Source organism: Suncus etruscus, chromosome 1 (genome assembly GCF_024139225.1).
Source record: "Suncus etruscus isolate mSunEtr1 chromosome 1, mSunEtr1.pri.cur, whole genome shotgun sequence".
Lineage (NCBI taxonomy): Eukaryota > Metazoa > Chordata > Mammalia > Eulipotyphla > Soricidae > Suncus > Suncus etruscus.
The window spans coordinates 39,344,317-39,416,405 of record NC_064848.1 but is presented as its reverse complement, the minus strand read 5'-3'; the positions used below and the strand labels follow the sequence as shown (position 1 = coordinate 39,416,405).

At 35.9% G+C, this 72,089-nt stretch overlaps 1 protein-coding gene across 1 annotated transcript; it reads right to left on the bottom strand.

The window, feature by feature from the left end:
- Positions 1 to 14,165: 14,165 nt before the first annotated feature.
- LURAP1L (leucine rich adaptor protein 1 like) lies at positions 14,166 to 69,226 on the bottom strand. The gene is made up of 2 exons (XM_049770431.1): positions 68,849 to 69,226; positions 14,166 to 15,478 (listed from the first exon to the last, which is right to left on the bottom strand). The coding sequence occupies exons 1-2, from the start codon at positions 69,182 to 69,184 to the stop codon at positions 15,104 to 15,106; spliced, it is 711 nt and encodes a 236-aa protein (XP_049626388.1). The 5' UTR covers positions 69,185 to 69,226; the 3' UTR covers positions 14,166 to 15,103.
- Between the last annotated feature and the right edge of the window lie 2,863 nt (positions 69,227 to 72,089).

The following is a 72,089-nucleotide window of genomic DNA, read 5'->3' as shown; positions in this document are numbered from 1 at the left end:
GAGAGATCACTACTGATATGACAGAGATTTAAAGGGTAATCAGAAACTACTTTGAAAAACTCTACGCCACTAAAAATGAGAACCTGGAAGAAATGGATAAATTCTTGGACTCTTATAATCTTCCCCGGTTGAAGGAAGAGGATGTAGCATATCTAAACACCCCCATCACCATTGATGAAATTAAAACAGTAATCAAATGTCTGCCGAAAAACAAAAGCCCAGGTCCAGATGGATTTACTAATGAATTCTATCAAACTTTCCAAGAGGAACTACTGCCAATCTTGGCAAGACTCTTTAATGAAATTGAACAAGCAGAAACACTTCCAAATAGCTTTTATGAAGCCAACATCACCTTGATACCTAAACCAGACAGAGATGCTACAAAAAAAGAAAATTACAGACCAATATCGCTGATGAATGCAGATGCAAAGATCCTCAACAAAATCCTGGCAAATAGGATTCAATGCCTCGTTAAGAAGATCATCCACTACGATCAAGTAGGTGTCATCCCAGGAATGCAAGGCTGGTTTAACATCCGTAAATCTATCAACATAATACACAACATCAATAACAAGAAAAATAAAAACCACATGATCATATCAATAGATGCAGAGAAAGCATTTGATAAGGTCCAACACCCATTCTTGATCAAAACTCTCAGCAAGATGGGAATGGAGGGAACCTTTCTCAATATAGTGAAGGCCATCTACCACAAGCCAGTGGCAAACATTATCCTCAATGGAGGAAAACTAAAAGCCTTCCCTCTAAATTCTGGCACAAGACAAGGCTGTCCTCTCTCACCACTCCTATTCAAAATAGCACTGGAAGTACTTGCTATAGTGATTAGGCAAGAAAATGATATCACGGCAATCCAGATAGGAAAGGAAGAACTCAAGCTCTCACTGTTTGCATATGACATGATACTCTACTTAGAAAACCCTAAAGACTCTATCAAAAAGCTTCTCGAAACAATAGACTCATATAGCAAGGTGGAAGGCTACAAAATTAACACACAAAAATCAATGGCCTTTCTCTACACCAATAGTAATAAGGATGAAATGGACATTAAGAAAACAACCCCATTCACAATAGTGCCACACAAACTCAAATATCTTGGAATCAACTTGCCTAAATATGTGAAGGACCTATACAAGGAAAACTATAAAACTCTGCTCCAAGAAATAAGAGAGGACACACGGAAATGGAAACACATACCCTGCTCATGGATCGGCAGGATTAACATCATCGAAATGGTAATACTCCCCAAGGCATTATACAGATTTAATGCCATCCCTCTAAAGATAACCATGACATTCTTCAAAGAAGTGGATCAGACACTTTTGAAATTCATTTGGAACAATAAACACCCTCGAATAGCTGAAGCCATCATTGGGAAAAAGAATATGGGAGGAATTACTTTCCCCAACTTTAAACTGTACTACAAAGCAATAGTTATCAAAACAGCATGGTATTGGAATAAGGACAGGTCCTCAGATCAGTGGAATAGGCTTGAATACTCAGAAAATGTTCCCCAGACATACAATCACCTAATTTTTGATAAAGGAGCAGGAAATCCTAAATGGAGCAGGGAAAGCCTCTTCAACAAGTGGTGTTGGCACAATTGGATAGCCACTGGCAAAAAATTGAACTTAGACCCCCAGCTAACATCATGTACGAAGGTAAAATCCAAATGGATTAAAGACCTCGATATCAGCCCCCAAACCATAAGATATATAGAACAGCACACAGGCAAAACACTCCAGGACATTACAGGCATCTTCAAGGAGGAAACTGCACTCTCCAAGCAAGTGAAAGCAGAGATTAACAGATGGGAATATATTAAGCTGAGAAGCTTCTGCACCTCAAAGGAAATAGTGCCCAGGATACAAGAGCCCCCCACTGAGTGTGAGAAACTATTCACCCAATACCCATCAGATAAGGGGCTAATCTCCAAAATATACAAGGCACTGACAGAACTTTACAAGAAAAAAACATCTAACCCCATCAAAAAATGGGGAGAAGAAATGAACAGACACTTTGACAAAGAAGAAATACACATGGCCAAAAGACACATGAAAAAATGTTCCACATCACTAAACATCAGGGAGATGCAAATCAAAACAACGATGAGATACCACCTCACACCCCAGAGAATGGCACACATCACAAAGAATGAGAATAAGCAGTGTTGGCGGGGATGTGGAGAGAAAGGAACTCTTATCCACTGCTGGTGGGAATGCCGTCTAGTTCAACCTTTATGGAAGGCGATATGGAGATTCCTCCAAAAACTGGAAATCGAGCTCCCATACGATCCAGCTATACCACTCCTAGGAATATACCCTAGGAACACAAAAATACAATACAAAAACCCCTTCCTTACACCTATATTCATTGCAGCACTATTTACCATAGCAAGACTCTGGAAACAACCAAGATGCCCTTCAACAGAGGAATGGCTAAAGAAACCGTGGTACATATACACAATGGAATATTATGCAGCTGTCAGGAGAGATGAAGTCATGAAATTTTCCTATACATGGATGTACACGGAACCTATTATGCTGAGTGAAATAAGTCAGAGAGAGAGAGAAAAAAGCAGAATGGTCTCACTCATCTATAGGTTTTAAGAAAAATGAAAGACACCCTTGTAATAATAATTTTCAGACACAAAAGAGAAAAGAGCTAGAAGTTCCAGCTCACCTCAGGAAGCTCACCACAAATAGTGATGTGTTTAGTTAGGGAAATAACTACATTTTGAACTGTCCTAATAACGAGAATGTATGAGGAAAATGGAGAGCCTGTCTAGAGTACAGGCGGGGGTCGTGTGGGGAGGAGGGAGACTTGGGACATTGGTGATGGAATGTTGCACTGGTGATGGGTTGTGTCCTTTACATGACTGAAACCCAAACACAATCATGTATGTAATTAAGGTGTTTAAATAAATTAAAAAAATGTGTGTACTAAAATATTTTTGAAGATTTGGGAAATTTAGTATGCAAATATACCTTTATTTGGTTATAATCTGTTTACTTTCCTGTTTCTGTTTACTAATGTTTTATATATAGTTCCAAAAAGATAGTCTAAATACTTATTGAATTATTTATTATTAAATAATGTGTATTTTATGTATTTTTTTATTGTGATCGGATTTTTCTGTTGAATAAAATGACCAGCATATGGCAAAATATATTATTTATTGATTGATTGATTTTTGACCACACCCTATGGTGCTCAGGGTTATTCCTGGCTCTTAGCTCAGAAATCACTCTTGACAGGTTCAGGGGACCATGAGGGATGCCTGGAATCGAACCCAGGTCCATCCAGGTTGATATTCCTCATGGCAAATGCCCTACCACTGTGCTATAGTTCCGGCCCCATGGTAAAATATTTTTGAAATAATGAGATTCCCTTTATACAACAAATCTTGCCTACCTAAAGAACACTGTGATCCCATGAGCACTGACAACTCATAATCAACTCTGAATACCAAGCCAAGAGTAATCACTAAGAAATTTTATTTTGTAGGTTTTTCTTTCTGCTTTTGTTGTTTTGTTTTGAGGCCACACACAGCTGTGCTCAGGGCTCACTCCTGGCTCTACAATTGGGGCTTCTCTTGAGACTTCTGGTAGGGCTCATGTATCATATAGGTATCAAACACAGGTCAGTCCCTTGCAAGGCCAGCACCTCATCAATTAGATGATCACACTGGCCATGAGTTTCAGCTATCTTTTTCATTTTTTTTTTTGGTTTCAACTCCTTCCTTCCTTCCTTCCTTCCTTCTTTCCTTCCTTCCTTCCTTCCTTCCTTCCTTCCTTCCTTCCTTCCTTCCTTCCTTCCTTTCTTCCTTCCTTCGTTCCTTCCTTCCTTCCTTCCTTCGTTCCTTCCTTCCTTTCTTCCTTCCTTCCTTCCTTCCTTCCTTCCTTCGTTCCTTCCTTCCTTCCTTCCTTTGTTCCTTCCTTCCTTCCTCCTTCCTTCCTTCCTTCCTTCCTTCCTCCTTCCTTCCTTCCTTCCTTCCTTCCTTCCTTCCTTCCTTCCTTCCTTCCTTCCTTCCTTCCTTCCTTCCTTCCTTCCTTCCTTCCTTCCTCCTTCCTTCCTTCCTTCCTTCCTTCCTTCCTTCCTTCCTTCCTTCCTTCCTTCCTTCCTTCCTTCCTTCCTTCCTTCCTTCCTTCCTTCCTTCCTTCCTTCCTTCCTTCCTTCCTTCCTTCCTTCCTTCCGTTTTGTTTTGGAGTTACACCTGGCAGTGCTCAGGGTGCTCAGGACTTACTTCTTTGGAATTCAATGTTATCATAAAATGCTCACCAACAAGTGTCAGTATTTTTCCAAACTAGAGTATACTTTCTGTCCTTACCTCGACACTCCATCTTAGTAACAACAGTTGTCTTCAGAGTATAAAGGTTTGTTTTGATAGCACTGTCTCTATTTTCTTTCTTTGTTTCCATGTATTTCACCTGTAAGAACATCCAATAATTTTCTTTCTCCATCTGACTTTCTTGGCTTATAATAAGACATTCTCCATTTAATCTTTGTTGTAGTAAGATTTCATCATATCTAAGTAATGTTCCATTTTGTATATGCATTGCAACTTTCTTAAATTAAGAGTTCCTAAATTTGAGGGTTTATCTTGATTCTAGCCTATTATTCTGAGTTTACTTTTGTTCAATACCACATCATTTTTATTAATATAGTTTAATAGGGTACTTTATATATTTCTGTAAATTGAAATTTATAGTATAGCTCTTAACTTATTAATTTATCTTTTAAAATCCATGATAATAATGCTTTGTTTTTTAAAGAACTATTTGAATTTTTTGCATTTTATTGTTCTAACACATATTTTAGTAGCACTTGTTTTATATCGTTAAATAAAAATATTTTTATTGTCTTACCTTACAATACCTTATCTTATATTATTATACAGCTTCTGTTTCTTTGCTACCTTTGTTTGATACTTTTTAAAAATCTTATATTTTGACAATTTAAGCAATTATAATTTGTGATGGTGTAAATATCTTTTTATTGATTGTGAAAATACATTATATATTTAATGAGGCCTAAAATGAATTCAAATAAATTAGAAATATTTTCCTAATGTATATTATAATGCCTATTTAGAAATATACAGTATTCTAAACAATATAGGACTAAAAATCAGTGATTTAATCTTAAAGATGCTTATGTATATACTCAACATTTGAATACCAAATTATGTGGTATAATCAAATTAATTTATAGAAGAGCTCTTTGCTGCCTGAAGAAGATAGAATGAATTTTTTATAGATAGAAAACAGAAGACAAGTATCTTTCTTATGCATGTAAAGGAAAAAACAATGACATGTGCATAATATTCTTAAATTATTTCTGGAAAATAGTGAGGCCAGTATTCAACATGGGAACAGTGGATGTTTGCTTTTCCATGGTTCACTAGTGGATGACAGTTGATTTCTTTTCTCGATATGGACCAGATCTTTTCCCATAGGTTACTATATTGAATCATGTACTTTATTTTATATGGATTTTTTTTTTTTTTTTTTGGTTTTTGGGCCACACCCGGTGACACTCAGGGGTTACTCCTGGCTATGCGCTCAGAAGTTGCTCCTGGCTTGGGGGACCATATGGGACGCCGGGGGATCGAACCGCGGTCTGTCCTAGGCTAGCGCAGGCAAGGCAGGCACCTTACCTCTAGCGCCACCGCCCGGCCCCTTTTATATGGATTTTGAGGCATATCTGCTGGTGCTCAAAGATTACTCCGAGATCTGTGCTCAAGATCAATTTTGGAGGTTGTTCAAGGCACAATAAGGAATTCCTGGGATCAAAATGAATCATTTATTTGCAATGCAAACGACCTATTTACTGGCCCAAGGTTTTTCACTTTAATTTTGTATCCTGATTTAATCCTTAATGTGATCTCTTTCTAATTATTACCCTGACCTTATTACCCTGACTTGTTGCTTTTAGTTGTTAAATATGAGTATGGCCTTGCAAAATACTATCTTTGTCTTTGGTGTTGACTTTTATTATTAGAAAATATTTGTGAAGATTTTATTATCTGATCCAGCCCTTTGATCTTTCTGATTTTCTGGACTTCTTTGGCTCTCTTTCACTGTTTGTTACAAAGCTAATATTGGGCAGGTAAAAGTGTAGGCTTGAGTGCCTGTATGTAAATGATTCTGCAGTAGAAAAGATTTTATTTTATTTATTTTTATTTATTTTTGAGGGGGCACACACAGCTCTTCACTCAGGCATCACTCCTGGCAGGTTCAGTGGACTATGTAGGATCCCAGGTTCGAACCCAGGTTGACCACGTACAAGGCAAATACTCTACCTGAGCTTTATCTTTCAGGCCCAGTAGAAAGTTTTTAAACGGAGTATGTTTGAATCCAATCCTACTGAAATTTTAACAAAAACAAGTGTTTTTTTTTTTTTTTTTTGGGGGGGGGGTCATACCCGGCAACACTCAGAGGTTACTCCTGGCTTTACGCTCAGAAGTCACTCCTGGCAGGCTCGGGGGACCATAGAGGATGCCGGGATTCAAACCACCATCCTTCAACTGCAAGGCAAACGGCCTACCTCCATGTTATCTCTCCAACCCCAAAGTGAAGTGGTTTTGTTTTGTTGTTGTTTAAAAAAAAAAAAGTTTTTCCATGATCCCCAGTGCCAAAGGTCTGGCAGAAACAATTGTAACGGAATGGGGCTTCTGGAAACACAAAGAAAGACGCTATCCTAGGTGCCATCCTAGGTTCAGTGCAAAGACCAAGACCACCAACCACAGAAGATGGATTAAAATGACACTGAGGGAACAGAACTTCTAGAACCACAAAGACTGACTTCATCATAAGTCCCACCCCTGGACCTGTGCAGATACTGAGACACAGAGGTCTGATTGTATCACCCAGGACGGAGCAGAAGTCTTCCAAACACCACAAAAGCCCCACCGGGCGAGTAAATGATCCTGAACAGAGTCTATAGTTAATCCCATGACAATATACTCCAAGGGTGGAGAAACCCCATATCTCTTAGGCCAAGTGAATTCCTTTTCGAGTGACCTCAATATTTACTGTGTCAGGGTAGGAGGGGAAAAAAAAGCAAAAAAACACAAAACATTGTTTATTTTTTTATATATTATTTTTATCTTCATTTATTATTATTATTTTTTTATTTGCCTATCTATTTTTGGTCGATTTCTCTGTTTTGGTGTGGTTATTGAAGTTGTTGTCCCCAGTTATACTCATTTTTTTTCTCTTCTTTTCTTTTCTTTCTTATGTGCTCTGCCATGTTTCTTATCTCAAGACCATGGCGGTTTTTCTTTTCTTTTCTTTTCTTTTCTTTTCTTTTTTTTTGTGTGGTGCTTATCGTTATTGTTGGAGTCCTCACTGGATATTTGACACTTCTTTTTGTACTGGTGGAGTGTTTCACCTTCTTTTTCTCCTTCGTCTCTCAAACCGATGATGAGAGCCTCTAGAAGGATTCCACCCATTTTCGGCATATTAGACATTTACCCCAGTTTATTACTTTTCTCTTCTTCAAACAAAACCACGTAACTTGAACTAGCTAGTCCTGCCTCCCAGTTAGCGGGGTAAATAAGGGAGGCACCAAGACCAAACAGGGGCAAGACTACTAAGTAGTAGGCTAGGTACTGAGGGGACCACATATTCTAGCAGCACTGGGGGTGAGGGAAGAGGATATGGGAGGTAGAACAAAAACGGAGGTGTAGGGAGGACAAATTGGTGATGGGAATCCCCCCTGATTTTATGTAAATATGTACCTAAAATATTATTGTCAACAATATGTAAGCCACTATGATCAAAATAAAAATTATAGTAAAAAAAATCTACAGCCTGAAGCAAGCACTTTTAAAAAAGCATTACACTCTCTAAAGGTTATCAAGAGTAATTAAACCATCAAATTACTCCTCAAAAAAAAAAAAAAAAGGTTTTAAAAAAAACATTACTGATAGTTGTTTCTTTAAAATAAATGTATATAAAATATGACATTGCACAGGCCTTCATAATCAGGAACACAGCTACTGCAAGAATGTGGAAATATTTGAGTTACTGAAAAATATTTATCATAGGCTGATACTGGAGTTACCTATATTCTCTTCTCTGCAGCACACCTTTTCCTTATTTACCTATATCTTAATTTGGGGTGTTTAATTATTTTCTTTTATATTACAGGATTCATTTTGACATTTTACAAATTGGTTTGCTTGTCAGAATTTGATATTTTCTCCATGGAACTCATTTTCTTAATTGCCAATTTTTATTCACTGATTTTATTAGGATTTACACCTTTATTGCTGCAGATGTTTAAGTCTGGCAGCATCACTTTATTAAATACCATGGAGCTTTAACATTACTAAGTTCTATGGGCTTTAAAAATGTGGAAGAATGGGCCCGGAGAGATAGCACAGCAGCGTTTGCCTTGCAAGCAGCCGACGCAGGACCAAAGGTGGTTGGTTCGAATCCCGATGTCCCATATGGTCCCCCGTGCCTACCAGGAGCTATTTCTGAGCAGACAGCCAGGAGTAACCCCTGAGCACCACCGGGTGTGGCCCAAAAACAAACAAACAAAAAAAAATGGGGAAGAAGAGGGCCGGTGAAGAGGTAAGATATCTGCCTGGCAAGCTCTAGCCAAGGAAAGATCGCAACTGCGGTTGGATCCCCTGGCGTCCCATATGGTCCCCATAAGCCAGGGGCAATTTCTGAGCGCTTATCCAGGAGTAACCCCTGAGCAGAGCATCAAACGGGTGTGGCCCGAAAAACCAAAAAAAAAAAAAAACAAAAAACAAAAAAATGTGGAAGAAAGTAGAGTCATAATAGTTTTGATTATCATATGGTGATCTTCTATTGAGTTAAAATGGTATCTATGATAAATAGTGTAAGTGAATAAAAATCAGTGCTTTTCAACTACAGGTTCATTAACTGCTGCTCAACAGGTATGGAGGCTGAAGAATGCTGTTATAAATGGTAACAACAGCCATCATTTTGACACCTATAATTCTTTAATGAGCTTATTGGGCAAACCTTGTAGAAGATGCAGGCCAGTACATTAATTTTTACACATATTCACTATGGCCTTTGTTTTTCATTTCCTAATATACCTATTATTATGTTAATATTTGTTATATTAGTATGAGTTCTCAAAGAAAAAAACCATGTTATTTAAACATGTTTCTAAATTTGATAGAGTAAATAATGTTTTAGAAAGTCTTGTTGTCTAAGGAATTTTCTATGTGACTTGGTAGGTCTCCAAACACTAAGTTTGTAAAAACAATCTGAATTTAGCATCTTTGAATCATTCTGAAGATTTGGCTATTACTCTAAAGCATGCATAGTAAAAGCAAAAATTTGCTTTGCTTGGGGATAAGTATTCTAGATTTATTAGCTGTACTGCAGTGACCCTGGGAATAGATTAAAAACAAATGCATTTAGTTTGCTTCACTCTCTGCCTATGTTGTATGTTAATAGTCTTAAAATGCAAGCTTCAATTTTAGTGCCTTTTCTTGTATGAGTTTTACAACTTCTATAGGAAATAAGGATGTGAGAAGCTCGTAATAAGCAGAGTTGAGGATTGGTTTATATAAACAAATCAAAGTCATCAAAAGATGTTCCCAAACCCTAGTCAAATTTCTTCTTACAAATATTGGCCACTTAAAAATTTTTATAACTATTTCTAGTTAAAAATGCGGCTACATATGTAACTATTAAATTTCTGCTGCCCCTGTAGAGAAACTTGCCAATAAAGAAGTTGTTAGAAATGATTATTGGGAAAAAATAAAGCAAAGTAAAAAAAAAAGAAATGATTATTGGGTAAGTCACATGGACCAATGCTATTGCATTATGATCAATTACTCCTTTCTTTATAAATAAAATGAATTTATTAAGTATATTAACATTAAGCAATTTTGGGTTGGTAATGTTGCAAAAAATCTCTAATAATTTCTTAATTTTCCAATAGTTCTAAGAATGTTCCATATGTTTATTTTATAAACAACAAAATTGAGAGCAAAATATATTATTTAAATTTTACACATCTAAAAATTGGCAAAATAGAAACACCCTAAAGTGTGTGTCTTTATATCTTATGTTCTTATTATAATTTGTACAATTACTTCTTTACTCTTAATAGTACCTTAATGACTATGGTCTTTCCTTAACAGTTTCTCTTTTTTCCTTCAGACATTACCTTATTTATATTTTAAGTGGAATTCACTTTTTTTTCTTTTAGAAAACCTTTTACTCTTTGCAGCAAGCATGGAGATGATCATTTTCTGAGGCATAATTTAGAAGGACAACTTGGCAAGACTGTCATTATATGGTAAAGTTGTTCAAGAGTGCCTTGTTTGCTTTAGTTGAAAAATGACAGATTATTTTACATTTATAGATTATTTTAGCAGTCGTTCAAGATCCAACACTAAAGAATATCTGAATTAAAATCTTAAGAACTTTGAGTTTTCAAAGATCACGGAATAGTCACATTAGTTCATCTTATAATATAGTTTTCATAGAAAGTTTAGATTCTCATCACTATTAAATTTGCAAAAATGCTTCAATAGAAACCACAGAAACAATGTTTTGAAGGAAAGAAAAAGTGACAAGTAGCTGGAATGCATCAGCCTTAGAGGAGAAGGGATCTTCTGACTTCTCACATATCTTCCTTTTCACAAGAGGAAAAAAATGCAGTGCTAATAGTTGAAGTATATTTGATTTATATGTGGATTTGGCTGGTGTAAAAATATTGCAGTAAATTACTCTGAAAGAATTTTAAAACATCAGGAATGCAGTCATTCTCTATAGGCACATGATCCCTCATTAGTTAAGAATGAAATAATGCAGCTGTGACTATTCCTCCCACATGAGATAAACAGGCCCCGTGCACCCTTTTAATGGCTTGATGAATACAAACTTTTGGTAATGTACACTCATGTGTACAGGTAGATTTGATGTGATTTTAGCAATGGCTTTAGTTTGCCTGGACAAAGCCTTAGTTAAACATGTTACAAGACAATAATCCAGAATGATAGGCTAAAATTGAAAGCAGTATTGGTTAGCATTTACTGGTGATTACATAAGTTTGATCCTCCAAGTCCAGAAACAGAAGTTGTATCTTAGGGTGCATTTAAAAATTTCAACCCTGTGAAATACATTTCTATTCTTCTGCCTACTACCTTTTCTTTTTTCATACTCTTTTTAGCTTATCACCTTACTTGGCTCTAAGGAATCCCTTTTGTCCAAAACTAGATTTAATTCTTTCAGACTTAAATAGCACAATATTGGACCATAGCAAAAGCATGAAGACAAATCTTTTGCTACATCTTGGGTCAAGAAGAAAACATTTCCATTTACAGTATTATTATTTTGTTTGTATTACTTGTCTGAATGTACCTGTAAGTTTTGGAGTCTTGGATTACTTGTTGAATGGACTTGAGTAACTTAGAAATTTACCTATTCTTGTATCAAAAGTCATCAGACTCACCTAGCAGAACAGGCTTTTCAGTTCCACTGGCACAATTCCTTGTATTCAGTATCTGACATTAAATAAGGAAGTATTTTTTTTATTTTTCTCCATATTCTGGTTTGCATTAATAAAGCAATCTCTTTAGGACAGGTAACAAATGTAATAACATCAAAGACTTTATTGGCAAACTCATTAGCTTAATTGAAAATCATTGTCTTGAAAATGGTGCAGGATCAATACAAGTTGATTATGAGTAAAATTTATGAAACTATATCATGTGTGTTATGTATATAATGACAAACATATATTATGTTTTATACTAAATTGTGTATCAAATTTATTGTAACATATAACATAATTTAATCAAATAAATCATATAAATATAAAATAATTATGTGTAGTAAAAATAATGAACAAAATAGTTTAACTTTTATTTTATTTTCTCATTCTTGTAACGTATCAGTATTAAAATTAAAGGTCAGTAACTTTGAAGGAGGTCAGTTATGGAGATTTTTTTTTTCTTTCTTTCTTTTTTTTTTTGCCCTTACCCGGTGGTGCTCAGAAGTTACTTCTGGCTCTGTGCTCAGAAATTGCTCCTGGCAGGCTGGAGGGACCATGTGGGATGCCAAGGATAGAATCTAGGCCCACCCTGGGTCAGCTTTGTGTAAGCAAACGCCCTACTGCTGTGCTATCCTTCCAGCACCAGTTATGGAGATTCTTTTTTTTTTTTTTTTTTTTTGTGGTTTTTGGGTCACACCCGGCAGTGCTCAGGGGTTATTCCTGGCTCCAGGCTCAGAAATTGCTCCTGGCAGGCACGGGGGACCATATGGGGCGCCGGGATTCGAACAGATGACCTCCTGCATGAAAGGCAAACGCCTTATCTCCATGCTATCTCTCCGGCCCCAGTTATGGTGATTCTTTATGTGAAAGTTTATTTATATTCACATGGGTGCAAAAATTTTGTGATTAATTATTGTTGTTTAATTGTATGCTACTCTCCTCTTATTAAAATCAACTTTTATGTGAATATAGAAATCATATTTAGTTATAAGTAAATGATAGGCAACATTAGATGACTTAAAAGTAGAATTGTAAAACAAAATATTGAAACTTTAACAAAAATTCTGTGTTATAACTGTGTTCATTGCAACTAGAGGCCATAAAGTTTGTTCAGGTGTAGAGCACATTATTTATAAGATGGAATCCCTGAGTTTTGTCTGAGTCTGGAGACTCAGAATTTTACATTATCTGTGAGTGGGTGTTGCTTCTCTTGAAAAATAAAATATGTAACAGAACTATTTAATGCATTTTTCCCATATTATAATTTGTTTTTGCATTTTCTTTCTACAGAGGGAAAATATATAAAATGATCAGATTAGCAGAAGATGCTTTTAGGAAAATGAATTGTTAAAAAAATTTTCCAGCTTGAATTCATAGTATGAAGAAATAAACTGCTGATAAAACAGAAGAGTTTCTCCTTGCAATTCTATAGACTTATGGCAATAGATTGCATTACTACTTCTTGAAATATATCAGTCTTAATTCTAAGGGTGATTTCTGTACTCAAGAGATAATATGTGCTCTTGTGTTTTAATCTGATGAATGGATGCTAAAAATTCCCAATTTAATTACAAATTAAAAGCAGATGAAGATAGCGAACCACTAACTTTCAGTGAATTATAATTAGAAATAAGCAGAAAATGAGACATGTACGAAGAACAGTTGACATTTGGCCCACTTCCTTATTCATAAAAGTATACAACGAGGGCCCGGAGAGATAGCACAGCGGTGTTTGCCTTGCAAGCAGCCGATCCAGGACCAAAGGTGGTTGGTTCGAATCCCGGTGTCCCATATGGTCCCCCGTGCCTGCCAGGAGCTATTTCTGAGCAGACAGCCAGGAGTAACCCCTGAGCACCGCCGGGTGTGACCCAAAAACCAAAAAAAAAAAAAAAAAGTATACAACGAAAGCTAGATAGTTCCCAGTCTTTGTAAGAAAAATACTGACTATTTTAAGTCATAGTATGTTTTTATATCTCCCCTATGCTTCATAATTACTATGGAATAAAAAAATGAGCTATTTAATACAACATAAGTTCAAAGGTCAGACATAAATTTAACCCATTTACCTGTGTACCTCAATTTTGTCAAATGTAGAAGTGAGAAATTCCCTTTCCATAAAATTATTGTAAAAGTTTTCTACCAGCAACTTATGAAAAAGAACTCATGAAAAACAGACACATAGATTTTAATGGAAATTGATTAATATATGTTCTGGAAACAATAAGTTTGTTATGTATAATAAGTATAAAAACAAGGACATTTTTAAAAAAACATTTTTGAGTAAGGACATTTTCTCCTTGTAAATAGGAAAACTTTTAAATTCCTATCTTAAAGTGCTTAGTGCAAAATATATCTTTATAAAGAACAGGTTGAAATCTCATTTATATTCACTCACAAGGAATCATCAAGTAAAAGAAGTGTAAAGGAGTAATAATATCACACAAAAAACTAAATGTTTACTACAAAGTTATATTTTTAGGTGTCATTTATGACAATTCTCCATCACTGGTTGAAAAAAATGTCCTATGAACTGTATGAATTATTTTGTGTTATCATTCATATACTTTGTCTATTTATCCTCGTGCTTATATACACATATATATTATTAGATAAGCAAAATGAACAAAAAATGACTGTCAATGAAAATCTTTAAAACACAATTATTTTAGAATAGGACACATTTAAGTGATATTTTATCACTGTAGAGTTTTCTACTACTATCCAAAAGTAAAACTTTTCCTTTGGTAACATTTGATCACTTATTTTTGAGGTGGATTTACGAATTTTGTTACACATCTTTTATTTGGAATAATGTGTGAGGATTATCAGACCCCAAAATTACCTGCAAATCAAGCCAATAAGAAACATTGGTTTCATGTAAAAGGAAAAACCTCTATCATCTAATTTTAATTATTTGAAAATATAAGAGAAATATTTTCACGCATCTAAACCTATGATTCAAGTAAAGATAATCAATGAAAACTTGTTAGTCTCAACATAAACTTGAATTGCATATACCTGGAACTTCCGAATGACTGTCGAATAAGAGTATATGACTAATTATATTGTCAAGTTTACAATAGGAAGTGGTACCTTAGAAATTATGCCTAGCATTTCCCTAAGAAGATAACTCAAAACCATATACAAATAGTTATATACCTTAATTATCTTCCAGAAGATGAAATTTTAAGTCATTTAAGAATACAAGCAACAAAATTAACTATTATCAGACTTTGGTTTATTGTAAAATTTAGCAAAGATTTTCTTGTTAATACCTGGCCTTCTTGCTCTAAAAACAAAATATAATTATTGCTTATTCTTTTCTCCCTTCTTTATTTGTGCTACTACAAAAGAAGGGAGAACAATCGTTGTAATAAATAAAGATATAAGAGATAAAGACCACCAGTCAAGATGAGAAATATTAGGAGCAACAGAAATATCATTAAGCAGTTTCAAAATAAGCTTCTTTTTTTAAATGTTGTTATATATATATAAAAAAAACAGAAATCACACCAAAAATATAGCAGCAGAGAAGAAGGATAAATACAAGTTAATTGCACACTAATCCCATGCAAAAAATGGGTGATTAGCCAAAGCAATAGTATTCAGAATTCAGTTTGGAATGCTTGTGCAGTGCCTGTGAGTCCTCTATTATGGAGCTGTCATTAAACTGGTCCAAATCTGATGGCGTCTGATGGCCTGGGACATCATCTGCCAATGTGTCCAAATAGCTCCCCACAGAGATACCATCCAGCCCATCACTGCCATCATGTAGGCTGTTGTAGCTGCCATGTAAGGAGGTGCTCTGACTCTCCAATAAACTGCATAGGCTGCCACTGAGACTGCTGCCTCTGCTAGTAATGGTGGCTTTCTCTTCAATCATCCACTTGATGGACTCAATGGTTTCATTGATAAATAGCAGTTGACGCATGAGTTTCACATCTGTAGCTCTGAGGTTAACCTATGGAGAAAGGGAAGAAAAATAAGCCAATTATTTTTACATTCTTAAAATACCGAAAATTCATTTTCTTTGTGACATTTGCAGTATTTCATTTGATTTCACTAGGGGAGGGGGTGGGAAGGGCAAAACTGTCGATGCTCAGGGTTAATTCCTGATGGTGCTTATAGACCAGATTCAGTGCCATTGATCAAACTAGGGTTGGCCATGTGCAAGATAAGGGGTCTAATCTCCTGTACCACCTTTTTGTTTCTATATTTCAATTTTTAATAGGGACATCCTACCCCCACCCATCTCAGTGGTGCTCAGGTTGGTGGCATGGGCCTAAAGTTTTGGTGCTCTGTTTGCTGCTATGTGAGGCAATCAGATTTCTACCTGGTGGTAGTAGGTCAGGTGGTGAGAGATCAAATTCAAGTTACATATGTGCTAGACATGTTCACCTCAACCATCTGCCTGTCACATTCCAAAATTATAAAATTCTAAATAAAAAAGAAACATTTTTAGGTATCTTTTTAAAAACGACTGATCAATAGTTATCCATTATAAAAAAATCAATTTGTTCCAGATGCATCTATCTCAAATAAACTATTTCTACATTATCTTCTGGTTCTAACTTAGATGTCTAAAAAAAGATTTTTTCATTAGGTGAGCTATTAAGATTATTACTTGCTCTGATCAGGTTAGTAGTTTATGTTTATAGTTTATGAATACTAGGAAGTTCAGGAAATAAAGGTATCAATATCACTGTATCACCATCATAACAGGTTTTACTATAAATGTATCAGGACATGAGTATGTGCTACAGTTATTATTTTTTCTTTATTTATTTTCTTTTTTATTGGGGGGTTTGGGCACACCTGGTGATGCTCAGGGGTTACTCCTGGTTATGCGCTCAGAAATTGCTCCTGGTTTGGGGACCATATGGGACATTATAAGTTAGCATGGGCAAGGCAGATGCCTTACTGCTTGCACCACCGCTCTGGCTGCTACAGTTATTATTTTTATCTTCATTTAACAATGAAAAAAATTGAGACCTAGAGAAAAGAAATAGAACTACAGAAAAGATATCCACTATTTTTTAATTATTTGACAATATACAACATACAGTACATTTCACTTTTTAAGAACAAAAATTTATCTAATATTCTGTAAAAATAAAATGGTGACAAAAATGCTAGGCTGATCAGTTTATACGATAAAACACACTTTCAAAACATCTTCTATTTGTTTCAGTTATTTCAAGGATATTCCTAATCAAAATTGGAATATGAAGCTTTAAAAGTTATAGAATTCTCCTATAGTTCTTTTACATATGTAGCTCTTGATTTAAATATCAGGAATATGTCATCATAGTCACAAAAATTAGAACTGGGAAAGTGGTCACACCTGGCAATACTGAGGGGACTGAACCAGGGTTATCCCTTTAAGGCAAGTTTTTTATCTCCTATAATATTTTGCCAGTAACCCCCAAACTAATTTCTTTGTGGGTGGGTCCTACAGTTCAATAAGAACATTTGATAATATCACAAGTAAGGTAAGTTTGGAATGGAGGGAAGAGAGCTAATTGTCTCTTTAAGGATTGAGTTCATTTTAATTTGTGGATTTCTAGAGTTATCAAAGGCATTTATTCTTGAGTGACTCAATCTATAATGGAGAAAGGAGCCTATTGTCTTCATATCTATGTGTTCATATTATTAAAATATTTCCTGGTTAGGAGTTAATTCATAACTAAAGGTGAACTTTGGATTGAGTGAATGTGATAAACATTAGGAAAGATGAAATTTATGCCAGTGACTTCAAAGTTGTAAGATTACATCTTTGTTATATAAAGTACAATTTAAAAAACCCTAACTTTTACTAGCATATTAAATAAAGTTACTCAATTAGCTTGACTTCTTTTATCTTCTTTGAGAAAACTGCCTTAAAATAAAAAAAAAATAGCTCTACATTTATGAGTAGTCATATGTGAGCTTAGTAAATTTTAGAATGTTTTCTCATATGTGTTGTCTCAATAACCTTGAAATTAAGTATGTTGAGTGAGAGGTTTCCTGGTAGTCTTTATGTTGAAATTCACCCACGCACTCCATGATCCATCAATATAATGAATAACTTACAAGTGTTTACAAATTACCAAATATGTGTGGAGCCTTAAAAATGAGCCAAGTCTTCTTAAAAATCTTTAGTTAGACATGTGTAGCTGAAAAAAACTTGTGTCCATCAGAAACATGGTATAAAATAAATGTGGCTATTTCTCAATTATTTCCAAATAAATCACAGCTGCATTTTGTTCATATCCCACCTTGTTCCATGACAATGTTCTCATCTATGAGTAGTCCTGTATTGATCTAGTAATCTCCTCACTTGAAATAACTTTATTCTTCTCTCCACATACCATTTGTGAAGTCCTTTTCCACCCACCAGGTTCTGCTTGCTAATTCTAGCTTTCTCAGCTGGCAAAATCAACCTCTAAAGTTCTTTTAGTTTGCTCCTCCCAGATAGAGTAATTTTATATATCTTACATTGCTATCCATAATTATGTCTTTTAGATATTCCTTGAGCTGAATTTCAAGTGTTTCCAAGTAAGAATGCATTGACTATAATTCTTCTCATAAGTTCTGAAAATTGATTTTTTAAATTAAATAATCATAATGTTGGTCTTGTGGAAGTTCAGCTCTTAAAAACAATACTTCATGTTGGGAATATTGAGTAGGATTGTACATTACTAAATTTACATTATTCAAACTAAAATTAAAAGTTTGCATTACTCTGGAGCTAGCAATTTTTGTCTTAGTTACACAATGGCTGCACTAAGTACTGATTTTTATTTAGTTGTATTGGGTAATATAGATAAGAAGGAAGTAGTCTATGTAATAACTAATGTTTCCTTTACCTATGCAATGATTTGTTTAAATAAATGAAAAATCTTTTTTTTTTTCTTATGAAAGCAAACATTCACAGGTCAATGAACTACTGTTGTGGGAAAAAATGATGAAAGAAGTCCGTTAAGAAAGTGCTGATCTGACTGCTAATAGTTACATAACTAACTATGTCTGTGTCCTCCTGGTGAGAGAGTAAACAGCTTCCTACTGTGGGACCACTAAGCCAGACAGTTCACATGGCTGCCCTCCATTACTCCATTACTCCAGAACTCCACACTGCTGCACACTATTTTTTTCTAGAACTAAGGTATATCTACCCAACTACTGACGAACTTCAACGTATGAGCAATCACAACAGACCTGAACCACAATATTTTTCTCCAGAAACTCTCCTGCCTTGTCTTATTGTTACTCAGGCCTGCTCTTCTGAAATTGGGTGGTCGTTTGAGAATAGCCTTACCCAACACAAGAAACTCTGCCACTCTTTCAGATGAAATTCTATAAATTTTATAAAGGCCAGTTGTCTTTCTTAGGAGACACTGGGAGTTGTTTAAGAAGCAAATTTAATATTCAAAGTCTAACAATTCTTTATTTTAGAGATCCCCTTTCAATCTCTATGTTATATGTAATCCACATATATAGTTTTACACTAAATATAATATGTAATTATATATAATTCATGTGGGGATACCAGTTCTGTCATAATATGTATGCATAGATGAAATCATCCTTACTTTGTAAATTACTTTATGCTTCATCCATGAGTTTGTCAGCATCAGAATTTAGAGGACTAGCTCTACCTGGTCACTGCTCTGTGCCCAGGACTGAAAACAGTGTGGCTCTCACTTAACTAGAATTTGTATATGACCTGGATGACTGCTTCACAGTGGACCGTTTATCTGGAATATTCTTCCTTTAACTTTTGCTATAGGTCAGTGAAACGTGACTTGAAAGAAAAGTAAGAGCTATGTCCAGGAAAAAATATATCAGTTAAAGCATTCCAAGCATGCATTCTCACTTATTTTTTTTAAGTTGGTTGATTTTTGTCTTGATGGGAACCACATCCAAGAATTCATATATGCAAGTTAAGTACTCTACCAATGAGTCACATCCGCTACCCATAATGCTATTTTTTGATTCCCAGGATTCAAATGCTGAGTAACTGGTACAAGGTTATTCCTAGTTTAAATGTAGATTACAAAATAGCAAGTCTGAAGGGCATGGACTCAAAGGTGTGAATCATGCTCTAAACATTCTGTTTGTTCTGAGGTAACTGGTGCTATGAACACAGCACAGGTGTTCTGTAAACACTTGGTAAAATGAGTTAAGAAAGGATTAAACAAATAAAAAACTGACTCAAAAATATTTGCAATATAATTCAAAGAAGAAACTATTCTTTCCTTTTTTCTATTCATTTATCCTTCTCTGATATTTACAAGCATTGCAATGAGAATTTTATCTTTATTTTTAGTCTGTCTTTATTCAAAATTGTAGCATAACAGGTTTTTGTACTGTAAGGTGAACCCTGAAGTGCCATGTCAATTTTGGACAAGTCATAAACTAATGAGTGATCTTAAAAGAACAAGTTGGCATAATAACAAACATTTTCAGATCTATGCTTTCTGCAATACTTTAATTCTAAATAGATACTGTATGTAAGTTCAAATTGATACAGTGCTTTTTAATAAAGGGAGAAGTCAAAATTTCAAGTGAAGAGTTTCAAAATAAGGAAGTAGTTTTGTGTGTTTAAGAGTGTCTCATGAAAATAGGACAGAAATGGGGCTTCACTATTTTAATGACCTTTGAGCTAAGTGACTTGCTTATAGTTCCTAAGCTTTCATGAGCATGAAATCAAGTCCTGGTGTTTTATTCTGAGCTATGGCAAGTCGCAGAACTCACAGGATATGATAAAACTGTCATGTAATAATAATCAATTTTTTCCAAATAGTGAATATTTAATTAAGTAAAAAATATACTCTATCACTTTTATCTATGTAGGTCATAGTCAAAAAGATTCCTTAGATTGAATCATCTCGGGATTTCCATCTTCCTTTTGAAATTGTCTTCGATTCTTTGATATTCCCTAGTCATTTGATTACTAAATGTTTTTTTTATTTTGAGAAATGTGTAAATATTACTTATTTTTATTATTTATATATTCTTATTTTATTTTTATTTTATGTGTAAATATTGATTGAAAGAACTCAGCTGGTATTAAAATCCTAGCTAACAGTTTTTAGCTATTAAAACTGCAGGCAAGTTTTAAAAGACAAAATTTGGAATGCTCTGTGGATTTTAATGACCTTATCAGAAATCATATCACAAAGTTAGTTTGTCCTTGCCAATTAGGCTTAAATAAAACCATGTGATCATATGTGCATTCTGCTCCAAGATAAACATATAACATTTTTTAGCATCAATATATTAAAATGTCCATGAGCTTCTGAATGTATCTTTCAAATGAGGGAAATTTTCCATTCTCTCTTATCACATTGCAAGTTTGGACAGCATTACAACTGCATTTCCCTCATGAAGTTCTTCCTAACTATTTTCATCCTTTTATTTATAAAAACTGGCTAATCTGATAAAAACAGGTTATCTCCTAGCTAGGCATTCCTGTTGGAAAACCCACACTCTAATGATCTAAATTCCAAATGTCCAACAAGCTGAAATACAAATTAAAAGGGAGAGAGACTAGCTTAAAAGTCTATAATCACATACATGAGAAAGGAAAGAGATAAGATCAGTCTTTTAATGGGATGCCCTAGTCTCAGTTTCTAATTAAGAGAGAACAATCACTCCCCCCCCCCCGCCTAATTTGTAACTGGTGAAAGATATTTCCAAGTATACAAAAAAGAAATTTTAAATTAATCTATGGTGCTAAAGGCATTCTTGTAAGGGTGCCTAGGGTATTGTTTTTCTAGCAGTTTATGCCAATTAATTTGCATGTTTTCTTTGTATATACTACTATTTTCTAATTTTCTTCCCTTTTCAAAACTCAATATCTCCTCAATTTGATGACACAAAAGATTTTCTGCCTACTCATTCTCATTTTTAACGGCAGTTTTATTAATTGTCATATTTATAAAGTACAAACTATTATTTTTCTCTGAGTATCTAAATAAATATTATTGTCTCTGCAGTCTAAGAAGATGATGTATCATATTTCCATTTGCTACCTTTGTTTTGGCTACTTCAGGGACTAACCTGTGACCATTTTAAGTCAATACTATTCTGCCAATAAATTCTTTCTGCTGCATTTTTTAACCACTTAAAAGTTTTCAACAACATTTGTTTCTAATTGGGCAATCGAGAATTTTACTTTTACATCAGTCAGCTTTGTTTTTCTTCATTTGTGTTGCTTTTCTGTGGAACTGAAGATAAATGAAATTGTTCATTATTTTCTCAAAACCTGATAGAAGAGCAATTTCCTCAAACTCTCATCAGGGGAGTGCGTTGATTGATGTAGTTTTGATAAATTGAAATGTTGCATTTGCTTTATTTGAAAGGGTCACAGTGAGTTCTCTAACTCTTAAACATAAATTCTTGCCACTGGGCCTGATCCTAATAACTATATTGTTTCTTCTGGTGAGATCTCATGCTTTTGAATAAGACAGGGAATTTTTCAGCCTTATTTCATGAGGCCAGCATCATAATTAGTTACTTATGATTCATTTTCCATATTTGGATACAGTGAAAATTGCTTCTTTGAATGTTTTTCTTTTTTTGGTTAAAAATTTAAAATATTTTACAATTTATGTTGGTAGATCTTTTTTACATGAGTGGATATATTCTAGGGGTACATGTTTCTATACCATATCCATTGCTAGAGTGCCATTATCTCTTCACTTCATAAAAGTGTCCCACTCTTCCCACACCCACCAACCTAAAACTCATTTATGTAAGTTCAGTGTGTTAAGACTAATATATAGTCACTCAAGAAGAATTCTTTGGGAATAATTTTAACAAAAACATGGATTCCCCAATATTTGTAGCAGAGAAACTCACACAAGAAGCTCATACAGAGCAGTAGGGAGTGTTCCTAGTCATTTGTAGTGTGTTTTATCTTCATGTACATTTTCAGCTTAAAACTTAAAAACTTAATTTTCCTATAGAAAATAGGACATGGAATGATTAAATCTGTATTATATATGACTATCCTTAAATTGGGAGGAAAGGAGTCTGTATTATGTAAAGGTTTAACAACTGGCTTCTAAGGAAAATAGACCCACACAAATATAGATACTGTACTAATTTAAAGATGTGGAACATATACTTCCCAAATGATATTAAAACTGTAATATTTGTCAATTACATATCATCAGAGAATGCTTTTGCTTTCCCCCCATAAACTCTTGTATGCTGAATATGTAATTAACAATGAGAGTTGTTTCCAATCTATGAACTCTTTTTTTGTTTTTGGGCCACACGTGGTGACACTCAGGAGTTACTCCTGTTTTTGCACTCAGAAATCGCTTCTGGCTCGGAGGACCATGTGGGGATGCCCGGGTTCATCCTGGGTCAGCCGTATGCAAGGCAAATGTCCTACCGCTGCACCATTGCTCCAGCCCCATCAATCTATGAACTCTTTTCTGAATAATTTCAGTACAAATATTATATACTACCCACCATTAAACTATTTAAAAAGTAAAAATTGTATTTATTAAACTGAAACAAGTTTAAGCATAAGTCCTAATTATATAGAGACTTTACTGACTTAACATGTTTGAAAATAGCATTGCTAAATTAGTTTTTGAGTACAGGAATAATATTTCCCATGAAGGGTTTCCTTAATTCATTCATATTGTGATAGAGTAGAGAATTTTTCTTCCCCTTTTCACTTTGAGCTTAATGTAAATTTATCTATTCTACCAAGCAGAATTTGAGGAACTTAAATTATTTATTCCAAATTCGTAACTTTTTATATAAAGATTCCAAATTATGAGTAGAGATCATTCAGCACCATCAAAGTACATAAAATACAGTTAGAAAGGGAATAATTGATATTTCAAAAAATCACTAAAGCACTTTTGTTATCTTTTAATAGATATATAATATATATCTATATATCTATATATATAGATATATATATAAATGATAAATACTTCTCTATCCTAATAAACAGAACCAGTTAGAACTAACCATAATCAAGGAGTAAAAGGTCACCAATATATACAAAAAATTTATTGTACAGAATATTTAGCGAAATATTAATGACATGTTGAAGAAATAGAACTGTAGTTCTTTTAGTCACATGATTCGAGCCATCTCACCACCCAAAGGCTTAATCTTATTTGTAAATGTATAAGTGCTTATCTTATTAGTTCTATTTATCATAATTCTGATGTCTTCTCTTTCTCATTCTCCCATTTATATTTCTAATCTGCTAACTGAAACTTAGTGAAAACTTCAGTAACCTTGATTTTCTGACTTTTGAGTAATGGATAGTTAATTTCAAAAAAGCTGATTACTATAATTCTTAAAAGTTGCAACTGGGCCTGAGCAATAACACAGTGGGTAAGGTGTATGCAGCCTACCTGAATTCCATCCCTGGAATTTAATATAGTCCCCTAATTTCTGGTAGAGCCAGGAGTAACCCCTGAGCACCGCTGGATGTGGCCAAAAAAATTTGTAACAGATAGTGTGATGATTAATAAGGCAGCTGTCTCTGCAATAGGATAACATACAGTGGTTTTCTCCCTGAAGCAGTTTTAAATATGCACTTTTAAATACACATAGTTCACCTCAGAAATCTTGTTCAAATTCAGTTATTCTTCATTAATTATTCCATTTATAATAAATTGCCAAATGAAACCAAATAGAAGTAGGCAGCCTCTAAGATATATCCCCAAAAATTCCTTTTCTTCTTTTATCTAATTCTTTGTGTAGTTCTTTGCTTTTGAATGCAGACTAAATTTTCTAAGGAAAGAAATATGGCAAGAATGATGGAATGTAACTTCTGAGAAAAGGTAACAAAAGACCATGTGTTCTGTTTTAGGTACACTTTTTAGCTCTAAGAAGAGCCATCTGATAGCTATGAACTGTGCTACTATGAGAGCAACAGGATAAGGAATTGAATCTATGCAAGATAGCTAACAAGAAGCTGGGCCACCATTGCTACTGCTTAGTGAGATGAGTGAGCTTGGGGCAATCTTTTCTGAAATGAGCAGTCTCAGCTGACTTATTACTAATTGAACCCAAACCAGAAACACTGTTCTTCTGCATTCAGACTTCTGACAAAATTGTGAGATAACAAGTTTGCTGTTTACCTTGCAAAGTCTATAGTATTTGTTGTATTGTTATGCTCTATCAATAGCCAATGCAACAGTGCTGTTAGATTAAAGCATTCTTTGAATTGTAAAGATTCAGAGCAAATAAATTCTTTGTGAATGATTAGGGTTATACTGTATCACTGTATCTATGTAATGCTATTATTGTGATACATTAATTTCTTGTTTGAATAAAAGTTAAAAATACAGTAAATTGTTAGATACTTGTTGATGGTGTTGAGGCTTTTAAGCAAAGTCAAGGTCCTTGGGGAAAGCAATATCTATCTCCCCACAAGACAACTTTTCTTGTTTTGTATTTTTTGGAAGAGGTACGTACACCTGACTATGCTCAGGGGTTATTCCTGATTCTGTGTTCATAAATAACTCCTGGCAGGCTTGGTAAACCAAATGGGGTGCTTGGATGGAACACAGATCAGCTGAGCCACATGCAAGACAAATGCCCTACCCACCATATTATTGCTCCAATCCTAAGAAAACATTTCTAAGTATAGGTGATTTAGGTGGTAGAGGTGAGTGATAAAGGTAATCTATATAAAATAGGAAATATAAATAATAAATTTGGGTTTATTATTCTGAGATGAAATAATACATAATAAGCATTTAGTGAATAGATATTGATTTTAATGACAAACACTAAAAAATAATACTCCTACAATTTGTGGGTTATAAAAGTTACTAAATACTGAAATAATAAATCAAACATAAACAATAACATTCAGGTATGTTTTGAAGACTTAGAAGTCAGCAAAAGACTATACTAGCCTGTTTGGTTTTTCAATTTGACAAATTTATTAAATTTGCCTTTTAAAATTCATATAATCTGAAGAATTTACTCTGTTCTCAAAAGGAGAAAGGCAGGAAGGTATTAGAGAGGCATAAAAGTTGAATATAAGGGTCTTGGGGGATGACTTAGTAGCTAAAAGCACCTACCATGGGCTGAAGAGACAATATAGAGATTAAGGTGCTGCCTTGCATAAGGGCTGATCCCAGTTCAATCACTGACACTGTTAATGGTCATTAGAACATGAGTGATCCCTGAGTACAGCCAGATGTGACCTAAAACAGGAAAGAAGAAAGGAAGGAAGGAATGAACGAAGGAACAAAGGAAAGAAGGAAGGAAGGAAGGAACAAAGGAAAGAAGGAAGGAAGGAAGGAAGGAAGGGAGGAAGGAAGGAAGAAGGAAGGAAGGAAGGAAGGAAGGAAGGAAGAAGGAAGGAAGGAAGGAAGGAAGGAAGGAAGGAAGGAAGGAAGGACGGAAGGAAGAAAGGAAGGAAGGAAGGAAGGAAGGAAGGAAGGAAGGAAGGAAGGAAGGAAGGAAGGAAGAAGGGAAAAAGAAAGAGAACTGAGGGAGTAAGTATAACAGGAGGCAGGAGGAAGGAGGAGAGCAAAGGCATAAGCTTTTATGCCCTAAGAAAGACCCTAAAACTGCTCTCAGGAACTCCTTGTGCTATACCATGGTGTCTGATTTCCAGCATATAACCATATTTGTGAGCACAACTAAAGAATGTTAATTCCTGCTTAGAAATGAGTTGTTAGCAATGAGCCAGAAGTGCAATGGCCAGCAAACACAGGTATAACCACCAGAGTAAACCCTTGGGAAGAGCTACAAATAGAATGCACCATAAGTAACTGAGTGAAATCTCTAGAGTACTGTTGCTGTGTGTGTAAACACCCTGTACGCAGATATGCTGTACACCACAAACATGCATGAATTCTGCTCACTGCAATAGCTCACTGAAATAAAGTGTAGGGCAAGTTCCTGTAGTTAGAATGCATCTCTGTATTTGAGCTAGATTTTATTTCTATAAAGCCTTTGTTGTTTTAAAAAATAAAAAGGAAAGAAAGGATATTTGGACTCCTTACAAGCCAGAGCAATAGAACAGCAGACAGGGAACTTGCCTTGCATGTGGCTGACCTGAGTTTTATCCCTGACATCCCATATGCTCCTGTGAGCACCATAAAGAATGACTTGTAAGTGTAAAGCCAGAAAAACCCCTGATTATTGCAGGGTGTGGACCTTCTCCACACACAATATATATATTTGAGTCTGATCACCAGTACTAACTGTCCTCATTACTGATGGAGTGGCCCCAGAGTACTTATTGGGAATGTTCCCCTTAGCACTATCCCAAAACAAAGATAAACAAAGGGCTCGGAGAGATAGCACTACAGCGTTTGCCTTGCAAGCAGCCGATCCAGGACCAAAGGTGGTTGGTTCGAATCCCGGTGTCCCATATGGTCCCCCGTGCCTGCCAGGAGCTATTTCTGAGCAGACAGCCAGGAGTAACCCCTGAGCACTGCCAGGTGTGACCCAAAAATAAAAAAACAAACAAACAAACAAAAAAAACAAACCAAAAAAAAAAAAAAAAAAAAAGAAAGGGCTTTCAAGTAATGGTCTGTTTTCAAAGGAAATAAAACTAAAACCATTTTGATGGTAACAACGTTGACAGTTTGTCAATATTTGGAAAAGTTTCACTTTATTATGCCCAAAATTCTGTGTCATTTTCATATGATGCCTAAACACTGACTAATATCTTTTGGAAACTGTGGGTGGGGCTTTCCAGATGACATTTAAACAGATCAGTTAAACAGTGATTTCATATTCTAAAGAATGCCAAAAGAAACACCTGCCATATCCCAAAAACTCCCTGAAAATACATTTACTTTCTTGTCTAATTCTTTGTCTCATTAAAACAAAAAAATATATTTTGGAATAAAATAAAAATTCTGGCTACTTATTGGGTGCTTTCTAGTAATTCTATTTTAATATATTTGTGAATATAGGCATACCCTCTTTTATTGTGCCCTTGATTTACTGTGCTATGCATGTGGTCCATTTTTTTCCATAACCAAACATTTGTTTCAAAAATTATGTCTTTTTTTGGGGGGGAGGGCCACATCCGTTTGATGCTCAGGGGTTACTCCTGGCTAAGCACTCAGAAATCGCCCCTGGCTTGGGGGGACTATATGGGACGCCGGGTGATCGAACTGCGGTCCTTCCTTGGCTAGCTCTTGCAAGGCAGACACACCTTACCTCTAGCGCCACCTCTCTGGCCCCTCAAAAATTATTTCTGAAATTTAAGATGGTACTTTTCAATTTTTGACAATAAAGTATTTGGGGGTAGGGATCCTGCACTGGAATAGTTGAGTGGATGATGAGAACCCTTTGGTTTGCTGCTCCAGCCTACCAATGCATAGCTTTTTTTTAGGAGCTACCAGAGTCATATCCATCAGAGCTGGAGGCCCTGCTGCATTTGGAAGGCAGTTTAGTATCAGAGTTCCAACTCTTATTCTTGCTAATGTAAGCACCCTTGGTGCTCTCCTTGCTCCAGACAGAATTTTGTTTTTAAATTCAGGCTTCTCTTGTTTGTCTTGTTTTGTTTTGTGATCACACTAGGAAGAGCTCAGGGCTTACTCCTGACTCTTTGCTCATGGGTCACTTTTGGCAGTGTTCTAAGTACCATTATGGGATGCAAAAAACAAAACCAGATCAACTACATAGAAAACAAATTAACCCCTATACTATCTCTCTGACCCTCTATGTTGTCTTCTTAAAAATAATGCTATTTGAACATATATTAGATTCCAATAGTGAGTAAAGAACAGAGATTATTCAATTCTTATATGAATTGGAAAATGAAAAACTTTGTGTAATTTATTTTATTGAAATATTCATTCTATTTGGGTATTCTGGAGCTAAACTAATGCATTTATAAGTTGTAACTAAACATTTTATATCATTATTACCACAACTCTAATGAAATTGCTTATTATTCTCAGATGGTTACAAGTTTGACATATTAAGAGTTTTAGAAATTATCACGTCCTTACACTAAGAAAAGTGCTGAACAAACTGAAAAGCAATGATTCTTAAATTCTTCAGAGAACTGAGGTCATATTGCAAAATGAGGCCTTTGGGAGACAAACAGGTGGACACAGATCATAGTTAACAAAGAACACAAGCCCAGAAGCAAAGGCCCAGCTGGAACAACAGCAGTAGGAGCATTTTAAATTATGACTAAAAAGTTGCTGGAAGTTCAGGAGGGCCTAGCTTGAGAAATAAAACATCTAATAGGGTACTTACTAGCTCAGGGAAAATATCACATTTTCTTTTTTTTTTTTTGAAGTTATTAAATAATTATCAGAAAGTTTATTAAACACTTATTGCTAGTTGATCTTTCTGTCACTTCTTAAGTTTCTGAACATTAGGTAGCTTCAAATACACATTGGCATCTAAATAAGGGTGTTCCTATGGGGATGACAGTATTAAAATATTTGGAATTGTTAGTAGCTGCCTATGCATCTTCATGGTCCAAGAATTACAAACAATGTGTCTGATACGCTGGACTTTGTGGAACATGGTTTATGCTTCCAGACTTTCCAGAAGTACAAAAAGGGGAGGGGAACATCTCTGAACCCACTCCAAAATAGTCCTGGTGATGGAAGCCCAAGTATCAGCATACCTGGAGTTTGGTCTGATTGGTGTCTCTGCAGAGAGCCATTGATAAATGATGAAGCTGGGCCATTGGTGAAACAGTGGTTGTGGATGTTGGGTGCAGCAGGTGTGGTTTTGGCAAGGAAAACATCACATTTTCATGATTTTATTTCCATAGGGCCCAACTGGGAATATTGGTTTTAGTGGAGAAGGCATACCTAAAGGTAAACAGAGCTTACTCCTACGTCTGCACTCAAGAGATCAGGTCTGGGAGTCTTGGGGGCATATGAAATGCCAGAGAGTCAACTGCAGGCATCCCTATGCATGGCAAACACCCTCCTCATTATATTATCTACCTGGCCTGCATCCACTTGGGAATTTTAAATATATGATTAATATGCTAAGGAACCTCATGAATAAAAAGGACAAGTTTTCTTTCTCTCCTTTTCAAATAGAACAGGTATATAATGTAAGCAGAGATAAAAAAAAATCAAAGAATAAAAACGAAATACTACATATAAGAAATACTAAGTGAAGAATTCCTTTGAAACACTTAGATTGAAGACAAACATGAAAAGATCCAATGGAAAACAAATATTGCTTAAATATATCTACATAGTTAGAATGGCTCTTCAATGAAAGGCTAAAGGATAATTTCAGCATCTATCAAAGCATTGTTTATTTGAGGATAGAACTTTGAAGTTCTACAAATTTAACCCAGAGTTATAAATTTCTAAGTAGATTAGTAGAGTTGTTTGAAAGACATGGAAACTAGTTCTCTGATAATTCAAAATATGTGATTTTATTGTATTTCTGGACATTAAACATTTTTTCTTTAATTAATCAAATTATTTTGTAAGTTTTCTGAGAAAACAAATCTTCCTCCGAATCTCTTTTGAACCAGATAAACTTTATGCTGGCTCTCATTAAATGATCTATGTTTTAGTTTAGTTTAGTTTTTTTGGGGGGGGAAGCATGTCTGCAAGTGCTTGGGGTTTACTGCTGGTTATTCAGTCAGGGGTCACTTCTGCAGGATTCAGGGGACCTGATGGGGTACCAGGGACAAAACTTGGGTCAGCCATGTACAAGATGACCACCGTACTATCACTCTGTATACCCACTGTACTGTTGCTCTGACAACACTCCTTTATGTTTATAGAGAATTTTATCTTTAATTTCTCAGATATTACTAAAAAATTACACTTTAATAGATTGGGAGCTTCCCCTTAAAATATTCCACATGCTCAACTGCAAGAACATGTTTAACAGAATGCCACAGATATGGCAACTTGTGTGCATCAAGATACCAGTTGGTCTTTCTAATTCTTGGTTTCCTTCTGATTCATTGTTGTTCTAATTTGTTTTGGTATTATTTTGAATTATCAGACAATAGTTAAATGTTTCATTTAGCCCATTAGTTATTTCTTGTCCATTTCTGCAACTGGACACTGCATCCTCATGTGCAAAATATCTATTCCAGGAAATAGTATCTGAACTGTTAGACCAGACAAGGTCACACAATCTAGGTTATTATACATTTCAGTAGTAATAATTAACAATCTGGTCTAATGATAGGCATGGTAGTAATATAGATTGTAAAAATTGTAAATGTTGCTAATATCTATTAAGCAAAATGAGATCTGATATATTCTTTGCTGGATGAATGATGGCAAAAAATAATGGTTAGCTCATCAATACCAAGGACGTCAACTTCAATTCAAAGACAAGTGCTGGTCTGCAGATACAGAAATATTGAAGAACACTATTTGTTTATTTGAGCAAAGATAATTTATGTAAAAAATAAACTATTTCCACTGAATAGAAGAATTGTCATTTGAAACTGTTTTCTGTGTCTTCTGTAGCTGAATGGTAGAAACAGTTTGACATATTCTTGCTATCTATATATTGAGAAATATATTTAGTTATTGCTCATTGGTAAGAAAATGAAGTATTTGTGGGGAGGGTTGGGTCACACCTGGCAGCGCCCAGGGGTTACTCCTGACTCTACTCTCAGAAATCGCTCCTGGCAGGCTCGGGGGAACATATGGGATGCCGGGATTCGAACCATCGTCTTCTGCATGCAAAGCAAACACCTTCATTCTATCTCTCTGGCTCGAAATGAAATATTTTTATACTTTCAGAATGCATCAATAAATTATAAAATATCTAAATATCTTTTTTTTTTTTTTTTTTGGTTTTTGGGTCACATCTGGCAGCACTCAGGGGTTACTCCTGGCTCAATACTCAGAAATCACCCCTGGCAGGCACAGGGTCCATATGGGATTCCGGGATTGGAACAACAGTCCTTCTGCATGAAAGGCAAACCCCTTACTGTTGTGCTATCTCTCCGGCCCCAATATTATAAAATATCTTAAATACAGGTTATTCTAATACTTAATTCATAAGTACTCACAATAATTAAGTATTCCTAGACTCTCAAGGAAGAGAACCCTAATACACCGAATAAGTTGACATTTTTAAGAATAAGAAAAAAAATTATTCACACAGACAATGAGAGTTTATGCTAGTTCAGAAGTGTATTTATAAAAGAATCAAGTACATATCTAGGCATAAAGTTATTTGGTGATTTTAGTTTATAAATAGCTAAATGCCTTTTCCTTATATAGTAACTTATAATGGAAAATAAATTTATCATATTATTTTTAAAATTCACACTTTTTTCCTAATGAAGATACTAGTTAATATTAACTTTGAACCCAGTTCAACTGTATAAAGGCAAGTGTTAAACCCACTGTATTATCATTCTGGCCCTTACCCATTGAATTTTGCCTTCCTGGGATAAATCTCTAAATTTAGAAGTAAAGTATATTATTTCTCTCTTTGTCCCTTCCTTCCTTCCTTCCTTCCTTCCTTCCTTCCTTCCTTCCTTCCTTCCTTCCTTCCTTCCTTCCTTCCTTCCTTCCTTCCTTCCTTCCTTCCTTCCTTCCTTCCTTCCTTCCTTCCTTCCTTCCTTCCTTCCCTCTCTCTCTGTCTCTGTCTGTCTGTCTGTCTGTCTGTGTCTGTCTGTCTGTCTGTCTCTCTCCAGGATAAATCTCTAAATTTAGAAGTAAAGTATATTCTCTGTCTCTCTATCTCTCTCTCTCCCTGTCTCCCCCCCTCCATCTTTCTCTCTCTTGTTTTTTTTGGGGGGCCACACCCGGGGGCGCTCAAGGGTTACTCCTGGCTCTGTGCTCAGAAATCACTCCTGGCAGGCTTGGGGGACCATATGGGATGCCGGATTTCAAACCACTGTCCATCCTGGGTCGGCTGTGTGCAAGGCAAAAGCCTTACCCTTACCGCTGTGCTATCTCTCCGGCCCCACATTATTATCTTTTTAAACAAACTATTTTTATTTGATGGTTTCTTTACTGGGCTCTTGTGCAATTGCCATAAATAACTATTTAGCAGCTGTGCAGCTATAGAAAATTATTGGTCATGCCTGTGTCTTTACAAAAACAGGAAACTGTTTTTTGCCAGGGGTTACCAGGATTGTAGTCTTACTGGTATTTAAAAAAAAGACAGAAACTGCATAATCAAATTAATTTAGAGTTATAATTCTAATGGAATTATTTTACCTCTATACCTCTAATTCATTTTTGACTTTTTGTATTGATTTATCATAAATATTATAGAATTTTATGGGTAGAGCTTAATGTACCTTTACATGTATAGGATTCATCTTCCTCTGAAGTTCTAGTGCCACTCACACCCTGAAAGATCTAGGCTTTTCTTCTGCCCCACTAACCCATCACCATACTCATTTTTACCTAATTTCACCTAACAAAATGGTAATTTTGTTTTTTCACTTTTTTAGTTATTTGTGTTCCACTTGAGTAAAACCATGCAATTATTCTTCTTCTTTTACTTAGTAGAATAACTAAAAACCCACTCATTTTATACCAAATAGCATTATATCATGTTTTAAAAATAGCACAGTAGTATTTCTTCATTGAATATCTACATATATACTCAATATATGACACTATAATACCAAATAAATGAGTATAATTCAGTGTATATATACTTAATATATGGCAATATATGGCATTTGGACAATTTCATATTTGGGCTATATCATTTCAAACTAATATTTTAATATTTTATGGATAAATTGCTTTGTATAGGAGTGGTTATTGCTTGATTTTTTAAAAATCTATCCAAATGGTTCATCTCATAAAGAGTTAAATACAGATCTCCTGCTTATTTTACTGAGAGACTAAATTGTTTTGTTTTTATGGGCCACACCTGTTTGATGCTCAGGGGTTACTCTTGGCTAAGTGCTCAGAAATTGCCCCTGGCTTGGGGGGAACCATATGGAACGCTGGAGGATCGAACTGTGGTTAGCGCTTGCAAGGCAGACACCTTGCCTCTAGCGCCACCTCGCCGGGCCCTAATACACCATATTTTCCAGCGTATAAGACGACTTTTGAAACAAAAAAGTCAACCGAAAATCGGGGGGGGGGGGCGTCTTATATGCCGAGTATATCCCGAAAAATGTTTCAATATGCTGCTAAACGAAAATTGTCTGAATATTGCCACAAAACGAATTTTCCAACTCAATCCTGCTCCAATCACTGCAAGGCTGCTCGGACTGCCTCTCTAACTCAGCCAATCCAAGCAGGCTTTTTATGCATGCAAATTAGACAATGTTCTGGACCCGAATCTACACTGTCAAAAGCCTGCTCAGATTGGCCAGAGAGGACGTCTATTACAGTATAACCTTTGGACCTTTGCTTGCTGTGATTAGCTCACTGTGGTACATACAGTTGCAGCACAGGAACGTTCTGTCTGATACAGCGAATCTAGGCCTAAACCTATGTTTTAACTGCAAAATTAGGGGGTCGTCTTATACGCCGGAAAATACAGTACCTTTCTTGTTTAAAATTAACAATTGAGTGGCCACAGGGATAGAACAGCAGTTAAGGTATTCACCTGGAAAATGGCCAAACTATCGGTATGTTTAATCACCAACAACCCAACAGCTCCACCAGGAATGATCCCTGAATGCAGAGCCAGAAGTAAGCCCTGAGCACTATCATGTATAGCTCCAAACTTCTCTCCCTCTCATATATATGAAAATATATATATATATATATATGTTCTGCTTATTATATATATATTAATATAAAAAGATCCACTATTAAGTTGGATGTTATTCAGGTTAGCATATGTTTGCTTTTATTTGTACATTATTATTATTTTAAAGTTTACTTTATAAAATTAAATTAAGACCTTGGGCAGAAGTTTTGTTAGATCTGGCACAAGTGCAGATAAATGGAGAAAAGTATAAGCAACGTGAATGACAGGTTTAATTCTTAAAATGTGATTCTTCTTTAATAAATATTACCATTAAGTATATATTTCTAAGTCTTAAATGACTTTTTTACCTTTATTTACAAATTCTTTTTTCCTGTTTACTAGAGGTAATGTTACCTATAGTAAAAAAAAAAAAAAAGAGTATTTATGCACAGATTTAATACCTCAGATAATTGTTGTTTCAGTATGGACAAACATGAATTTCATGTGTATGTCCTTCATTGTGAAAAGTCTGCATATAACAAGTATTTTGTTAACTTCAAGTTTTCAGAAGATGGAATAAACAAGCATGTTGGAAATAATAATTAAAAAAACAAACAAGAAATGGCAAAGAAGTGGCTGACATGATCCCACTACAACAGGTCTTTCTTATCCATTAATCCAAGTTTTTAATAAAAATTATTAGTATATGGTAAACTAATAAGTAGATAGCAAATAAATGTATGAGATAGGGAAACAAAGGTTTATAGGTACATGGTAACTTAGATAATACATATGAATTAATTTTCTTGGGAAAAAGAAGGTACATCACATTTGGCTAATGAATAATATGGAATTGGTAAGATGTAATATGCGTGGCCAATGGAAGGAATTATTTTGGGATTGCAATAAAAATAATTAATACTTCATTTTTATAGAATAGAAAGTTAGCTTAAGGGCTTGAGACTCTAGATTTCATGAAAGATTAAGGTAGAAAATAACTGGGAGGCATATAATTTCTGGAGCACTGAGCAAAAATGAAACTCGGAAATACTCTAAGCACCCACAGAAAAGATTTACTACTCTGTACCAAAAAGAAGCTCTTGATCAGACTGTCACTTTAGGCCTATTCTTACTTTGAGCTGCCCTCCAAAGAACATTAGGGAACTGCATGTGTTTTGCAGGCCTACTCTTAAGTGTGAACAAAAATTTACTCAACGCAGCAACACAGTATATGAAAGAAAAAATTTATCTGTTTATATCAGTTAGATAAAGACTACAATTTAGAATGACACCAGGCCAACTTTATTACCTCTTTCTGGAATAGATGTGGATTATTTCTGGATTGATTTTGCAAATCTGCAAGCAACTCCTGGTTTAACTCTCAAATCAGGGTCCATTTGTTTATGAGAATAAAGACTGTTTTCCATTTTCCTAAGCAGACACAAAGATGGGGTTGGAGTGCTTTTCAAGTCAGAGGTCTTGACTCCAAATTTTTACTCTGTTCTCTTACTTCCTCCCAATAAACCCAGTCTTGTTGTTCTAAGAATTCTCATGTCATATATTCTTCCTCTTGGGTTTTAACTTATTTTCTCTATTTGGAGATTAGCTTAATTTCTCTGGTCTGTGTTTATATTGCTGCCTTAAAAAAAAAAGAAGAGGTAGACTAAGGAAGTTTGTTACATGCCTTTCAAATATAATAACATTTCCAATGTACAGTAAAACACTGTATTTTATTCTTTAAATAAATACGATAAAATGACTTTAAGCAACTATTTTTAATTATTTTTTTGGGGGGGTTGTTTATTTTGGGGCCACACTCAGCTATGCTCAGGGCAAACTCCTGGCTCTGAGCTCAGGGATCACTCTTAGTTGGACTCAGTACCATTTTTGGCATCAGATTTTGGTTGGTTGTGTGCAAAGCAAGAGCCTTACCACCTTATTGCCTTTTCAGACCTTTACTAGTTTCTATAACATTTTAATGAAGCTAATGTACAAAATATCTGGTACTCCCCTTTAAAAACAAGTGGTAACAGATACTTGATACCACTAACTCAATTCACATATTAGCAAATTGGTCATCATTTAAAAAAATCATTTTTTGGTTTTTGGGCCACACCTGGTGACCCTCAGGGGTTACTCCTGGCTATTCGCTTAAAAATTGCTCCTGGCTTGGAGGATCATATGGGATGCTGGGGATGGACCTCAGGTCGATCCTGGGTCAGCCGCATGCAAGGCAAAGGTTCTACTGCTGTGCAATCATTCCAGCCCCTTCATCATTAAAAGTTTTAATATGTCTCTGCTAGCCTTAAAATAGCATATTGCTGGGGCTGAAATGTTACTACAGCAGATAAGTCTACTTGCTTTACATTCAGCCTTCTTGGGTCCAAATCCAGCACTCTGTCTGATCCCCCAAACCCTGCCAGGAGGGATCCTGGCAGTAAAGAGCAAGCAGTAAACCTTGAAAACACTAAATGTTCCTCCAGAACAAAAATTAAATAAATAAAGTAATATCCTACAACTATGTAAGAGATATGCAGCTGGGTTCTATTATTTACACTATAAAGTGTCATGTGGAACTTCAATATGATTATGTAATTATGTTTATGATTATTGGTTCCTATAATTTAATGATTTAGAATAAGGACCTGAGTTCCCAGAGGTGCTTTGGGTCAGCTAACTATATTTGTCATCTCTGATTTAACAGAGACTATATTCTATTCCTCAGCAGCTGAGCACTAATAGTGATGGAGCAGTGTGGTGTAGTATCAAGAACTTGAATCTAGAGCCTTCTTTGCCTAGCTCTTTGTGTTATCTTGCCCACTCTTATATAGATGCAGTGTGGAGCTTAATTCGATGATGCTGAAAAAAATTAAATTACCTTATGAAGTTATAATAGCAAATAATTATCACAGGAAAGAAAATAAAGATCTCAAACAAGATAATGTCCCAAATCATGACTCCATTGGGAGCACTACCTGATAAAAAGTTAGTTAAAAATAAAATATATATTGCTGATTTCTATTCTTCTTTGTGAATTACCCTACATCTAAAAACCACTGCTGCCAGATTAAATGGTTTTCAAATAGCTGTGCTCTTGCAATAAAAATTAGCATAATTTCAATGTTAAGGCATCGCTTCTAGCTTTGAAGGACCCAAATGAGGTTGATAAAAGCAGATGCCTGGCATATGGCAACAGATGGGTCGCCATATTTAAAAAGAACTACAGGGAATAGGATGCTTCACTTTTCTCAGTTTTTATCACAGAAGATGAATAGGATGAAGCAAGTACAAGGCAATGCAGATTTAATTAGGTCCTAATATTCTTACAGTATTATACTATCCTATTAAAATACAAGACTTGCACATTTCTAGTACGTTTCATGTAATAGTACTTTTACTCGTCATGAAGAAAACTTGATAACAGAGTTAAGAAAATATGGTAAGCAGATATAATGCCTACTGGCAAAAAAATGTCTGCTGGTTAAAAGAATTATTAGACCAGATGGCATATGATGAATTCATTAGGATATGTCTAAAGAACCAACTTTTCAATAATATCAGATTTTACTATTTGGCTCAGATGACATCTTATTTTGCATTACAGAGAAAATTTTAATCTATGAAATATTCATAAATTGGTGTAAGAATTATGCATGCTCTTTTTTTTCAAAATTATAAATTAGAACAAATCTCATGACAAAAATTTTTACTAAATACCAAAAAAAACTCTACAGAGATATTCTAAGAGGGGATATTTGCCAAATGTAATAGCATCTAAATTACTGGTACATTTTAAAGGAATATACCATCATCCATGTAAAGTTGGTTGTAAAAATACAATTGATAAATTCAAATGACAAAAAGAAAATTCATATTCATATAAGTTAAACTATGTAATAACTAGTTTATGTGAACAATGATTTAATTTGTTGCCATACAATTATGAAAAGAAAGCTAAATTATATTTTTCTGTATGTGAATGGTAAATAAATCCTTTTATAGTCTCTATCACTCTAATAAAGTAAATATTTAATTTTGACTCAAAATCATCATTTTGATTTTCTGATCATAAAACAAAATGCAAAAGAAGTTTTTGCGTAATGCAAAATAAATAAATAATAAATACATAATAACTAAATAAATAAAAATGCAAAAAATAAATAAAATGCATAAAAAGTTCTAAATTATAATGTTGGAGAGGTCAGTTGATACAATAAAAGCTTAACCTTTTCTTCAAACTATTATATTTTTTCTATTGATTAAAATGCTAGTGGTTTTAGCTTTAAAAATATTTCATGTTATACCTAGCCCTACGCAAGCAAAAGAATAAAAATAATTAAGTACTTTGTTTCCCTTCTACCTATTGATTCAGAAGTATGATTTTTGCAATTAGCTAAGACTTGGCATTGGTCCTTCCTAACACACTGTGCTGCTTTAATAAAGCAATCAGAGTGTGATTCCCATTGCCACGCTTCAGTAATAACAATCGCAACTAGACTGGTTTCGCAATTAACCAAAATCACTGCTCAGGAAGTAGGGTAAGAAGCAGCTGGAGGTGATGCGTTGAATTGTAGGAAATAAACAGTTTCCCTAAGTAAAACACTTGTGCAGAGCTGGATGTCAGAAATAAGACAAGAGCTGGCATTATTGCATGGAGTAATTTCAGGATTAATGCGTGAAGTAGTTTCAGGTACTCTGAGAAGTAATTTCTATATATTGGTTTATTAAGCCAACTGCACAAAATTAAGGTGCAGGTATTCAGAACTAGATTTATCTGGTTCGGAAGTCCATTTGTTTATCTGCTACCTTCCTGTCTCAAAAAAGTAGAGGAAACACAGCTTTTAAAATTTTTTTAATTATTTCGTAAAATTATAAGGAAAGTACTAGATATCAGATCTGATAAATGAAAACTATATCTAGATTGAAATATCATATAGCAATAGGAATAACATTTACTCCTTGGTCTAGGAAATATTAAGGGGCATAACTTGAAATGTTAAATATATCAACAAAATATAAGAAGCAAATTAACTATCAAATATTAAAAATAAAAATAACATAAAATATTGTTTCAATACAAATATTTTAAATATCATAGGATAGGCCTAGATATAATTATGTGAAATGCAGAGCATAAAAAATTAAAGTAATAAGTTATATTCAATTACTTTACCAACACAAGTTATCAAAGGAAAAAAACAAAAATATTATAATACTGGCCTTAGACTGATGCAATGATTTTCCCTCCCACATTCCCTCCCTCCCTCCCCTTCCCACCTCCCTCCCTCCCTCCCTCCCTCCCTCCCTCCCTCCCTCCCTCCCTCCCTCCCTCCCTCCCTTCCTCCCTTCCTCCCTTCCTCCCTTCCTCCCTTCCTTCCTTCCTTCCTTCCTTCCTTCCTTCCTTCCTTCCTTCCTTCCTTCCTTCCTTCCTTCCTTCCTTCCTTCCTTCCTTCCTTCCTTCCTTCCTTCCTTCCTTCCTTCCTTCCTTCCTTCCTTCCTTCCTGGGGGACCATACAGGATGCTGGGATTAAACCCAGGTAAGCCATGTTAAGGCAAAAACCTTAACTGCTGTGCTATCACTCCAGTTTTTCTTCTTTATATTTTGTGTTTTATAAAGTATGAGGAGTTTGTATCTTATTTTAGTCAAAAAACTCAGTAAAAAAATAACACTATAAAGAGAAAATTATATAAATTGCTAACCAGAGATAAATATCAATTGAATGATTGAAAACAGATTTAAATTTTTTTGAAAAGCATATATACTAATAAAAGCAACTACAATACTTTAGCCAGGGTGTACTATATAATCATAAAATCTCTGTGGTTATAGAATTATATCAAATAGAAAAAAATTAAATATTTTATATATATATATATTATATATATATTTTTTTATATATAAAAAAATTAAATATATTGTTGCGGTTGTTGTTATTGTTGCTGTTGTTGTTGTTTTGGGTTTACATTGGGAAGAGCTCAGGAACTACTCCTGGCTCAGTGCTCAAAGATCACTTCTGGCAGAGATCAGTGGACTTCTGTGGTGCCAGGAACCAAATCCGGGTCAGCCATTGCAAGGCAAGCACATTGACCTTTTAACTATGTCTCTGGACCCAGCATTTACTAGGATAATTGTTCCAAAAATATTTTTGTCACTTAGTAATTTAGTGCATACTTTTATTCCTTAGTAAGCAACACTGCACTTTCTGGTTTATGAGGATTTCAAAAGTACAATATAATCCAAGGACCCCATAATATAAAACACATGGAAAATGTTCAGTTCCCAAAACAGAATTTAAAAAATGCAGTGTAATATGCAGCAATATAGCACAGCTTTCGTGATATAGCTTCCCTAAAATAGAAACTACATTTATCCTTATCAAGCCATTTTCAACTTTCTTAGCTTAGTACTCTTTACTATTTAGGATTATGTTTTATCCTTTTGTTTGTTTATTGTTTTTAGGTCATACCAGGCTGTGCTCAGAGATTACCCCGGCTCTGCATTCAGGAATCACTCCTAATGCCAGAGACCGAAGCAAGGATGGCTGTATGCAAGGAGAGCACCCTAATTGTGTAATATGGCTTCAGTCCTTTTTTTTAGGTTATACTTTATTTTACCCCCCAAACAAAGATCATCATTAGTTTCTTTGTATTTGTTTGTTTCAAAATTGGTTTTACCCCAAAACATAGATTGTCTTACATGTAAACCTGGGTGGGACTGGCTCAGGATAGACTGATCTATCTTTCCTTACTTTGTCCTTACTGCCCACATGGGGATGGTCTTTGTACTGAATAAAAACGAAGCTGGCAGGCAGCTTGTGCTCCATAGGAGGTAGAAGATTGCTAAACTATATATGTTTCACCCTTAGCCTGGTCTGGATTATTTTCTGTGGTGACTCTGCTTTAGAGTTGTTTACCTGGAATTATAGATATGGCATATAGGGCGATTTTACACTTTTTATTTTTTTCAACCTTTCTTTCATTAGCTCTAATATAATTTTCATATCTACATCATAATTCTCAATAATCTCAACACTAATGCTTAATTGTTTTGTTTTGATGGGCCACACGTAGTGGTGCTCAGGATTATTTCCTGAATCTGCAGTCAGAAATTACTCCTGGTAAGCTTGGGGGACCATTATGATGCCAGGGATTGAAACCCGGACAGCCACATATAGGGTAGAAGCCTACCTATTGTAATATTTGTCTGGTCCCTATCTGACCTTCTTAGTATATATCTTATTTGTTCTTCAGTGATTTAATGCCTCCAAGTAATCCCAAATTCTATTTACAAAAGAAAACAAAAAACAAACTAGTTTATTTTTATGAAGAGTATAATTTTTCAAGCTATTTGATTCTATTGACACAAAATCAACTCAAATATGTATGTGGAAGAAAGCAAATGTTTGTTTCTCCTTAAAATGTTTTGGTGAAATATAAATAGAGCCAATTTGCCTTAAGACTGAAAGGAGACTAAAATAACCCAACACTTAACATTGTGAAATTACTGAGCATTTATAGTAAAGGTATTTGAACTAGAATAATTAAAGTGCAAATGGAAATTCATTTTCTCTATTTATACAGACAACTACATAACAACCCTGAGTAACCAGTTTGAAAAGTGGGGAATTAGCCTTCTCTTAATCTACTGTAAATCAGTCAGTCTCCATATCTCCCTCCATTTTTAACTCAGCAATGTAAACATGAGCTTGTACTCCAAGGAGACTTAATTATTGGTTAGAGACTGAAAAAAACAGTGTTACATACTCTCACAAGAATCACTTCATCCTACTTGCATATTAATATCAATACGGTAGAGTGGTTGTGCTATGTTAGTTTTAAAAGTCTCTAAAACAGAAAGAAGCCTCCATTTCTATTTTTTGTTTTTGTTTTTCAGCCACACCCAGTGACGCTCAGGAGTTATACCTGGGTATGTGCTCAGAAACAACTCCTGGCTTGGGGGACCATATGGGACGCTGGGGGATGGAACCATGGTCTGTCCTATCATGTGCCAGGCAGATGCCTTACCACTTGCACCACTGCTCCAGGGCCTGAATTGTTATTTTTTTTATTGACTAACCACTGCAGACTATATTCTGAACTTAATTCATCTGAACATTAAACATAAGCATTTGGGTAGCTCCAATTTGTACTGGTTCAACTCTTCTGGGCATATCATTTAACCAACTGTACAGCCACATAAAATTGTTTCACTAATGAGATTGACTATACAAAAGACTAGAAAGGACACTGAAGGTTTTTCTGCCTTTTTAAATTGCCTTTAAAATGATACTATACATGAAACAACCATTAATACCTTCTCAAAAGTCTCAACCTTGACATGAGTCCACAACAAGGGGGATGTAGTCAATGTTTCACTGAATAAGATTTCCATTAATCTCTTTAAATTTCATTAGAAATGTAATTTGGAAGATGGTTGAAAAAGGAGCCATTAGAGCTTCTCCTTGGGCTAAGGTTAACCCACACATGTATGGCTTACAATCATCTAATCTCTGTTCTGTCCCTTTCCTAGATGCTCTCCCTCTCATTGCCATGTGCAGCTCTGGAGGTCTTGGTAAATTCAGATATGGCACAAGAGGTTCCTGACCATTGCTAGGATAGCTCATCTAATCACTGGTACTTCAGGGCCTACTCAACAATGCATCCTTGGTCTCTCACAGTGAAATGCAGCTGGTAGTTAAGAATTCTGGGAGAAGACCTCAGACTTCCTAATCATCACTTTAGACTAGAGTTTGCCAAAAAAAGAAAGAAAAAAAGCCAAGGAGGACTATTAAAAAAGTTCTTCCATATGTGGTTAAATAAATCCCTAAAACACTTACATACAGGAGATTTAATGTCATTCCAAAGTACAGATTAAGGTCATGGACAATAAATGTGTGCTAATTTAAAGAGATATAAAAAAGTTTCATTTTACATGAATGCTTTTACATTAAGCTTACTGGTATAGAGTAACCAAATTAATTTGTTTGGTATCAGATTACATGGAGCAGGACATATTATTAGACAAGGTAGTATTTATAAAATAGAGCAGGCTACTGAGGTCATTGAAAAATAAAGGAAGTAGACAGAACAGGGAAAAGTTCAAGCTTTATATTTTAAGTCTTTATTTAAATCTGATCCCTATGAAAACGAGTAGTCTGGGTTACTCACCTTGTGGCCAATCTACCAAAATATCTCTTTAATTTTTATCACACCCCCTATTGACAAAAAATATGTTTAAAGGAGACTATAATTACTAAGTTATCATGACTTTCACCCTACATAATTATTCTGAACTTAACAAATTAACTTTTTTAATTGTCAAATTAGGACTGATAAGAACAAGTATTACAGAGATCAAATTAAAAATTTTCATTCAATAGTTACTTTTATTTTGTTATAGAAACTTAAAAATTAAGCAGAACTTTTATTTTCAAACGGCTCAAAGATTATTAAATTGTCTTTAAAATGTGGTCCAAATTAATTCCAACCCCTATAATAAAAGTAAAGTACTTGAGACATCAGTTTTTGATATTTTCATGTTACTTTGTTTTAATAATTTGCAGTGTTTTGTAGGTAACATTTTTTTTTTTTCATCAAAAAGAGGCAGGAATACTCAACAGTACCTGGGGACTACATCAAGACTGGTGCTTAAGTACTACTCCTGGGGGTGGATATATGAGGTCCTGGACACTGAACCAGGACCTCCTCTGTGCAAAGAATAAACTCTGCCCTTTGAGCTATCCCCTAAGCCTGTAACATTTTAAGTATTATTTAAAAGATAAAATGCTTGTGGGGCCTCCTTGTTGATGTGGACTACTAGCCCTACATCTCCTCCATCTTATCATACTTATCATATGGTATCAGGAAACAGGCACAAATCTTTCAAAAGCCAGGCATGTAATCTAACCCTTTGAACTATTGCCCCATTCTCAAAGTAGTTTAAAAACATTTTTTGAAGTATAATCACAATTACAAAGTAAAAGAATTAAAATGACAAGGAAAACCAGAGATAGCACACAACAGGCTAAGTAAATGCTTTCCATAGGGTAAAACCAAATTTGATTGGTCCCCAGCATAATATGATCTTCAGAGCATGGAGCTGGGATTAGCACAGTCAAACATGAGCAAAAAAAAAAAAAAAAACCCACAATATAAAATACCCCCCTCCAAAAATAACAAAACAAAGATAAATGCTTTATATACCAAACAGGCAATGTGATTCACATTAATATTTCAAAAAAAAAAACTTGATAAAAAACAGCCCCCACCACCCAGATGCTGTAGAAATGTTTTTAGAGGTCAAGGGCTCAAAACTTGTATGCACAAAGTCCCCTAGTATGTATGTTCTCAGCACTATAGACTATGAGTGTGAGCAGAAATTTATCACAGAAACATTAGTGCTGAACATGGTCACCAGTGATTCCCTGGTCCCTTTGAGCACTATTGAGAGGTATGTCTCAACCCCCAACCCGCCAAAAAACAGCATTCCTGTAGAGCTAAAAATAAAGCAATATTCTAATTTATAAAAATTAAGACATCATTTGGTTACTAAAGCATATTTTCCATTAATTTTGTACTAATTTCTAAATTAGGTATACTAAGTTATACTAATTTCTATACATTATATAGAAATGGTTTTAAAGAAATTATTAAAAATTATTTTATTATGGCAACCTTTCATGCTCCCCCTGAGAATAGACCAGAATTTGGCCCAAAGCACCTGTTAGATATGGCCAAAATGTTCCACCTTACCTCCCCTCCAAAAGCTGTAAATTCAGGAAAAATTAACAAATTTTTTCATGGACATAACCATACTAAAAAACACCTGGGTTTTGATACAGGGACACCCAAAAAATGTCCCCCCAACCTTGCCAGTAATGAGTCTAATTATATAGCTAAGAGCAAGCCCTGAGCACCACCAAGTGTTAAACACCACTCCCAAAAAGTTGTCTTGTCTCAAGCCTGTGTTCTCTCTATGAACACATATTTCTTTGTTTCACTTGTTGAAAAAGCTCTTTCTCCCTCTCTTTTTTTTATTTTGTTAAAGAACCCATGATTTATAGCACATTGACAGTTGAGTTTTAGGCATTTTAATACTTCAACAACAATCCCACCTCCAACGTCTACTTCCATCACCAGTGTTCTCATATTCCATCATCCACAAATCTCCATCCCTGACCTTTTACTTCATCCCCCTGCCTGCCACCTTGACAGAAAAATTACAAAGTTTGGAGATTGTAGTTTAGGTCTCAGGTTTTCAGTGTGGTTGAATGTGTGCCTTAGCTTTATAGCTATACTATTCTCCCACATCATCACCCAAAGCTCTGACCTCTGTTCCTCCATTATTCCCCCTTTTTTTATCTTCTCTTTTTCCACCTTGATTTCTTTCTTCTCTGTCCCTTTCCTTCTCCATACTAAAGCTCTGAGGTCATCTCATCCTTTAATATATTAAATTTCTTTATACAGTTATTCTATATACCACAGATTAAAAAGTAATCTTGTGTTTTTCTTCTTCTGGTTTACCGCACTCAACATGATATCTTCCAGTTTCTTTTTTTTTTTGGTTTTTTGGGCCACACCGGCATTGCTCAGGGGTTAATCCTGGCTATCTGCTCAGGGAATAGCTCCTGGCAGGCACGGGGATGTCAGGATTCGAAACCAACCACCTTTGGTCCTGGATCGGCTGCTTGCAAGGCAAACACCGCTGTGCTATCTCTTCGGGCCTATCTTCCAGTTTCAAATATGTTGCAGTAAATTGCATGATTTCACTATTCCTCATAGTTGCATAGTATTCCATTGTGTATAAGTACAACATCTTCATAATCTACTGGCTATAGTAGTTTGTCATATTTATTCCAACCCTAGAATGGATAGGTCAGCATCAAGGTATTGCACAAGAAAAAGACAGATTCACAAGAGAAATAGATTAGGGTCAGGGGTTGAGACGCTTCTAGGATGAAACAGTACCTCCCTTGCTAATCTTTTATTAGCCAAGTTAACAGAACAAAGGTATTCAGCTGAGGAGCAGGGTTGACAGTTAAAGAGTACTTCTGTTAATTAATCCTAGGTGGGTCCCTAATCAAGCCTGGTTGGCTTAGTTACAACTCAATAAAAGGTGAAAGGAGAAAAGGGAAAACAGGGAGAGAGTTTTTAGCTACAGTAATCCATTCATTTGTTGTTGGACACCTTGGTTGATTGAAAATCTTAGCTACCATACTAAATCAATGAATATTGATATACATGAATATACCAATGAATATCGGTATACATGTGTATATTTGAATGAGTGTTTTAAAATCATGAGGGTAGAAATTTCACCCAGGAGTGAAATTCCTGGGTCAGATGCAGCCCTATTCTAAAATTATTGAGAACTCTTCACATAAACCACAGGGGTTGAAACCATACAACATTTTCTTCAGCACATATTGTTCCTTCTCACCAAATCCTGCCAGCACATAGTGTTCCTACTACTTCTGAAATGTTCCATTTTCGCTAGTGTGAAAGGATATCTCTTCACTGTCTTGATTTGGATTTTCTTAATGATAAGTGATGCTATTACATTCATGTGTCTAGTGGCCATCCACTGGTCTTCTTATGAGAAGTGTCTGTTCATTTCTTCTCCCCAATTTACGAAAGAAATTTTTTCAATCAAGTAATTAACTCAAAATAAGGAAATATTGTATTAAATTAAAACCATCTCAACAGGGTTGCTGGACCCATAGTTTCCGATAAACTCTGAAAGTAACTATAATAAAGAGAAAGCAACTAAATACTTCCTAAGAGTTAATTTAACATAATAATTTTATTTCATAAATATTAATATAACAATATTATTGACTTAAGAGTTTGCATTTAAAAAGAAAAAAACGAAATTTGGGTTAAAGAGTACTGGGTGGCTAAGGCACTTGCTTTGCTTCAGACTTAGTTTTGTCCCTAGTACCACATATGATCTTTATTAGGAATAAACTGTGAGCACTGGCAGATGTGGTCCAAAAATAACAAAACAATAAAATATCTTATAAAAAGCTAAATAAGCACACATTATTAAAAATAGTATAGCTTGCTTTATAATTCTTTGGTCATCTAATTTATTGGGAAGTGGCTATTATTAATATAACATTTATTAGGAAAAATAATACATTTTAGCAAATACATGTAATAAACTCTGTATGGAGCATAAGCATTGAATATTATATTCTTTTTCTTATAGTCATAATTTTATAATCCCTGAGCCAAGCATACAAGATGCAGGCACATATGAAAATGAATTGTAATGATATGGTACACAGTATAAAATAAGGATACACAAAAGAACCACTGAAAGTGATTTAATTTTCTTTCTTTTCCTTACAGAACAAACCAGTTCTCAAAGTCTTTCTCTCATACATTTTAAACAAGAAAAGCTAATGATGTTCTTGTATCCAACATTCTGGATATAATTACTGAATAATACCTATGATCCAAAATTTTGCTTATTGCTTCATAGTGACATGTGGATAACATATGATATTTTAAGACATAATTCAAGTATTAAGTTGATAATAATGTGAGAAATTTAAGGTGTGTATTTCTAATTGCTTTAGTTAGACCTCCTTCTGGTCTCTCACTACTGACCTTAGCTAGATTCTGATTCATGGTATATAGTCACTTGCTATGTTGAAAAAGCATATTGAGAAAAGATCTAAAATCAGCTGGAAAGGGTAATGTAGTCATTCATTATGACTGCAATATATGATATCAAGAGGAGGCAAAGATCTAGAACTAATCTCATTTTCAAGAAATTCTGACTAAAGCATTCAGAAGTAAGGTAATAATGATGTCTGCAACATTTAAGTTAGTAATATTTAAAAAATGGTGGGGGGAGTGAGAAAGTGGGAGAGAAAAATATAGGGATGGGTTAGAGAGGAGAGAACAACTTTAAAATATTAGGTGGGACAATATGAGTGAGTAGCATATAGTGACTTCTAGTTATAATGTAAGGGCTAACATTATTTTAAGGAACAGGGATATGGTTCAGTGATAAAACACTTGCACTGTTTGTGGGAGGCTTGGCTCTATTTCTGGCTTCCTATGGTCCCCTCAGGACTATTCAGGTTACTCCTGATCATTGAAATGGGAATATCCTCTGAGCATAGCTGGATGTATTCTATAATCTACACATTTTTTTTCAAATAAAAAGTTATTTTAAATTCACTTATTTAATTCAATAATTAATTTTTAATATTTTATGTATTTGGAATTCCTTTGGTTGATATCAAGAATAAATACAAATAGTGGGAACTATTTCAAATAGGCAGAGCGGTGAGACATGATGGTTCAGATGTTTCCACTGCTCTGTTCCCACAGTGAACTTTCAGACCTCCACCACTGAGCATTGTTGGGAGTGAGTGGTCATTAGCAATTCATTAGTTGCTGAGACAAGTAACTTTTGGAAGATAGTATAAGTTTATGTAGAGAAACAACCAAAATCTAAAAGAAAACCCATGTGATCTCTCATTTGGTAGCAATATCAGAATAGTTAGTCACTCTCAAATTTAGTTACAAATGTACCAGAGTGACAGTAAAGTAGGGTGCTTGCTTTGTGAGTAGTCAATCTGGGTTCAGTCTCCAGTATCTCATATGACCCCCTGAGCATCATTTGGAGTAAAAACCAATTGCAGAGCCAGAAGTAATCCTGAGTTTTATAGAGTGTGACTCAAAAATTTTAAAAAAAAAAAGACAAAGGAAAAAAAATCTAGTTACAAATTAAAATCTGGAAAGAAAGTAAATTTAAGTAATCTAGTCATCCTCTTGCTCTTCATTCAGTTTACCCACATAAATGTTGCTGATTTAATGTCTATTGTCAATTTGCCTCAAATATCTCAGATACAAGAAGCATTGCACTAAGTCCCAAACCTATAGTGAGGGCTGCTCAGATAGTCAGAAATCTAATTCCCTAATGATTCATTCTATCCATATGTCAAATTAGGCTGCCAAGGTAAATGGTATTTTTAATCAAGTCTAATTAAACTATACTTTATACTGATTTGCAGAGAATGATACAATAAATAAAGTTCAGGAGTTTTTTTCTTTTTCTTTTTTACTAAACCTTCAACCTCAAACCAGAGAGAAAAAGATACAGCAAAAACAAAATCAAGTACTTTTTTTAGGCCACTTATCAGAGGAGAAAAACAACTCTTTTATGTCTGATTTCTACCAGTGTACCTAAAATATTCTTGAAACTGACAATATCTGACAGAATGAGCCTTACACTTAAGGAAAATTTTTCTGTACACTTCAAAGGCATCAGAAAATGACTTTTTTGTTGTTTTATAAGGTGCAGTGTCACAGTAACAGCTGAAAGATAGTCTAGTATTTTTTTCATCAAAACTCAAATTCCAAGTGACTTACTGGAGGGAGGCAGAGGCCACATTAGTGTTTCTGTTTCAATCCAAAATGAACAAGTTAATAATCCACTCAAACCAAAACTAGAAGCAGGAAATTGATGTGTTCTGAATTTACACATTAAACAAAATAAATTTTTGTTAGACATTAAGCAAAATGACTGTCTGAGAATGAAGGAAACACAGGCATTGCAGTCGTAGCCTTGGCCTCCTGAGGATTATAGTTGTAGGAATTCAGCTGCATGGTCTTCTGCCATAAGCCTCTTTGTCGAGCGCGCTCGTGCGTGCGTGCGTGCGTGCGTGCGTGCGTGCGTGTGTGTGTGTGCGTGTGTGTGTGTGTGTGTGTGTGTGTGTGACTTTCTCTGAAGGTCTGTGGACTCACTGAATGTTGCTTAATCCCTTGTCCTCTCTGTCTCAGATTCTTTTATCAGGGGATTGCTTAGCCAAAATATGTTGGCATCCAATCAGGAACCTGAGAACAGGGACAAAAGCAGTGCGTGCAACCAGACTACCTACACGAATTGACTTCTTATATAGTGAGTGATTCGGGCTCGAGAAATATATGTAAATGCACCAGAGCAGCATGAAGTAGCTAATAAAGAAGGTCAGGTAGGCCACCACTTTGGTAGAAACCATGTGTATTTAGTCTGGTGCAAAGGGACCGTCATGGTGATGATCCAGGAAAGGACATTATATCATATACCACTCACTGCTTTTGTCCCAGATGAAAAATAAATTTCCAAGTGGCTATTAATTTGCAAAGGCACAGTAAAGTTGGAGAAAAATAAAGAAAAAATTCTTTAGCAGTAAGAAAGCTAGTGAGGAAATTTTCTAAATCCTAGGAATTATCACTGCTAGTGAGGGTATTCTTGGCTGTAAAAGCATCATAGGCTAGATCATAGATTATGCATACATCATTCTCAAAACCATCAGCTTTTTCCATATCCTTGTCTTTTACATATCACAGAATTTTTCATTGACTTCTCTGAATTAAACATTAGAACCTGCAAAAATAGTAAATTTAAAAATTCTGAAATCTGAGCACTATAATTCTTACTCTGAGCACTATAATACTAGTCTAGAGCATCCAAGTTTCTTTTCCATAAACTTCTCTAAAATATCCTAAGAAAATTTCTGAAGATATATAATAGTTTGAAAATATGTGCTAAAACATTTTTATAATGAGCACTTTAATAAGAGTATCCATATTCCTTTTCCATAAACATCTGTGGACAAAGACATTAGAACATTTTTGCAGGCATAATTTGAGATTAAGTTGCTAAATAATATACACTATCAAGCATCCCAATAATTAGAAAACATTCACTAGAATAGCTGAGCACTGTTAGAAATCTAACATTATGCATTTCTCTGGAACTGCACAAACTAATATTAAACCACTAGAATTGGATGCAACCTTTTCTGTTTGCAATGAAGCATAGAATAAAAGTTCTATTAAGATATATATTAAGATCTATACAGGGAGAACACATAGTTTAACCAATAATGTAATGATTACATTATTTAATCATTAAACAGGGTCAAGAAATTAATCTAGAAAAAAAGGAAATTCTGATAGCAGCTTCTCCTCCATTGGGCTTCAGCTGGGCTTGAATTCTCCATCTTCTCCATCTTCACCTTTTGTGGTAGGGGGCTGAGGTCATCTGGGAAAAAAAGGCCTTTAGTTCCTAGGCTGGAATCTGAGTGGGGGGGACTTGCTCATCTTCCAGCTGTTGGTCCCCCTCCAATGGGGACTTTCTCTTTGGCTTCTATCCCAACAGTGACCTCGATACAGGTTGGAGGTGCTGAGGTTCTTTTTTTTTTTTTTTTTTTTTTTTTGGTTTTTGGGCCACACCCGTTTGACGCTCAGGGGTTACTCCTGGCTATGTGCTCAGAAATCGCCCCTGGCTTGGGGGGACCATATGGGACGCCGGGGGATCGAACCGCGGTCCTTCCTTGGCTAGCGCTTGCAAGGCAGACACCTTACCTCCAGCGCCACCTACCCGGCCCCAGGTGCTGAGGTTCTTGCACAAAGCATTTTTGGTAGAAGAAAGGTGGTAGGCATTGGCCTCTGGGATGCTACTCAGAGCCTTCTGCTCTCTACTCTTCACTGCCTGCTTCTGCTGCTTCTGTCCCTGCTGAGGGGACCTCAGTTATTAAGGTAGCTTAGGAACTAGATTAAAGCAACATGAGAAGAAAGACCCCAATGATGATATGTTTTTTGACCCTCTGCTGAATAATCATTATGGTCTCCCTCAGCTGGACCGAATGTGCAATACCCATCACAGGAATATTGGTGCACATGGCCCCCATTCTGAATGGGTATTGCACACTCGGTCCAGCTGAGGGAGACCATAATGATTATTCAGCAGAGGGTCAAAAAACATATCATCATTGGGGTCTTTCTTCTCAGGTCTCTGGGTTGGGTTTAGGTGCCAGCTGTAAAATTACCCCAAGTTGAAATCACCCTATGCACCGTATTTCCAACCCCTGGTGGGCATGTTTGAAGCAGGTAGTCTCAAAAATGTATAAACTAATTCAGTCAGGAGAGAATCACAGAGTCATTTTGCTTCCCGCCTGTGGACTTTCTTCATTGTCAAGCCAGATTGACCTTTCTTTATTCTCAGAACATATTCAAATGGCAGGGGAAAGGTCCTGTGAGATAGGTAAAAAGGAAAGAGGAAAGTGGGGAACATCTTTGCTTAGGTAAAAGCAAGATTTGACCTAACAATGCATGCCTTATGGTCCTGTGAGCTTTATCCCTGGGCCCTACACCAAATTCTAGATTGATCATCCTGTCTATTTCATGTGACTAAGATCCTAGGCTCTTAAACTGTGGTCAGGAGATATACTTAAACTGTGGTCAGGAGATATACTATCAAAATAAACACTTCATGGTGAGTGGACATAGTATCATTTGGAAGCAGTCTGAATTCAGCATTTAGCCAGGCTTACCTTATAAACCATATTTATCTGTAAAATAAATATAGTAATAGTGACATAAAAGCACCAAACACAAAATTAGCCTTTTTATGTGGCATTTGGCCATTTGTCTGTGAGGAAGATTCTATTTTATCTTTTCTCACTATTTATTATGGAGTTGTTTTTTTTTTTTTCATGTGAAGTTTTACCAGTGCTTTATATATCTTTGATTTTTTGATTTCTTATCAGATGATTTGGGGTAAAGAAGTTATCCAAATTTCTGGTCACTCATTGTATTCTGATCATCATTTCTTTTAAAGTGCAGAAGTTTCTTAATATAATCTATTCCCATTTTATTTTTTTTTTTATTTTTGCTTTGTTTATTTTTGCTTCCACTTGCTTACTTGGTCAATGATATTTCATCATTGAATATGCTTTTAACTTCAATGTCATACAGACTTCTACTTATATCTTGTTCTATGCTCACCTATTAAGGCAGAGGTCCTCAAACATTTAAACAGTGGGCCAGTTCACTGTCCCTCAGATGGCTGAAGGGCCAGACTATATAATTAAAAAAAAACCTGCATACTGCACATATCTTATTTTGAAGTAAAAAACCAAAATGGAACAAATATTTAAAATGAATTACAAGTAAAGTTAAATCAATAAACTTAACCTGTATTTCAATGAGAACTATTGAATGGGCCTGCTTTTGGCTAATGAGATGATTAATGTCCGGTACCATATTTATCACAGCTAGTCATAACAAGTGATGCAGTGTGCATCAGTTAGTCTAGATCTCCTTAGAGATTTCAGATGTTTCAATCTGGAAAAACTCTGTTATAGACGTAAGTGCTGCCAAAGATGGTTGTCATTTTTAGTGAATGGTTCCTGAGATTAGGATATGTCTCAGAGAGGTGAGCTGCATAAAAATTAGGAAGGCTGCTTGACTTTAATGAGTCTTTCAGAGAGTCACAATACTGCAGTTCAGTCAGTTCCATTTGGTAAATTGTATCCACATTCTCAATGTCAATAAAAAATTGGTTACAAAAAAGCTGTGTGTCCTATTCATGGAGCTGAAACTCTAAATCTAAATGGTAACTCCTTTTGCAACTTTTCCACTGAATCCACACATTTTTGGGAGAGAGAATGCAATCAAAGATTTCACTAATAGATTTTCAGTTGTAATGGTAATTTCAGGGAAATGGTAGAAAAGTTTCCTCTTTCACTTGTTTGATGAGGAGCCCTAATTTTATTTCAAATGCTTTCACATGCCATTGCATATCACAGATGAACTTTCCCTTTCCTTGAAGTTTCACATTGAAGCTGTTGAGTAGTTCGGTTACATCTGTCAGAAAGGTGAAGTAGCATTTCCATTCTGCATCATTGAGCTCTGGTACTTCTTTGTTTTTTGAAAGCAGAAAAGCTGTAATCTCCGGAAATAAGTCCGATTTGTTTCAAAACTCTCCCTGACTCAGCCAAGGACTTCTGTGTGTTACACAACATCTTCAAAGGCAACATTTAGCTCAGACAGAAATTCTTAAAATTGTCTGTGATTTAGTGCATTAACTCTAATGAAGTTAATACAAGATACCAAAATTTTCATAACAGATCACCACTTCAGTGATTTACTACACAGTGATTGTTGGTGGGCGAGGTGATATATGGCTATTGAATGAGAATGATTATGTTTGTCATCTCTGGGTAAATGCACACAATTACTCCTTTCTTAGACTCCACCATGATAGGAACTCCATCAGTTGTTACCCTAGCTAGTTTAGCCCAGTTAAGATGCAAACCATTCAGTTTGGCAAACCTTTTCATAGACATACTACTGTAGCCCTTTCTTCTTCTTCTTCTTCTTCTTCTTCTTCTTCTTCTTCTTCTTCTTCTTCTTCTTCTTCTTCTTCTTCTTCTTCTTCTTCTTCTTCTTTTTTTTAATGCTTCGCAATATAGCAAGTTCTTGTATGACTTTGAAAAAGTCATTTGTCCCACAAGTAAAAATTAGAAATTGAGCAGTTTACGAACATCATTGCTTTTGTGGTGTGCCAAGGAAAAATAGAAATGATTTTTTTTGAGGAGTTTTGAAAATGCTGATGCAAATTGTCTGCCATTCTTCAACCCTTTGTGTAATTGTAGATTCTGAAAGACTCACTGTACTTACCAGCCCATTCTGGACACATCTCTTTATCTCTGGCAAAAACAGACAGTGGGCCACATGTGGCTTATATATATTTTTTCTTTTTGCATGCAGTTGACCAGTTTTCCCAGCAACACTTGCTGAAAAGTTTTTTCTTGCTTCACTTCATATATTTTTCTATTATTGTTAAAGATTAACTGACCACAGATTTGAGGACTGTTTTCAGGATACTCCACTCTATTACATTGATCTGAGGGTTTGTCTTTATTCTAGTACCATGATGTTCTATTATTAACATTTTGAGTATAGTTGGAAGTTGAAGAAAGTGGAAAAATGCTCTACATCACTAATCAGAAGAGATATCAAAGCAGAAATAAAATATCAATTCATACCAGAGAGACTGAAACATATTAAAAGAATAATAACAACTATTGCTGTTGTGGGAGGAGAAAGGTATTCTTATTCATTGCTGGTGGGAATGTCAACTGCATAATCTTTCTGGAAAACAATGTGGTATTCCTAAAAAATTCTAGGAATTTAGATTTTATTTGACTCAGAAAATCCACTTCCTGGAATATAACCTGAGGTCCCACAAAAAAAAATGGACAAAATACATTTTACCCATATGTTCCTTGTAGCACTATCCACAATTGCCAAAAATCTGCAAACAACCTAAGTGTCCAAGAATATATGAGATAAAGAAGCTATGCTACAAATACACAGTAGAATACTATTCAACCATAAGAAAATATAGTCATGAAAATTGCTGCTACATGAAAAACCTGGAGATACATTGCTGAGTAAAGTTAGCCAGAGATGGAAAGACCAATACAGAATGATACCTCTCATATATGAAATATAAAGAAACATAATAGTGGAATAATGAATGCTGGCATTTTGGCATAATGGCAATGGAAAAAAAGAAAACAAGGACTGGTATTCATTAGGAAATACACCATTTGAGTAGTTTGGAGGATAGGACAGGAAGAGGGCAACATGTTGGAGGGAATCATTCAACTGGGAGGAAAAGGATTATGTTTAAAACCCTACAGCAATTATACTATAAAGTATGGTGCAAATATTTATAGTAAAAAAAAGTGTATCTTTCTTATTAAACTATACTAATGCCTTACGTATCCTAAATATTAATCCCTTATCAGATGGATACTAGTGAATAGTTTCTCCATTTTGTACATGGTCTTTATATTCTGCTTTTGTTTCCTTTGAGGTGCAGAATCTTCTTAATTTAATGCCATCCTATTTGTTTAACTTTGCTTCAACTTGCTTGGTCAATGCTATTTTTCCTTGAAGATAATGTTAGGTTTCAATGTCATGAAGAGTTCTGCCTATGTTTTCCCCTTATACCTTATGGTTTCAGTTCTGATATCAAGGTTTTTAATCCATTTTTATTTGACCTTTGTGCATGGTGTCAGAATTGGCCCGAGTTCAGTTTTTTGTTCATAGGTGACCAGATTTCCTAGCACCACTTATTGAAGAAGCTTTTCTTGCTCTATTTCAATTATTTTTACTCCTTTATCAAAAATTAACTTATCACATACCTGGGTATTTGTCTCAGGATATGCAATTCTATTCCACTGATCTGAGAGTCCACCTTTAATCCAATATCATGATATTTTAATTACTACTGCTTTGTTATACAGTCTAAAGTTGAGAAAGGTGATAACCCTCATCTTTTTTTTTTCCCCGAGATGCTTGTGGAAGTTTATTGTACCATATGAATTTTTTTTTTTTTTGGTTTTTGGGCCACACCCGGCGTTGCTCAGGGGTTACTCCTGGCTGCCTACTCAGAAATAGCTCCTGGCAGGCACGGGGGACCATATGGGACACCGGGATTCGAACCAACCACCTTTGGTCCTGGATCGGCTGCTTGCAAGGCAAACGCCACTGTGCTATCTCTCCGGGCCCACCATATGAATTTTAAGAAACATTTGATCACTTTCTTTGAAAAATGTGGGGAAAAGAGAAGAACAGACATTTCCTCCAAGCAATACAAATGGCCAAATAGTATATGAAAAAACACTCCACATTTGTCATCAGAGAGATAAAAATCAAAACTACAATTAGATATCACCTCACACCACAGGAACTGACACACACATCAATAATAAGGACACTTAGAGCTGGTGCAGATGCGAAAAATGTAAGTTACTTCAACCTTTTGGGAAAACAATATGAACATAACTCAAAAAAAATAGGAATCAAATTCCCATATGACCCAGCAATATTGTTCCTATAAACATACCCTAGGAACCCCCAAAACACAATGCAGAAAAGGCATCTGCTCTCTCATGTTCATTGTAGCACTATTCACAATAGGCAGAATCGAAAACAACTCAAGTGTCAAGAACAGATGTGTAGATTAAGAAACTATGGTACATCTACACAGCAGAATGAATACTCTGAAGTTATAAGAAAAATAAAGTCATGGAATTTACTTATAGATAGATGGATTTGGAGAGCATTATACTGAGTTAAATGAATCAAGGGATGTGGATATACAGAATGATCACACTCATTTGTGATTGCATTCATTTATGGTATATAAAAATAGTATGGTAATAATACCTAAACACAATATCTACGAATGCCAGAAGGACCCATCCATTGTAGGAAGCTTGCCACAAATAGCCAGGGAATACTATTAGGACAGAGAAGGGATCACTATGACAATGATAGTTGGGAATCTTCACTCTGGACAAGAACTGGGTTCTGGAAGGAGATAAAGTTTTATGCATAGTATCTCTTATGTAACCATATTGCAAACAAGTGGTTTAAAGGAAAAAATGAGAAGAATAAAAAAGAGAAAGATAGGAGGGGAGTGAGGGATATCTTTAAGAGATAGAAGTAGGCTGGAGAGTAGAGCGATAAACCAGGAGGAGAGCAGAAAGCAAACTGCACACTGGTGAAGGAAGAGTGTTGAAAATTATATAACTAAAACTCAATCATGAACAACTTTATAAGTCGTTTTTTAATGTGGGTTGATCACGTTTTATTTTGAAGTACAAACTAAGATTTCCCTATTATTTCTTTGTAAAGATGTCATTGATTTTATATGTGCGAATCAGATAAATGCAGATTCCAAATTAAATGGATGTGTTCTGGCATTCACATTGCAATACTGTGCAATTAGTAATGTTTCAGGAAAATAGTATGTTTGCACTCCTGTTAGAAGATAGGAGACCTGGGGCCAGTGCGGTGGCGCTAGAGGTAAGGTGTCTGCCTTGCCAGTGCTAGCCTAGGATGGACCGCGGTTCTATCCCCCGGCGTCCCATATGGTCCCCCAAGCCAGGAGCGACTTCTGAGGGCATAGCCAGAGCCAGGAGTAACCCCTGAGTATCACTGGGTGTGGTCCAAAAACCAAAAACCAAAGGAAAAAACAAAAGAAGATAGAGAACTGAAAGCTTAAGTTAGTATATGATAGTATCAAGTTTCTATTTCTTTCTAATGAATTCTCTAAGTTCTCAGCTTTGTCTTGAACATGCATCTCAGGGAATTAATCAATAGTTGGTTGGGGTTTTTGTTTTGTTTTGTTTTGTTTTGTTTTAGCTAATTTAAGATGAGCTTTGTGTTTTATTACTGAGATCTGAGCCTCCAACTAAGCAGGGCCTGGAGATCTACTAGCATGAGAATTGAGAAGACATATTTATAGAATTCTTGGTGACAGTGAATAAGAAAGAGATAACTTCTGGGAAACAACATTTAACTTTTGGGTATGTTCACAAGAATCTGGACAGTCTTTTTAGTTCTTTCTTTTCCAGAGTGAGTTTATGGTAAGCATGCATATAGTTTAGCATATTAAATATGTCAAATTTTGAAAGATGAAAGATACATACATTTTAATACTGAGTTTCAATAGTCATATCAGTTATTTTATTCCATTTTACCAACACCCAAATCTGTTCAGGCCTCATTTCTGATTCTATGCTCAGGGTTCACTCTTGGTGGGCTAACAGAACCATATGGAGTGCTGAGGATAAAACCTGGGTCTGACCAGCTGCACTATCACTCTGGACCCACATCAGGTATTTTAAAATAGCATTTCTCAACTGGGAATTTTGTAGAGCCCTATAGACTTCCAGGCTATTCCAAGATGGTCATGTGAAAACCAGTAAATGAGAGGTCCTGGCAGAAGACTAGGAATCCAACCAGCAGCACAGAAGGTCACAAAAAAAGATACAATGTTGGAAACGGGTCAAGGAAAAAAAGTTAAACACTTTTGGGGCCTGAGCGACATGACTAGCAAGCAGACAACCCTGGATGGACCCTGGTTTGATTCCCATATGGTCCCCTGAACCTGTCAGGAGCGATTTCTGAGTGCAGAGCCAGGAGTTCCTGAGCACTGCTGGGTGTGACCCAAAAAGCAAAACAAAACAAAACAAAACAAAACAAAACAAAACAAAAAAAGAGAACGAAATACTTTAAAAGTATGAAAAGCAGCTGTATAGTCCTGGTTTGAAACTCAGATCTAACTAACCTCAGACAGCTGACCCCCTTATCTTGGTAGTCTGGAGTATTGACAATAAGCCTCAAGTTTTATCCATAATTATTACTATAATTATAGTTATAAAATTTATAATTAAAGGTTAATGCAAGGTTTCTAGTAATAGTTACATATAAAAATTTAACACAGTGCCTTACAATTTGAAAGGACCCATTGTGAGGTATTAAATTCTACTTTTTTATTTTTTGGTCACACGCAGTGACGCTGAGGGGTTACTCTTGGTTATATGCTCTGAAATCGCTCCTGGCTTGGGGGACCATATGGGACGCTGGGGGATAGAACCACGGTCTGTCTTAGGCTAGCATGGACAAGGCAGACGCCTTACAGCTTGCACTAGTGCTCTAGTCCCAAATTCTATACTTAGTTCCTTAACTTTCTTAGTTTACCAGAAACTAGTTTGCACAATTCTTTCATTTGTGCTATTATACTCTGTGGCATGCTTGCATGTAAACTGTATTTTGTAAATTTTATATCTATAATACAAATAAAAATTTTTTTAACTACAATGAATAGAAGTAAAGTCACCACATATTTATTTCTTAGCTTTCATATAAAATATAGTCTTTGATGACAAAGAAAATGGTATGATAAATTAGAAAGAAGTACTTAAATTTTTCATTAGTTGCATGCTAAATTGCCAGTATAGGACTACTAGTATAATAACTATAGAATAATCATATCATAAAATATGGGCCCAGAGAGATAGCACAGCGGCGTTTGCCTTGCAAGCAGCCGATCCAGGACCAAAGGTGGTTGGTTGGTTCGAATCCTGGTGTCCCATATGGTTCCCCGTGCCTGCCAGGAGCTATATCTGAGCAGACAGCCAGGAGTAACCCCTGAGCAACGCTGGGTGTGACCCAAAAACCAAAAACCAAAAAAAAAAAAAAAATAACTGCCACAGACTCTTTTGAATAATTTATTTTATTTTATATTTTGGTTTTTGGGCCACCAAAAACGTCATCACCGGATGATGCTCAGGGGTTACTCCTGGCTATGCATTCAGAAATCACTCCTGGCTTGGGAGAATATATGGGATGTTGGGGGATAGAACCATGGTCAGTCCTAGGCTAGCGTGTGCAAGGCAGATGCCTTACCACTTATGCCACCGCTCTGGCCCGTTTTCTTAATATTTTTAATGCCTAAAGTAAAGTTGGCTTTTTCAGACTATTTCACTGATTCTTATAATGTATTATTAGAGGTGCTTATATTTCTACACTAACAAGAACACTGAATACTAACTAGAGTTTTTATGTAGCTCGTCCAATGTTATATAACAAATGCTATATAATCAAGACTGAGAATGAAGTAAAACAAGAACTGGAGACAATGTTCTTTCCAATAGAATAAGGAAATAAAAGTCTCCCTTGGGACAAAATTAGTCTATTGGGTAGCATTGATTTGTATCCTGATATTTTTTATAGACAAGTAGAATTCCAGATTGTGTGGCTCCAAAGCCACCTACCACCAAACTAGAGATCCATCAACTTGAATAGTAAATATTTAACTTTTAAAGAACAATTCTAAGAACTTTAGACATATCTGCCATTCATGAATTAATTTTATATCAATAACTAAAAGGAAAATTAAAATTCATAATGTATAAAAATCTTTATACTCTGACTCATTACTACAAAATTAGAAGTATGATATGTGTTTTGATGCTCTTGGGGAAATGCCTATGTCATTTTCTTTCAATTTAAAAATATGCAGCCTCTCAAGACCTAGGCAGCCTGATTGTGCAACTTGAATGGAGTGAAAGGTATTTCTTTTTTGTCAGAAAATGATCCTGTAAATACCAATCATTCAACATGCATTCCTGGGGACAGGGCGAGGCTCAACAGTTTTGGGAAGTGTCACTGTTTGCAAGGTATGCATAAATTCTCTCAATGGCGTCTATGTTTTTCCTAACAACATGACATTAACCACTTTTCCCTACACTACTGTCAATTTATGAGCCACTATAAGGAAACAGGTTGCAACAAGATAGATTTATTAGATTAACTAAGTATAATAGCATTCCACAGGCAAAATAGCAGAAGCCACTGTTAGGAATGTGATTACCCCATTGCCTTGAAGTTTTAAGAAGCCACTGTTAAGAATCAGATTACCCCATCTAATTGATGTCATTATGCCTTATATTAAATCTTTGATCTGCATAGTTATCAGCACTTTTAATTCCTTGTACAAGGCACATTTGTTGTGAGAAATCTCTTCAACATTAGGTTAGTCTCAATGCTTATGTCTGATTTCTAGGATGGCCTCATGTGCCTCAAAATTTTTTAGTTTGTAATCTTGCTCTGACTATATTATATTCTCATTTTATATTTTATTATATTCTCATTTTATCTTTTAACTATCTTTGGAACTCAGCAGGTATAATCACTTCCACTTCCACCACTTTTCTCTTATATATTAAAAAGGTGATTCCTTAAATTATTGTTTAATTTAAAAACTAACAAATGGCAGAACTGCAAGAATACTATAGAAACTATATAGTTGCAGGGCCAGAGTGATAGCATAGTGGTAGGGTGTTTGCCTTGCACACGGTGGACCCAGGACGGACCTGGGTTCAATCCCCATTGTCCCATATGGCCCCCCAAGCCAGGAGCGATTTCTGAGCGCATAGCCAGAAGTAACCCCTGAGCATCACCGGGTATGCCCAAAAAGAAAGAAAAACAACAATATAGTTGTAAAATTAACTAAATCAGAGAAACACTGATAAAATTTCCTAGCCTTCTTTCAAGTATGTCCAGAATATTTGATGTCAATTTATTATTTTTTGAAGAAATATATTTAACATAAGAACACATAAGAATATTTATGTGCTTTTCTATACATATTTATGCCTGTGTCTTGTTGTAATTTGTTCCTTGAAACGTTTTAAAAGCAAGATTTGAATTAAATGGAGTATTTGACTTAAGATTTGAATTAAATGGAGTAGTATGTAAAGTATGTAAAGCTGAGCAACTAGCCTGAGACTATTTATTCTACTAGATTTTATTACACAGCTGCTCTGCAAACAATTGCCAAAAAAATAGAAATATGTACAAATATTTTCAAATTAGTTTTCCTAATAACAGTGTACTATATAAAGAATGGTCAACATCCCAGCATCATGCAAAATGGATTAGAACCAGCATGTGGTCTCAACAAATAGTACATTACTCCTTCTAAACTACAATTCAATCATCTCTACAATAATTATGTAGGAAGCTAAGTGTAGGAGGATAACACTAGACTATCTGATTTCAGGTCCTCATTCTAGTGATTGTCTTTATTATCTTATCCATTTCAAAGTCTTTCAGAGTACATTGAAGAAAACTGTTTTTATTTTTTTAGCTAGTAGCATGATACACACATAAATGAGATACCACTAAAATCCCTTTGAACCGTGTTAATTTAAAAAAAAAAGGTAAAAATGAGGTTAAGAAGATGCTCCAATGGGTTAGAGAACAGATGGGTTCAGAGATTCAGGTTTAATCTCAGTATCTCAATTCCAAGTACCATGTTGGGAGTAGTTGTTGAGAAGGACTTTATGTGAACTATCTCTCACCACACACCCATACCCACATTCCCACCCCACCCTCTGCCACTCACCCACACACACCACGATATGATAAAGCACATGTTTAAACTGTTTTTATATTAAAAGTAGAACAATTTAAAATGACACTTTAAGAAACATTAGTATTGCTAAATGATGCTTAAATTCCATTTTATTTGGGGGGGGCTGTGCTCTGAGGGTTTCAGGTCCAGCTAGAAACTCTGAAATCGCTCCTGACAGGCTCGGGGGACCATATGGGGATCATATGGGATGCCTGGATTCGAACCACCGTCCTTCTGCATTCAGGGCAAAGGCCTTACCTCCATGCTATCTCTCTGGACCCCAGCTGGGGACTCTTATCTAACTTATTCAGTGTAAAAACTTGAAGTTATGATCCTTCTCCAGCTTTCAACTCTGTAGTGTCAGGGATTCCCAGCTTATCCCAATGCCACACTCAGTGGTATTCCAAAGGCTGAATGCTGATCCTATCTCTCAATCCCCTGGTTTTATTTTGTTTGTTTGTTTGTTTGTTTTTGGGCCACACCCGGCAGTGCTCAGGGGTTACTCCTGGCTGTCTGCTCAGAAATAGCTCCTGGCAGGCATGGGGGACCATATGGGACACCGGGATTCGAACCAACCACCTTTGGTCCTGCGTCGGCTGCTTGCAAGGCAAACACCGCTGTGCTATCTCTCCGGGCCCATGGTTTTATTCTTAAGAATTTTCAGCAAAATCATAGATAGTGGGATTATAATTATTTAAATAAAAAATATCTAACTTTTCAAAAATAGCCATTTTGTTATATATTTCCAAGGTCTTAGGAGTTACTTAACATTTGTTGAGATGAACTTGTAGCTGAACAATCTAGACTAATATCCTAGAAGCTTTGTTGCATTGATCTCTTAGTACTCAGGAATACTGAATTAACAGAGGTTTACAAAAACTATACTGTAGTCAGAAGAAAAAAAAATAAATGGAATATAGGAAAAGCAGAGTATTTGGAATCAGTAACATAAATTCCAGTTGTGATTTGTTCATTAATTAGTGCGACCTTGGCAAGACTTCTCAACCATCTCAAAATCACAAAAATATCATTTGCAAAATGTGAATGAAATATTTACACTTTCCTTGTATGACATTACACTTAAATGATATAACAGATATTTAAAACGCTCTGAACTGAAATGGAATAACAAATATCATTGGTAAATATTTTGCAATAGATGTGTGAAATATACTTCCAGATATTATAATAAATTTTCTATTTCTATCAATATCTTGCTCAAATAAACAAATCAATTTTTTTTATCTCTGGGCTGGAGAGGTGGTACAGAGGTAGGGCATTTGCCTTGCATGCAGCTGACCCAAGATCGACCTCAGTTCAATCCCCAATGTCCCATATGTTCTCCCAAGCCAGGAGCAATTTCTGAGTGTATAGCCAGGAGTTAACCCTGAGTGTCACCGGTTATGACCCAAAAACCAAAACCAAAACAAAACAACAACTAAACCCCCAAAAAACAAATTTGTTTATCTCTAATTTAAACACAAAAATATTTGAACTTTGGAAAATTTTACCCCTCCCCTAAACATTGTCCCTTTAATATTATTACCTTGAAATGGCCAACTGTGCATTTTTTCCAATGTTTTCCCCAGTACACAATTTATGAGGTCATTTATATTTTTAATATGGTTTCAGCATTAAAAATTTGATCATAGGGCCCGGAGAGATAGCACAGCGGTGTTTGCCTTGCAAGTAGCCGATCCAGGACCTAAGGTGGTTGGTTCGAATCCCGGTGTCCCATATGGTCCCCCCTGCCTGCCAGGAGCTATTTCTGAGCAGACAGCCAGGAGTAACCCCTGAGCACTACCAGGTGTGTCCCAAAAAACAAAACAAAAAAAAAAATTGATCATAGAGGTCAAAACAATAGAACAATGGAACAATGGAGCAGGGTTTTTGCCTTGCTTTGGATAACCCTGTGCCTCGTTTGATCCTTGGCAACTCTTGCGGTTTCCTTAGTAGAGTCAGAAGTAAGCCCTGAGCATCACGGGGTATGGTCCAAAAACAAAAAAAAGAAAAAAAAGAAAGAAAAGATAGTAATCAGATAACTTTGCCTCATAAACATGTCTGACAACTATTGCATTCAAATTAGTTAACAAAATTAACCATGAAGGGAAAAAGTGGGAAGAAAAGCAATAATAACATCACATGTATATAAAGAATTTTGTATCAGGACAACCTTCATGCAATTCCATACTTATCAATGGTATCAATAACCATATTGTAATCTGTGTCAATTGTATATAATCCATTTTAATGGGAAAAAGGGGATCTACCACCCCTAGGAATATATCCAGGAACCCCAAATCACCATGCAGAGAAGCCCTCTGAATTCCTATGTTTGTCACAGCACTAATTACAATAGACAGAATCTAAGAATAATCCAAGTGCCCAAGAACAGATGAATGACTAAAGAAACTGGTATATCTACAATGGAATATTAAGCAGCCGTTAGGAAAAATGAAATTTGATTATGCATGTATGGATAGATATGGAGATTACTAAACTGAGTGAAATGAGTCAGAGGGAAAGGTATAAACATAGTATAATTTCACTCATTTGTTTGATTTAAGAAAAATAAAAATATGCTAATAATATCTAGAGACAATAGAGATGAGGATCAGAAGGACCAGTCCTTGGGAGGAAGCTTGCCACATAGAATGGTGAAGGAAGTAGGGCAGTGAATGGTCCGCTGTGACAATGATAGCTGGAACTGAACTTGTTGCTGAAAGAGGATAAAGTGATATGTACAGTATCCCTTCATTAGCAATAGTACAAAACACAGTTTCAAAAAAGGAGAGAGAGAGAGAGAGAGAGAGAGAGAGAGAGAGAGAGAGAGAGAGGGAGAGAGGGAGAGAGAGAGAGAGAGAGAGAGAGGTAAAATGCCTGCCAGGCAGGGAATAGTGGTGGGAGGGAAACAGTACCATGGTCGGAAATGTGTACAGGTGAAGGTCTGGGACTCAATCATGAACAATTTTGTAACCACACTAATTAAATAAGGTAATTATATATGAAAAACTATTAAAAACTGAAAAAGAAAAGTGCTTCAATGAAAACAAAAAGATAAGCTTGTGAAGCTGGAGAGACAGCACAGTGGTATGGCGTTTGCCTTGCACACAGCCGATCCAGGATGCACTGGTGGTTCAAATCCAGGCATCCCATATGGCCCCCATGCCTGCCAGGAGTGATTTATGAGCACAGAGCCAGGAGTAACCCCTATGTGCCTCCAGGTATGACCCAAAAACCAACCAACGGGGGTGGTGGTGGGGGGAACAAGCTTGTGCATGGTTTCAATGTTTTTTCTTATTGTAGGACAAAAAAAAATATTTGAGGTCCAGAGACTGATAATTCTAAAATATCTGTAAACCATACAATATAATGAGAATTAAATATAAAATTACACATAGTAGCAGGTAATTTAAGCCAATGCTTATAGTAGAATGCCAAAATGAGCAGAAAAGTTATTATTATGAGATCACATTCCAGCTCTAGTTTCTAACTCTTCTACAAGGAGACAGGAAGAACTGTAGAAGTGCATCTGTTCAATGTTTATAACAAAACAGCCAAGTCTAGAGGAAAACAAATCTGTTGCTTTGCTGAAGATGAGGTTTTTAGGACCCATAAGAGTTATCTAACATGAGAAAAATTGGTTTCACTAGCAAGAGATATATACTTGCTTTCCATCTCCTCCCTCTTAACTCCAAAGTTATGTCATTTACTCAACAGACAAACATTCTCCGAGTACAAACTTGACTATAAATGAACTCAAATATCTGTTTTAGCATAAATTTCCTGAAGTCCACAGATATTTGATGTTTCAAATAGAAAATGTAAAAGTCAATCTGTCGGGGCCGGGCGGTGGCGCTAAAGGTAAGGTGCCTGCCTTGCCTGCGCTATTCTTGGACGGACCGCGGTTCGATCCCCCGGTGTCCCATATGGTCCCCCAAGCCAGGAGCAACTTCTGAGCGCATAGCCAGGAGTAACCCCTGAGCGTTACCGGGTGTGGCCCAAAAACCAAAAAAAAAAAAAAAAAAAAAAAAAAAAGTCAATCTGTCACTGCTGTTATTGATTTTATTGTGTTTTTTGTATTTACTAAAATATCACAATTGGGTCAGAGTGATAATACAGGTAAACTGCCTTGCATGCAGTAGAGCAAGTTTGATTTCCAGCATAGCACAGGGTTCCCTGAGAACCCCAAGAGTAATTCTTGAGCACAAAGCCAGGAGTAACCCTGAGCATTGTTGGCTAAGATCCAAAATCCTAAATAAATATGTAAACTAAGTATACATGTTATGTTCTGGTGAAGCAGATATTTTTGTTTACTCTATAAAATATTTCATTAAGATAAATGGATAAGTCTAGAAAGTGTCCTTATTTCAAAATAACATGATTCTTTTCATCATGAGTTTATTAAAACATTTGACATGATATATTGTAATTAATAAATGGAAAATGCTTCTAGGAGATTTAAAGTCCTCTCCCTAAACGGAAAGTCTTCTTGGCTTTTTTCCATTTTGTTTATTCAGTATCCTGATCTTTGCCAAGATATAGTAATATGTATATCTAGTGTGCATGTATGGAATGTAAAATATGAATAGAAGAAAATATGCATTACATATGGGATATAAAAAAGTATGTGCACCAACACATGTGCAGATGTATGACAATACATATCTACATCAGTATTAATACAAACCTGTATGCATAAAGACATCTAATGTGCAAATATATATAACTAAACATATATACGTATATGTATACTTGTGTGTATATTTGCATATATGTGTATATATAAGTTTCAACATATGAGCATATATACGTATATGTATACTTGTGTGTATATTTGCATATATGTGTGTTATATAATATATATTATATATATATTATATATTATATATAAGTTTCAACATATGAGCATTCCAAATAGCAAGAAATGTATTCTTTAGACAGAAACTAAAGTCCTTAAACCAGCATAGAGATCTTTGGAGTAGAACATTTGTTCTAGTGTGAAGATTCTAAACACAAGGAATTATCTTTAAAATTTGGCTTTTGACACGCATATATTATCGTGCAAAATTTATTCCCTCCTGAATATTCTCACTACAGAAAGAGCTCGGAAAACCTCCGGTGTAGAGAGACTCACTACTTCAAAGGTGGTGTGTTGTCTTTTTTAAATGAGAAGGGTCCTAAATGTAGGGTATCCTCACCATCTCAGAAAAAAAAAAAAATCTGAAGCCCCTTTTGCCAAGTTCCCATTCTCCAGGCCTGTTAAGTAGAAAATGCTGCTGCTTCCGTGTCATAATCTTCAAAAGATTCATTTCCTCCAACCAGTTCAGGAGCAAATAAACCAAGGCCCACAGAGATAAAGTGACAATTCCAAGAGCTCAGGGGCAAGTAAATACATCTAAGTCTATCCGGAATAACAAGTATTCTTAGACTCTCCACTAGTCCCTTTGTCCTGGTCTTAGGCCAACATTTGCAAACAGTTCAGAAAACAATTGCAGATTGAGGATGGAGGGGGGCAGGGTTAGGAAACGGTCATTAGCAAATTCCCCCGGATCTGGGGAATCACCTGCTGGCCTGGATCAAAAAAAAATAAAAATAAAACAGTTAAATGAGCTATTCATAAGGACATCCAGGACTACTGGGCCATTGTTTTTCCAAACCAGTTGTGGAGTATCAACTCCGGGCTTCAGAACAGCTGCGGCGGCTGCATAAGGAGGCGGGGATTGAGGGGGGCAGTGGTGGTGGGAGAGTAAACTGGGGGGTGGAGTGGGGAGTAAGGCTGCTAGTGACCCCGTCGCGCCACCTCTCGGTAAAGAAGGAAGTAATATATTTTTGCTATTGAGTGGAAAGGACTGAGCTAGCTTCCCTTTGGAACCGAAAGTGTGAATGGCGGCACAGCAGGCCCCAGATGGGTGCAGAGACTGCAAACCTTTGGCTGGCCGGAGCCCAGGAAGGAGGCTGGCTGTCCATTGGGCAGAAATGAGGTTCTCAGGCTTTTGCTCTCTAAGCAAACCTGGACCAGCAGACCGGGCAAAGTCCATGCATGCATGGCCAAAACAGACTGGCAAATGGTCTGCCACCAGACGCGCCCCCTTAACTCTGCATTTCCCACGCACCCAGCTCTGCACCCCAACCCCGTCGGTCTGCGGGTTCCCACAGCTGGCGTGCCACACTCACCATCTCTTGCCGCAGGAGGTGAAGCTTGGTTTGCAGCCTCTCCAGGGCGCTGCTGGAGCGGCTCGGTCTTGGGGAGCTGGGGGTTGGAGAGGACGAAGAAGAGGATGACACGGAGGGAGGGAAACTGCAGCAGCTGCTACTGCTACTGCAAGCGCCGCCGCCGCCGCCGCCGCCGCCGCTGCTGCTGCTGCTGCCGCCGCTGCCCCCGCAGGGGTCCCTGTCCTTCTCCAGGGAAGCCACCTCTTCCCCCCGGAGCGAACGCACTAGGCTCTCGGGGACTTTGCGCCCTAGCTTGAGCTCGATATCTCTGAGGTCTGGCAGTGAAACGTCTTCCATGACTTTTGCAGAAAGGTGACAACGTTGCCAAAATGTCAAAAGAGGAGAATCAGGCCTCCGGAGCTGCTGGAAGGCCACTGGGTTTTGGTCCCGGGTCTCTATCCTCGACGTTCCATAACCGCCTGCGGGGGAATCAACCCCCCGAAATCAGTCCTAGACGCTGTTGCTGCTGCTGCTGCTGCTGCTGCTGCTGCGGGTCTTAGCCGCAGTTCACTGGACGCTGCGACGCCTCCGGGTCGGGTCGAAGATTATGGGGATCGCCCCATCGTCTTCATTTTTTGGCTACCTACCCTCTTGCAAAGTTAATTGTTAGTGCTGGGCACCGAGGAGGAGGGAGAGGAAGGGAGCAAATGCTATAGACCACGAGAAGGAAAAGAGAGGGAAAGGAAATCTATCGTACCTCCATAGGGAGAAAATTCACATTCTATACTGTCCATTGACATCCCTGCAGCCATTCACCCACTGTCCATCTGGTACTAAGCGACATAAAATAAGATGTAGCCACGCTCCCGGGTTGTTTCATTTTGCAGCCATAGGTCTTCTGGCTTTCCCAAGATCCTGGGGTCGTCAGAAATAAGCTCTGGTCACTAAAAGGGGAAGTCTGATTGTATGCATGGATGCATCAAAAAGACCTAACTACTTTAGCTTCCTTGATGTCGCAGAAATATCCTTCTTCCCATTCCGGCAGTTAGATCCAAATCATTGTCACGTCCCTCCCAGCCTGGAAACTTTAAACTCCTCTGGCAGGTGGACCATACCCGGGCCAACCCTAGTACCGTATATCACCGGCAAGAAGAGCAGTAGGAATTTTCCTCATTGGGGTCCTAGTGGCAGCTTCAGAGTTCCGCTGCAGTTCAGAGATTCTAATACTGGTATTAGATATTCAGCTTTCCCTAAGATATTGCCTGCTAGCTAGCTCCTTTGGAATAGCAACAATTGTAGGTCGTAGAATTCAATTTAAAATTTAATGTCGGTGTTATTTCCCACCTTTCATCTTCTATAGATACCAATTTTTAAAAGAAGCATTGCCTCATTACTATCTATATTAAAAAGAGTCAAACATTTTCTCGTTTTTGTTGAGAATTTTTGGTGAGAATTCTCACATTTTTGGTGAGAATGTGAAACCAAATTTTTACCGAAATTACCATACGGCACTGCTAGCAGAAATGAATTAAATTTCAAAAAGAATCTATGACTACTAGCATAGGAGTATTTTTTTAAAAAAGAGCTGCTGAGATAAGTATTGAGTATGATTTTAAAAATCTTCATTTTTATATATTTTATAATTATATATTATATATATATATATATATATATATATATATATATATATATATATATATATATTGTTTGTTTGGGGTCACTCCCGGCAGCATTCAGGGGTTACTCCTAGCTCTATGCTCAAAAATCTCTCCTGGCAGGCTCAGGGAACCATATGGGTTGCTGGGATTTGAACCACCGTCCTTCTGTGTCTAAGGCAAACACCTTATCGCTGTGCTATCTCTCTGGCCCAATTTTATAATTCATGTATAATATATTTTCATCTATCACTAAGAAAACACTGTGATCCATCAAGGTACTACCAAATTACAATGAGCCACATAGATTTGATTCATCACTGAATTAATGTTAATAATCTTCAAGTACAGGTTACTCTTTATTCCAGTAAAATAATTTGGGGATTCCACTGGGATAATTTCATATATAGGTTCCTCTTTTATAGGAACAAATAAGTTTGTGTTCTTGTTTTGTGGCTCTATTCCCAGAAACAACACATTACATGACACTTGTAACCACATAGGCAGAAGAACCTCTGATTATCTGAACTGGAATGTATTTTCTATATTGCCTCATTTAATCAACTTAAATATAAAAGCATAAACCTAATAATAAAATATTATACATCAGGGAGAAAGTCACTAAAGTTTTTTTGGTTAGAACGTTAGAAACTTAAGGTATTTTTTAGTTCTCCAAAGACATGAGATAGTTATAAAAATAATTGGCCACTTATGAAGGTAGAATAACCATTTATGAAACCAAAGAAAACAATAGTAAATTTCAACACAGTGATAAAATGACATGCTTTGTCCTAAATTTGGAAAACCACAAGGTCAATGGATAAGAATTGCAATGTGACATGTAATTACAGAAGCCTTGCACTGCAAGCAAGAACAGTTTTTTGTTATAAAACCCTAACAAAACTCAGCCTAGGGTTTGTGGAGAAGAGTAGATTATAAATGCATTATTTACGTTGAACTTGGTCCATTAAAAAACTTGTACTGTCAAATTGTTCTCAGTGAACTGTACATTTCTGGAAAGCAGTAAGATTAATATTCTAGTAAACATAACTCAAAAACAGAAAGTAATTTTCATATATTTTCAAGTCTTCAGTGAAATTTGTCTAAAGAAAAAATATGACCTTTATGTAAATAAATGTTTTGTGAAGGAGGTATTGTATAAAATAAACGGAAACTTTTAAAGAATAATCAAGTCCTATCTCATCCCACACTGTTTGAATTTTATGATCTGACCTTTATTATTTTCAACCACATCTTTCCTTAAATAATAGTATCTACCAGCAACACCTAAGCTCAGGGTGTTTTCCTAAAACAAAATATTACAAGGTAAAATAATGTATTATGTCACAATATATTTATACACAGATAACTTTTCTTACTGCTTTATGTATGAGCTGAATCCCTCTCACTTTATTTTGTTTATAACACATACAGAATCTAAAAATGGTATTAAGCCATTTAATAACTTTAAAATAACTTTAGGAAAATGAGTTTCTTGCCAATTGGATTGTATTCACAGAAGAGAGAGAGAGAGAGAGAGAGAGAGAGAGAGAGAGAGAGAGAGAGAGAAAGACAGAGACAGAGACAGAGACAGAGACAGAGAGAGA

Excerpts from the sequence above, each read along its gene's own strand:
- LURAP1L (XM_049770431.1), bottom strand. The coding sequence starts at position 69,184 with ATGGAAGACGTTTCACTGCCAGACCTCAGAGATATCGAGCTCAAGCTA. Across the intron at positions 15,479-68,848 it reads ACCTCCTGCGGCAAGAGATG|GTTAACCTCAGAGCTACAGA; the intron begins GTGAGTGTGGCA and ends CTTTCTCCATAG.